We start from the raw sequence: 72089 nt of genomic DNA on the forward strand, positions 1-72089 counted from the left end.
AGACCTCTACCCACCATATGCCAGTAACACCCCTTTCCCAGGCAGACAACCAAAAATCTCTCCAGGAATTGACAAATGTCTCCTTGCACGAATGGTGGGTGGAAGTGGGAAGGAAGCAAGACTACCCACCTTGGGGAACCATTGCTCTGTACTCCATGAGGACCCCGACGCTGAGAATCCTACCAGAACTGCCCGGCCCTCACCAGATTTGGTTCTGAAAGAAGCCTTAGACCCAATAATTCACCAAGTCAATGTGCTCAACCCTGGCTGCATGAGAATCACCCCAGGCATTACAAATGACCACCCGGGCATATTTTTAAAAAGCTCCTCAGAAGATCTCAGTTTATAGTCAGGAACAGGCCATCTCTGAACTAAGTGTAGTTTTAGCAGTCTTAATACTTATAAACAAAAAACACAATTTTATTTCAAGTAGGAAATACCCAAGTAGTTTCAGAGAAGAAGAAAAACTCCATATGTCAGTAGATTGTAGAATGCGGGTCACCGGAGACAGTTCACGTTAGCTTTCTGTTGTTCTGTTATTATCGCAGAGCAATTGGAAAACTGGATCCCCCTGAGAATTCTGGGCTTTTAAGTTTGACTGAAGGTGCATCACTTGATGTAGAGCAATTTCTCTGGTATTTGAAACTGACAGAGACTCTTTTGACCAAAGGGCATCAATTAGAGGAGTTTAAAGGGAAGAGGAAATTTCCTGAATGTAAGATTTGGGATTGGCAGGGAGGGGAGATCAAGACTGAGCAATACCAATGGTGGCCTAGGAAAGGCCTTCTGATGACGCTTTTCAGCAGATGACGAATACGATCAAATCGCTCCCTCTTTCCTTTGAAACCTTCAGAGCAGAGCAAATAAAACCAGACAACACAGGCCTTTTATCTTAGGATCCAGGAGAATTAGGTCCAGGAGGTGTACATATTCTGGCAGCTGCAGGATTCATGGGATGTTTTGATTTTCCACCTGACCCAGACCACTCACTCGGCTTCCCTGAGATTTTGTTTCCATATCTGAAAAGGGGCAGCAGGGCAGTTACCTCAGACCGTCCCTATGAGAATTAAATTAGGTCATGTGTGTGAAAGTGCTTTGTATAATCTAAAGCATAATAGGTATGCTATTTCCAGGGACCTTCCATCCTGAAGATTATATTAGACCCCGAGCCAATGGCTTTCCATTTTGGCTTCTAGGGCATGCATAGCAGAGTGGACGAGTGCAGTCATTGACTTAACTTGTCAAATGTTTGTCCTTACATGGGCAATTAGGAAGATACATTTGAGCTAAAAATAAAGAGTGATGTATTTTTCATGTCTGAGGTTATGATTGTGTTTTAGGTTATTACATACTAAAGACCAGGAAATTAATTGGTGCCCTCTAAAAATGCAAAGAGCTAGAGATTAATCTGATAAATGGTTTCCATTAAAATAATTCCATTTGGTTTCCCAAATTTATCTTGTCTCCTGAGGTTTCTGAATGCCACAATGTCCTTCTCCTATGCTTTCCAGCTGCATTCTACTGCTTCCTACATACCTGGGTTTGGAGACTATTAATACTTACAAATAATAGTGGCACGGCAAAACTAGAACATTAACCCTTTAGTTCCCTAATTCATGGATATGTTAACTAAAACCACTGTTTTGTTTTTCAGTTGAGTTTTGGTTGATATTGATATTCAGAATGTAATCTTTATGGGTTTGAAAATAAGGTTTTTGGTGATGCTGCTTCATACAGATAATGCAATTGAGACCATCCAAATAAGTCCAAGGTCAAAGTTTCAAGTTATTAGTACTCGCTCAGCAATAAAAATTCACGGGAAAGAATGAAATAAACAGGGTGGAAAGAAGGCTGTTTCAGGAGACAATCCATACTTGTCTGAGGGCAGGGGGAACTGGTAGAGAAGAGGTCAGTGTTTTCAAAACTTCACTCAGATGCTTTTCCAATCAGGTGTCCCAATTGGCTAGCACAGAACAATGGGCAGGTCCTCCCAGTCTTATGAAAACATAGGCCACTGGATGCCATCTTTTCCGAAGAGAACATCAGCTCAGCCAGTTGTAAACCAGGGACTGAGCACGCCGCTACATCACCACACTAAGTTCGTGTTTCTCTAGTTTGTCCTCCGGTGCTTCTGCCTCGAAGTCTGGGTTCGGGCTTGGGTGGTGGATTTCAATGAGAAGAATATAGACCAGGCCTCCAATGGCAGCACCAACCATAGGGGCCACAACAGGAATCCACCAGAAGTTATTTCCAACTCTGCAATCAAACAAGGAATTAGTGATACATCACGTGGCCTTCCTCCTTGTATTACTGCTAGTTATTCACTAACCAGTCAGTCTTTCTCATGTTCATGGCTCCCTTATCAATCAGCAAGAGCTAAGTATAAGGGCACTCACCACAGCTTAGCAACCTGGATTCAATACGCCTGACATCAGGTGATCCACCATTGTCCTATTGGTACTTATGAGAAAATATGTCCCATTTTTTATTTTCCTTTCAGAAAACATAGTCCTACAATACGGTCAAAATTGAGGGCATGTAACAAAAGTTCAGGTTGGTTATTCAGGAGCTTTCCTTGTATTGAAACAATGAGTCCTGAGGATTATGAATTGGAAGATGTGGAGATTCCTGGACATCATTGGTGATGTGAGGGCAACCACAAAAATAATCAGGAATGTTTATCAATGAAAACAATTTTAAAAATCAGCAGTGGAATACGAATTACTCACCAACTATAATTTACTTAAGTGCTTATTTTTTGAGGTAACTAAGCTTAAAGTTATTTTCTGATCAGGCTATTGTGCTCTGATTCCTTCTTCCCTTCAGAAATCCTCAATATCAATGTTATGTTAAGGGTATAATTCTGTGAGAAAGCAGCTGTCTTTGTGAATTGTCACCATCTTTTTTGGAGACAGGAAATCCATGTGAGTAACTCTTGAGTGCTCAGAAGCAAACAAAACCCCACAATATATGGTCTTCAGCTATACATTTGAGATAAAACTTTTTAAAAGCAGGGAAATAGAAAAAAAAAAGAATTCAGGACACTGTGGAGGAGAAAGGGAAAACAGGAGGAGCACATGAGTGCACAGGAGGGTTTCATAGCATTCCATTAAGGGAAGGACTCGGGGCTGTGCTTCTTATCCGTGTGCTTAATAACTACACATATTTGCTTTGTATCAGATTTTGATAAGAAATGAGCACAAACAAGAGACCTGTTCTAGGATTCACGAGACCTAGTTCTAATCTCAGGATAGAAGGACTTCGGGCAAGTCCCCCTTGGTCCCTTCCACTTGGATCAGACAAATACTCTTCCATCATAACTCGACTTAGATCATTAATGCAGGCTCTTAAGAACAGCACTGAGACTGAGCACAACAGCCACAAGGTGTCGCTGTTACTGCATGAGAGAGGGCGCGAAACTGCCCTCCTGAAGCGCCCTTTCCCAAGACCCCAAATTCAGATGGAAGTTTCTAAGGGAAGCACAGGGCTTTAAAGGAGTAGGAGGCTCTTTATTTCCTTTCTTGCATTACTATTTTATGGCGAATCTGTCATTCCATAGATTGGGGTCCAAAATATCTGCCAGGAAGCATGTACTCCTCCCCCTGGATGGACCCTCCTCCTTCTATCAGAGACGAGCGCCTTGTGCAGGGGTCACATATCATAAATGGAGGAGCTTGCACGTAGTTCCCTGCCGGGTCAAGTCTTACATGTACACAGGGTCATTTGCATGCTGTGATTTTGGGGGGAAGCCAGAAATGTCTATGTTAATTGCTTAAGGTACAATCATCAGGAATTCATCCCTTTGGGTAAACTTTTTTAAAAAAAATAATACTACCCCGAGATTCTTCATCAAATCATTAGTATCTTAATGTGAATTCATGGAGAGAACTCCGATGGGAAACATCCTAACATTTACTGGGAAAAGGAAGAGTCGGCAAAGGTCTGGTGACTCTGGCTCTTGTCAGACCTCCTGCTGCCCCACTTCCAGTCAGCCTCACTGCTAGCCGTACAGGGGCAAGTGAGGGCCTGAGGAGAAGGCGTTCTTGGCTTTATCTGAGGGTGTGGATCCAAGCTAGGGTATCTACTGAGATGCTGACCTTGGCTACAGAAACTTGAAAGGGTGGGACTCCAGGAACACTCTGGAGACCTGCTGTCTCTTGAAGGTTTTCTTGGGAACTTTTTGGTTGAGGATAACCAGCAAGCCTGGCTTTTTCCTAACTGATTGCTGCTCCTCTAAAGGAGAGGTCCTTTTTAATCCATTTTATATAATGATGTCAGATTAATTTTGCTAAATTGAAGCTCTAAACATGCCAAATGTCTGCCCTAACTCCTCTGCTGCTCCCTATAACCTACAGAATAGGGAGCAGCCAAACCCCTAGATTTCCTTTTTAGGAGTCGGGCCTCTATGGTCTGTCAATAATTTGTCTTTTCCAACCTTCTTCATGCACCCTTCCAGGCAGACTGGATTGCTTGTTAGTGTAACATTCAGTATTTCCTCGTGAACCAAAGTAAGTTCCTTTCCTATACAGAGAAGTGGTAAATGGATGGAATGAGTTACTATGGCTTTATAGGGGGGAGTGGGAAGGAAGTAATGGGCAGGTTTTGTCCTGGGAGTTAGGTACTGACTGTTGACATACTTCCTCAGCACACTATGATGTTCACAGCACAGGGTCTTGCAAAATTTCCTGTGCACAGGCTCTCTTTTATCTCTGTTCTGCTAGGGTTTTTTAAGACCCAACCCAGCTCTTTCTTCAGTGATGCCTTTCCCAACTTCCCCAGTCACTCCTCCGAACTTTGTTTTAGGGGTTGCCAGAGTCCTTATTACATTGCTCAAGGCTAGTGACTAAGCAAATTTTGAAATATCCTTGCCTAGCTCAATGACACAGCCTGAGATAAGAGTTCAGTGAAGAATTGTTGAATGAAATAGTGAATGAAGCATAGCTAGCATGATTCCCTAGAAAGAGCCCTGTAGTATTGAAAGATATAGAATCTAGATCAACTTTGTCACAAAGTAGATCTGTAGACAAGTTATACAATCAAAATTGCACATAAAACCATACACCAATTTTTTTGGACAGGACTATCTCTATGAAACCCCTCTCTCTCTCTCTCTCTCTCTCTCTCTCTCTCTCTCTCTCTCTCTCTCTCTGAGTGTGTGTGTGTGTCTGCCCGCCTGCCTCTCTCTCACACACACCACACACATACACAGCCCCACCATGTCACAAATCACCAGTGAGACATTCCACACTCATGGCCAGGGTATGTACCTGACCTTCACCTTCCCGTGTGTACTCGCCTGGATTCCAACCCAAAGCACAGCCCTCCCTGATAAAGCACTGCATGAATCTTTCTCTCCCCTGCACCCCACCATTGTTGCTTACCTGAAGACATCAAACCCCCATCCTGCCAAAGCAGTGAAAAGCCTGGGACTCAGGTCTCGAGCTGGATTCATGGCACAGCCACAGTTCAATCCCATAGAGGAAGAAAGGACAATAATCAGGAGGCCGATGGCAACGGGCTCTAGGCCTTTGGGGACTCCCCAGTTTTTGGAGTCAAAGAGGGCAAAGACAACCAGGAGGAGGAACATGGTGGACATTACCTGGGGAAATAAAAAATGTCCAGGAAGGTTAGCCTATAATCTGTTTACCATCTTAAAATCCAGCCCCTCTTGTTAAGAACAAACCTAGTAATAACTAATATACACTTGGTGAGCACACTGTGCCACTCTTCTTTTTTTTTCAATTGTGTGTATGAAATGATACGTTGTAGGGTGTTCTGTTTGTTTGTTTTTGTTTTAATTTTAGAGAGAGAGGAAGGGAGAGGGATAGACAGACAGAATCATCGATTGACTGACTCCCTGCACACTCCCTACTGAGGATCAAGCTGGCAACCCAGGCATGTGCCCTGACTTGATAATCTCTTGGTTTGTAGGTCCATGCCACTGAGCAACACAGACAGGGTCAGCACTCTCCTTGCTGTAATTATTTTTTTCTATTTTCTGTGTCCAGCTTGGCTAGAGAGCAGGTCCATTTCCTGAGTAGAGGCAGCTGGGGATTGAGAAATAAAAGAAAGAGACAAGACACAGAGAAAAAAGAAAAGCTAGGGCCGGGTGGACCACTGACCTTTTCTGCTAGAGAGACAGTGACCCAGAGCCAATGCAGCCTGTTTATTTTATACCCCCAAATACCAGGAAATTTCACCAAAAGGTCAAGACAAAAGAGATTATTTGCATTCTTGAGTAGGCCCTGAGCATTCCTAGTGCTAGGCTGGATTTAGATATCAAAAGCCACTTCCCCACACCACGTGATGAAATGAAGGTTAAGCTGACAACACACTTGCCCTTTTGGCAAGGCATGTTCCCAGAGCAGGGCGTTCAGCTGACAATAATTAAAGAATGCCCATGTGCCTTCCCAGGGGCCCTTTCAAATGTGCTGGTAATATTCGCCTTTACAGATTAGTTACCTGCCCAAGGTTGCAAAATTAATGGCAATCAGTGGACTAGAGAGTTAGGCTCCAGAGACTCACTTTAATATACTTTCCTGCTAAACCACTACCCAGCTAAACGAAAGATGATGCAGGCTGGGAAAATGAACAAAGAGGCTCATTCAAATTGGCAAGAAGAATAATGTGAGATATTAGTAAGAAAATGAACAAAGGAAATGAATAGAAAATTCATTAAAGAGCCGAAACTGGTTTGGCTCAGCGGTAGAGCATCGGTCTGCGGACTGAAAGGTCCCAGGTTCGATTCCAGTCAGGGGCATGTACGTTGGTTGCGGGCATATCACAGGTAGAGGGTGTGCAAGAGGCAGCTGATTGACATTTCTAGCTCTTTATCTCTCTCCCTTCCTCTCTGTAAAAAATCAATAAAAATATATTTTTTTAAAAAAGAAAATTCATTAAAAAAAAGGAGAATTAAGAAACAAATGGGAAAAACAGATTTGTAATGAAAAGAAATGCAAACAATACCAAATGTTAGGGAAATGATGTCAATTCTCCCAGGCTTTTCCAATAGAACTGAACATGTACCACACATTTAAAAAGAAACTCAGCAGTAATTTAGCAACATGCATTTAAGCCCCACAAAATTATTTATTCAATTTGACCCATTGGATAGTGGAGAACCATACCATGAAAACAATCTAAAATATGGAAAAATCATAAGGTTTCTCAGGGATCCTACTTTTCCTGCAGTACAAGTCCAATGTATCTTATAATGAAGAAGATGGCATTGGAGTCCAGAGCTGTGGGAGGAGCTTTAGAAGTTCCTCATGTGAATTCAGGCCCTTTCCAGAAAGACAACTTTCTCAATCCTGGGCTTGCACTGAAAAAGCTGATGTCTTAGTTCCTTGAGATTCGGACCCACCGCCCCCTTCCTACACTCTAACTCTGTTCCGAGAATGTGACCAAGTGAAGCCTTCAGCCCCTATGACTTTCCCACAGAGACAGCCTCTCTCCACTGAGCCCTTTAGCAATGCTCTCCTCCTTGTCCCCCCAGGAGAGTGAACTGGCCCCAGGCCATTTCAGGGCCAGCTTCTCTCAAGATTACTAATTGCTTAGCTCTAAATATTGTTCAAGCATATTATATAATCTAATTAGTGGACAGTCATTCTTTTACTAATAACTATTTACTGGCACATACTGAGCCAGGTACAGTTCCATGCTGTTCCTTATTTGAGGAGTACAGGACCTGATTCTCTGACATGTAACAGATTGCTCTTGCAAGTGATGTCAGGGATAGAGAGCAAGACTGGCATACCTCAATGTGAGGTTGGGGGACTGAGAAGAGATAAACCAAAGAACTTATATATGTAGCCCAAGGACACGGGCAATAAGGTAGTGAAGACCTGGGGGTGGGGGGTGGGTAGGGGCTGGGAAGAAGGCAGAATGTCTTTTCTTGTGGTCTCCCCATTTAGATTGTTTGCACAAAAGAGACACAACCATGTAGGAACCCACATTTGCCCCTACAGAGGCTGAAATGTTCAGTTATCCACTATCTTCTGGAATTCAAGTAGTATATGATCAAATGTATACATTAAAGGAGAAGTAGAAAACTCTTTTAATGGTATCAGCTTTGACAAAGGCAAAAATCTGTCATGAAGGCTTGGGTGATACCCAGTGACCTCTGGCTCTGGAAACGCAGCCTCTCCTTATTAACAGGTGCATAACAGTCCCCTGCAGTTCCCTTACTAAATCCTGTCTCTTCACCAAAGTTAGCTCTCCATTGATTGAATGGATACTTACTTGGTCTGCAAATGCATTTGCCAAAGACAGATACGGAGCTGGGTACGTTGCAAAAATGGGTGCTGTTGCATTTTCTCCCACAATGAGCAGTTTTCCACCAGCAAAGGACATAATTCCATCTAAGGAAGATAGAGTTTCAGCCCATTAGCATTCTCTGGGAAGGGGTGAGGGAGGTCTATGCCAGGTGTCAACCAACCACGGTCATTCAGGTTTAATTTGGCAGATCCATACTGTTTGCTTTTCTTCACTTTATATGGCCAGAGAAGCCGTAGGATGGCAGGTTAAGGTCACAGAGCTCTGGCTGCCCTCAATGGTTCATTCAAAATTTGAGCCAAATCCTTAGCCAGTGAGTCCTGGAAACAATCATCTGTAGGGGGAATTGTTGGAATTTTTTATATTGGAACTTGAACCTACTCTAGGCAGAATTCATAATTTTAATAGCAGTCCACAATTTGAGGGTGTCATGGAATAGTGAAGTTGCCCTTGGAGCAAGGGATATAGGTGTCCCCAAAGGGCCAGTCCGACCCCAGCTCTCTCCTACCACAGTTCATTGCCTTAATTTTTCTAGAGAAAACCAAGACCAGTCCAATCAGATTATTTATTTAAGTTATGTAGCTATTTATTTTGCACAAGTTAACATTGTAGTCTTGGTTGGGCCTAAATATAAGCTTTCTTTAAGTTCTGCTCTCTCTTTTAAGTTGTGACCATTCTCACTGAGAGGCTTCATGAATTTTCTCTAACAATAATGTTGGTCCCATTATTTAGAACTTAGAGCTTTTCAAATTGCCTGTCAATTGTAGTGCTTCCTATTATTCTTATTGCACCTCTTCCAAGTAATTCTGACGTCCAAATTATGCCCAGTTCTCCTGAACCTCTGGACTGAGGGGTCTTACTCACCATAGTAAATACCAAAGAGGATTGCAGACCCTACGAAGGCTCCCAGGAACTGGGCTCCCACATAAAAAGGAAATTTGAACCATTTCATCCGTCCAAAGAGACACATTGCAAAAGACACAGCAGGGTTGATGTGGCCACCTACAGGGAAGATGATGTTAGAGAGCAGATCAGGGAGAATTCTTATGAATAAAATAATTCTTATCTAGAGACCTCAGTCTTCTGGGTAGGGATCTGTATTTGAGGACACAAAGTGGTGTGTGTGTGTGTGTGTGTGTGTGTCTGTGTGTGTGTGTGTGTGTGTGTGTGTGTGTGAGAGAGAGAGAGAGAGAGAGAGAGAGAGAGAGAGAGAGAGAGAGAGAAAGCACGCTTAAGTAGAAAGGGAGGATAATAATCTTTATGGCATCATTAGACACTGTTTAGGATGTTTAGTTTTTTTACATAGAAAGAAACTTTTATTCAAGTGGCTCATATCTATCTATCTATCTATCTATCTATCTATCTATCATCTATCTAGTGGATTTTTCTCTATTTATAAAGCAATAACCTCAAAGAGTTTGATATGAATTGTTAACTTCACTATCTTTTTAAAAAGTCAATAGACCTATTGCCAAAAACCAAGCATTCTCTCACTAATAGAAAGATGTGGAAGGCTTGTCAACCTTGAAGCTCTGAAAGGTCAGAGCCAACCACTCCCTATCTAATTGAGACAATGGTAACTGAGGCAATTTCTTCATCAAATAATCATGTAAATCCTTACTGATATGATAATCCACCTATTATCTGCCTAAGGGCTATGGGTATATCCCATAGTCTCAATGAAAGGGATAGCAAGGCAAGAGCCTAGCTGTAGTCCTCCCACCAAAGGTGGGCTCCCACCTGCCCCCCCATTTCCCAAATTAATTTTTTCCTAGTCTCTTCTCATTTGTGTGCAGCCTTCTCCAGAACCAGGACCCTAGACCTTGCGGGATGTGAAAGGGGTTTCCACACCTATACAGTTTAACTCTATATCTAGCAACTCCTCAGTCCATGTCCAGAAGATATAAACAATCTTGGAAGTAAAAAGGAAGCTGAGGCCAAAACCCTGTTTGGCTCAGTGGATAGAGCGTAGGCCTGCGGACTGAAGGGCCCCAGGTTTGATTCAGTCAGGGGAATGTACCTTAGTTGAGGGCACATCCCCAGTAGGGGGTGTGCAAGAAGCAACTGATCGATGTTTCTCTTCCATCGATTTACTGACTCTCTATCCCTCTCTCTTTCTCTCTGTAAAAAAATCATATATATATATATATATATATATATATATATATATATATATATATGCACCTCCTTGGTGTATGTGTATATATATATATATATATATATATATATATATATATATAGAGAGAGAGAGAGAGAGAGAGAGAGAGAGAGAGAGAGAGAGAGAGCTGAAATCTTACTTCTCAGCATGTTGCCAGTTTGGCTCAAATAAATTTTTTTATTATTATTATTTTTTTTTTTTAATTTGAAAAAGAGACATCTCTTTAAGGGGAAGAGACATCTCCCAGGAACTGGGCTTGGTTGTTGATAGGCTGTGCCTCTCACTGAGGTAACGGCCTCCATTAACTTTGAGGTGATCAGTGTCTGAGTGGGTTATCTGCAGTTCTGCATAAACAATATATTCCTTTCACACACATGTAGCAGTGCTCATGTCATGGCTAGAGAAATCAGCCTCCTTGATTCTCTTCACCACAAGGTCAGACAGAGTTTGCTCTGGTAAGTCACTAATATTCCCAGCTGACTGTGCTAGCAACAACTTTCATTGAACACTTGCCAGATGCTATCACACTGATAATCACAGGGATAGGACACACACTTGATCTTCAGAAGAACCTGGTGAGATGGGTGCTGCTCCAGTTCACTGGTGAGGAAACTGAAGCACAGAAACAAAGTAACTTTCCTAAGGCTACATGGTTAAAAGTGGGAGAACTAGAATTCAAGTCCAGGTTTCTCTGAACTGTGTTCTATGTTCTGTCACTTCCAGACCCTGTTTTTAAAATAGATTTTTATTGACTTCAGAGAAGGAGGGGGAGAAAGAGATAGAAACATCAATGATGAGAGAGAATCCTTGATGGGCTGCCTCCTGCATGCTCCCCAACTGGAATTGAGCCCAAAACCTGGGCCTGTGGCCTAACCAGGAATTGAACCGTGACCTCCTGGTTCATAGGTAGATGCTCAACCACTGAGCCACACTGGCCAGGCACTTCCAGACCTTCTGCACCAAGTTTATAAAGGCTTCTGCCTCAGTGGGCAGGGGAAAATAACAATCACATGCGTGTATGGGCTCCCTACAGGTGATATTTTGTGTGGAGGGGGGATTAGAATGCCTGTCAATGTGACCATATGAAAATGTGGATTTTTGGGCTACAGAAATAGTTGTAAACAAGAATGATGAGCTGAAACCAGTTTGGCTCAGTGGATAGAGCGTCGGCCTGCAGACCGAAAGGTCCTGGGTTCGATTCCGGTCAAGGGCATGTACCATGGTTGTGGGTACATCCCCAGTAGGGGGTGTGCAAGAGATAGCTGATTGATGATTCTCTCTCATCAATGTTTCTAACTCTCTATCCCTCTCTCTTCCTCTCTGTAAAAAATCAATGAAATGTATTTTTTTTAAATTAAAAAACAAAAACAAAAAACTAGAGTGATGACAATGCTGGTTATGATGATGCTTCATATATAACCCTCCACAGCACCTATGGGTAAGTTTGTTTTTGGAAGCACTTCCTGTGCAGGTGTAAAGACTCATGCTTTTTCCTGAGTCTTTACATCAATGTGGGTTTGTAGCAGAGAGGGGTTCTAATTTCTGGCTAAACCCCAGGGTCCTTCCTATACCTGCCCCTGACACGCAGGGGCTAACATGAGCAAAATTGCCAATATGCCAAAGCCCAGATGATTTCCTGAAGCCTTGCAAATATGACACCTTCTTATTTTACTTTTAAATAAAAGAGATTTATGATGCTGGAGACCAGCAGGAGTCCATGCACCAGGGACCAGGGTTCACAGCAGGGAGCAGGGAGCACATAGGATAGTGGACAGTTCCTAAGTCCCCCAAATAAAATACCCCGCTTTCTATGGGTTCACCAGTGGAAATGATGTTTGTTTAGCAAGCTCCTGTCCCAAAATAAAACTTCCCACAGTAGGTTTTTGTGTTTTAATCTCTTATAAGCACCCTGAAGCTGGAACTGTTCTTCACCTGGGACTTCATGTGCTGCAAGGCACTTAGTAGGTGTTCAAAATATGAAAGTTGAGCTCTGCCAAGGTTGCTCAGTGGGTTGGAGCATTGCCCCTGGTGGTGGGTTCCATGGACACAGATAATAGGATGGTGAAGGCCTCGGGCGAGGGAGGTGGGCTAGAAGGGATCAATGAGGGGGGCGGTAGAATGGGGACATACATAATACTTTCAACAATGATGACTTAAAAAAAAAAAAAAAAGGTGGTAGGTTTGATTCCTGGTCAGGACATATACCCAGGTTTACTCCTTGGTTGAAGTACATAGGGAAAGGGAACCAATTGATTTGCCTTTCACACCAATATTTCTCTCCCCCTCCTCTCTCTCAAATAAGTAAGTAAATAAATAAATAAAATCATATCCTCAGGTGAGGATATCTAAAAGTTGAAGAAATAAACAGAGGCCTTTATCCAGATAGCTCAGACGCCAAGGATGTACAGAGAGGGAAAGTTGGGGACCAGAGAAGGTGTGTCTGGGAGAGTGCTTTGCAGAGCAACGAGGAAAATGTCTCCTTGCAGAGATGAGTGGTCACTCTTGGTTACCCAAGGGACAGGGCAGAGCAGTGTTCTGGAAAGAACAGCAGTGCCAGAGTCAGGGAGTGCCTCACTCGGGCCCTGTCAAGGTTGTCGTGATGATCAGATTGTTCACACAAAGAGCCCCACTGGCTGTCAGAGGCCTTGAGGCCTGAGATAAAAGTCTTGGTGAGCTGGCTGGGCTCTCTCGGGGCTCTGTTCTAGACAAGTCCCCTCCTCCCCACCACCAACAGACAATTCTAGGATGGAGATAGCCTTCACATGTTATTTGTCATTAAGCAAAGCTATTTTGATTTTTCGGTGAATTTCTATGACTTATAAAATACTACATCAAAACAAGCACTGTAGCCTGGTGCAAGCCAGTGGCGTAACACTGGGTGGAAGACATAGCGAGGATGTCATGCGCTCTGATTGGCTGGTTGGGTTCCCAGACCACTGGCATGTTCACAAGGAAAAGCAGGTGTGGTAACTTCTTTGAGTCAGGTAATGTTTTATATTTCAAAACCAGATGTCAGCTCACCTTACCAGTCTGAAACCACAAAATGAGATCTCATTGACGGTTATGTTTTGTTGTTTTTGGAATCCTCAAGGAGGGCCTCCCAGGTGCCTACAAACCATTACGTTTGCTGCAGCCCCAAGAGAAAGTCACTTCCCACACACAGTCTTCCTCCCCTGTTCCTGCAGCTGCTGGAGCCAATACTGAGTCGGCCAATGTGTTGTCCGAACAGTGCTGAGTTCCCAAACAGAGAGGGGGAGATGAGCCCCTTACCAGCCAGCCTCAAAAAGCTCTACTTGTATTTTGGGATCTCACCGTCTCTCATAAACAATTTGGCCAGCTCTGATTGACCCTCATCCAGGAGCAACTCTATTAAAAACAGTTCCAGGAGTTCTGCCCCTCACCACTCTGAGCACAAGGCCTTAATCCCAGTCCAGGGGCCAGATCCATACCAACAACCTCTACTCCCTCTTCCCCTTCCTGCTGTTCCTCCCTTTCATCCTCTGGGATGGCCCAGATTGCCCAAGTGCATCAGTGAATGCAGTCATGGATGGTGGTGGTGGCAAAAGGTGTTAGTTACACGGGCACGGTGTGGGACAAAGCCATCTTAACTAAATATTTGGCAACATTCAATTCAGGGTGCCATGCAAGCAAAATACTCCAAAACCACGCGTCCACCAGAAAACAAACAATAAAAAACTAGCTGAGAATATGCCCGCAGTCATATCACATGCTTAGTGGAAACCACGGGTGTGAATGGCGTGGGAGCCTGTCAGGTGGCAGCGGAGCATCCTGCGTGCTCGTTTTAATGCAGGAGCATGTCCTGTTGTGGGGCTGAGGCCTGTGCTGGAATTAAGCCTCGGCACTTTCAAGATGGAGCCCCGGTTACCCCTGAGGCTCGGGTCCGCAGTACAGCGCTGGGATCACAGCAGAGGCTCGGCTGGAGTTTGAACGAAAACACTGCTCATGTCAAACAAATGACATGACAGGCATCTGTCACCTGGACTGCCCCCGGATCAACATCGACTGCGAGATGGAAAGGGTGGCAGCGAGCAAATGACAGTTCCAGGTGCCCAGCCCAGGGAGGCTCCCAGGGAGGCAAGGCTATCATTCTTCAGGGCTGCAATGAAGTGCCCTGCCTGTAACGCCCTTCCCTCTTAGGCTGTTGGGAATGTTGTGCAATAACATGAGTTTTCCTGTCATGGTGGCCTGGGTCAACTCTTTGTTCTGTCCCTTTACCAGCTGTGAGACTTCTGGCAATTCATGTAACTTCTCAGAGCCCCAGTGCTCTCTGTGGAAGGGAAACACTAATGCCTGCCTCTGAGTCCTGCTGGAGAGGGGAGAGAGGTAAGCATGCCAGCAGCCAGCACATTGCCCAGCATGCATGATTACCTTTTCCCCTCACCACCAACAATCTCGTCCTAGTGTTCTGAGCACCCAGACCAGCTGCTGAAAGATCCCAAGAGCCTTTGGAACCAGATCGTTCTCACAGTCCATTCCTTCGTTCCCAGGCAGAATTACACCAAGGCCTCTGGGCCAGACCTGCGCTTCCATGAAAGCCCAGCCGGTGGCCCAGACTCTGAGTGCTGCGGACGAAGGGGCAGGTAGTGGGCCTCTGTGCAGTGGCGTCTTCACTGGGCTATTCACCCGGCATCCGGGCAATAGTTTCCAGGGAAGAGCAAGGAAAAGACAGGTGAAAAGTACGATGTAGTGGCCAGATAGGGAACTCAGTTCTAACTCCCATGTCTGTCTCTTGCTAAAAGCTGCCTGCGCACACATCACTTGCCATTTTCTGGAAATTTTCGTTTTATCAACTGTGAAAATAGAACCAAATACACATTTCTTTCAGGATGCTGAGCTCTAAATACATGAAGGTATAGAAAGCACCCAGCACTGTGCTAGCACATGGAAATGGTTGAGATAATGGCAGCTGCTATTATTTCTCTTACTTACCGGAGACACCCCCAGTCACATAAATGGCCATGGTGACCGCCATTGCAAATCCAACATTAACAGTGACGATTCCTCCAAAACGTCCTCGACTGAGGATGGCTTGGGCAACACAGCCACATCCGAGGACCTGGAATGAGAGGAAACTCAACAAGTGAGTGGAGATGGCCACTGTCAAAGACTGTGACAAAGTAACAAGAAGTGCTTTTTAAGCAAATTCATGGATTGGGATGCCACAGGCTTTGTGAAAATCGAATTACAATGCTCCGGCTGAGCACAGATCCTACATTTATGTATCAGGTAACTTCACACAATGATCCAGGTTTCTGGCTTTTAAAATTACTTTTATTATTATTATTTGTTTTTATTTTAAATCAAACTTTTAATTTAAATAATAAGAAGGTAATATGCAAATCGACCTAACAACCAAACAGCAGAACAACCATCTGGATGACCTTCCAGATGACCATCCTATGGCATGCACTGGTGCCAGGCCAGCCAAGGGGAATGCAATGCAATTGGTGGGGGGCTCTGCCACCACCCCATGATTGCCTCACAAAGGGAGGCCCAGGCCACTGGCTAGTGATGCTGTGGTGGGTGTGCGAGGCTGGCCAGCAGTCGCATATCATACCTGTTGCTCGCAGAGGGAGGCAACCAATGGCGGGGAAGAGAGAGGGCACAGGCCAGTCAGCGCCACACTGATGGCAAGCAGTGGCCATGGGGCCAGCTGCCGGCATTTGGGGGAAGGAAAGCCCAGATAGGCCCTAATGGCCAGCCAGGCCTAGGGACCCTACCCGAGGAGTCCTAGATTGTGAGAGGGCACAGGCCAGGCTGAGGGACACCCCCTCCCCCAGGTGCATGAATTTTGTGCACTGGGCCTCTAGTTATTAGGTAATTATAGATTCACATGAGGTTGTAAGAAATAAAACAAAAAGACCCCATATGACTTTTATCCATAGATTCCTTTTAATCAACCAGATCTAGCAACCCATAAGGAAAGAATATCCTGGAGCAAAGTTGGCTGCCCCGTTAAATAGAGCTGTGCTCTTTCAATTGGCTCGCTCCACTTTGCCCACTTAGTTCTCCTTCTTGGCCCCTATAGGCACCTGAGCTTATAATCTCCAGTATAGGCCAGGTCCGTCTCACAATCATCTGCACATCTAACAGGCTGAAATTTCATCTAAGTTATGTACAGGCTATTAGGAAGAGTCTAGTGTGCTGGAAAACCAGGGAATACTGCAGGGCAATTGAAATGGCAATCAGCCTTCCTCATCCCCATGTCTTTTCTTCCTGATTGGGCTATAGTTTGCTGGGAGCAGAGGCTGCCCAACTTACTGCTTCTGCATGGCACCAAGTACATTGCTGTAAGCCAGGGGTGGAGAACGTCTGGCCCATGGGCTATATAAGGCCCACAGAATCATTTGGTCTGGCCCTGCCAAGGCACTAGGGGTGAGTTAAGTATAGCAAGCTAAATTTTTTTAAAAATATATTTTATTGATTTTTTACAGAGAGGAAGGGAGAGAGGTAGAGAGCTAGAAACATCTATGAGAGAGATATATTAGGTATATTATTAAACCTAAAAACAAGATACAAAGCGTTATTAAAGCACGCTGCCGAACTGTATTAAGAATACATTATATATATTTATTTTTATATGCATCGGCTGTCTCCATGAACACACATGCATCAGGAAATGAGATGGCTGAGACAGGTGTTGGGAAAAAACTGTTCATTGCATATCCCTTTCCTTTTTTTACCATGTGTCTCAGTCCATTTGTGGTGCTCTAACAAGATACCACAGACTGGATAGCTAATGAATAATAGAAACTTATCGATATTTCTCAGTTTTGGAGGCTGAAACTCTCAGATTAGGGCCAGTATGACCAGGTGAGGTCCTGATGCAGGTTGCAGACTTCTGTGTTCTCACATGGTGGAAGGGCAATCCAGCTCTCTGGGATGTCTTTTTATAAGGGCACTAATCCCACGCCCGAGGGCTCAGCCTTCAGAGCCTCATTATCTCCCAAAGGCCTTACGTCCTAATACCGTTACCTTGGGCATTAGATTTTCAATAAGTGAAGTTGAGATGGAGAGGGGAAGCACCAGCATTGAGACCATAGCACCATGTGTTTTCTGCTATTTAAAAAATATGTCAAAAATAAATAAAGTGGCTGAACCCCGTTTGGCTCAGTGGATAGAGTGGGGGATGTGCAAGAGGCAGCTGATCGATGTTTCTCTCTCATCGATGTTTCTAACTCTCTATCCCTTTCTCTTCCTCTCTGTAAAAAAATAAATAAATATATCAATAAAATATATTTAAATTTTTTTTAAAATATATTTTATTGATTTTTTACAGAGAGGAAGAGAGAGTCATCGATCAGCTGCCTCTTGCACCCCCCCCCACTGGGGATGTGCCTGCAACCATGGTACATACCCTTGACTGGAATTGAACCTGGGACCTTTCAGTCCCCAGACCGAGGCTCTACCACTGAGCCAAACCAGTTTCGGCTTAAATTTTTTTTAATAAATAAATAAAGTGTCCATATATTTATTGAATAGCTAATTAAAACCATTTAATCATGGCCCATTAAGGAAACATTTAATAAATCAGCCATGAAAAGAATGAAATCTTGCCATTTGGAACAATATTGATGAAACTTGAGAACATTATGGTAAGTGAGACAATATCTATTGTGTCTCTTCACAAAAGAATGAGAAGGGAAATTGGAAGCTGAACTATGAGAGGTTGCACATAAACAATTTCCTGATAGTGATCAATTAATTCTAAATAGCTTTCCCAAGGCTCATTGGTGAGGTCCTTCAGAGAAATGCAATTTGCAAACATAGGATATTTAATACATTTGGGAGGATTTGCTCCTTCTTAAAGGCAGAGAAATCATCTAGATGACTTTAAAACCCCCTGCAGTCCCCAGTCCCAAGATATAATGACTATGCTAGTTCTAATGGCAAGAAAGTAGAGAAAAGTGGGAGGGGTTGATATCTCCAAGGGAGAACTCAGGCTGCCTTTGACTTTCATCCCTGACTTGGCTCCAGACCAAGAGGTAGAGAGCTAGAAACACCTATGAGTGAACGCAAAAGGGATTAGATGCCAAATAAACTTGCAGCAGGAACATGTTCTCTTCTTTCTTTAAAAAAATTAAAAAATCTCTAGGTTCCAGGAGGGAAAACAAACAAACAAACAAACAAACCCGAAAAACTCAGCGGAAAGGAAAGCCATTTGAAAGGCAGAGCTCCTACAAAAGACTGATTGGTGGGCAAGATACCGCCAGTCATTCCCAAACACCCAAGCCAAGCATTCTGGAATCCTTTAGTATTCTGTCCTCTTCTCTTCGCCACCCATAGCCAACCATTCCCCAACCTTCTGAGCCTTCTTCTGTAGCCTCTGACTAGTGTCCTCACTTCTAGTGTCTCCCCAGCCAGTGCCAGATGAGGCATGGTTCATATCTGCCGCCCCCCCATTGCTGAGGAAGGGCCAGCACAAACCCCTCAGCCTGGTGCCCAGAAGCTCTCTCTCCAGTGCCTTGCTTCATGTCCCCACACTTTCTGCCCCATACTCTTCAGCATAAATCTCTGTATCAGCCAGGTTGGCACCCTGGTCACTCGAATGCTTTGAACTCATGACACCCATTCCCATCTCTATATACCTGCTCATACTATGCCTTCAGCAGAAACTTTTTGCCCGACATCCCCCTCAACCAAACTCATTCTATTCTATACAATGATCTAACATACTCTATTTTTGTTGGACTTTTCTGACAATTTAAGGCCTCAAGGGCTCTTCTGCTTCTTCTACCATGTTTTTACAATGTCATTTCAATATATTCCACTTTGCCTTGTGGTATCCCACTAAGATTAAAATGCCTACTAGGGCAGCTTGAGCTTTTTTTAAATTTAATAAATCTTTATTGCCGAAACCAGTTTGGCTCAGTGGATAGAGCGTCGGTCTGCAGACTGAAAGGTCCCAGGTTCGATTCCGATTAAAGGTATGTACATTTGTTTCAGGCACATCCCTGGTAGGGGGTGTGCAGGAGGCAGCTGGCCAATGTTTCTCATCGATGTTTCTAGCTCTCTATCCCTCTCCCTTCCTCTCTGTAAAAGAATCAATAAAATATATTTTTAAAAAATAAAAAAAATCTTTATTGTTCAGATTATTACAGGTGTTCCTTTTTCACCCCCATAGCTCCCCTCCACCTGACTCCCCACCCCACCCCATGCCCTTACCCCCCACCACTGTCTTCATCTATAGGTGTAAGATTTTTGTCCAATCTCTTCCTGCACCCCTCAGACCCCCTTCTCCCTGAGAATTGTCAGTCCACTCGCTTTCTATGTCCATGATTCTACTATACCCACCAGTCCATTCTATTCTTCAGATTTTTTAATCACTTGATTTTCAGATTCACTTGTTGGTAGGTACATACCCTGTTTCCCCGAAAATAAGACAGTGTCTTATATTAATTTTCACTCCCAAAGATGCGCTAGGTCTTATTTTCAGGGTATGTCTTATTTTTCCATGAAGAAGAATACAGTACACATTTATTGTTAAATGAAAATAAAGGAAATTTATTACCTGTATACGGTAGTATGGTAGTTGTCAACACAAACCAGACAAACTGTGAATCCTACAGTATCAAGAATTTACTCATTTATTCAATGACAATCATGTCATCATCTTCTGGAACATCATCATCATAACAATCCAATTCCTGAATTTCCTGGTGAATTTCTTGTGACTCCATTTCTTTCAGAATCAGTGGACCAAATCTATGTTTAGCCTGGGGGAGGGGGGGATTATTTTGGGGGGATGCCTTATATTTCACTCAGAAGGAAACCTGTAAGTATGTCTTATTTTCAGAGGATGTCTTATTTTCGGGGAAACACAGTATTTGATGTCTTTTTGTTGTTCATAATTTTTACCTTTACCTTTTTCTTCTTCCTCTTCTTAAAGAATACCCTTCAGCATTTCATATAATCCTGGTTTGGTGGTGAGGAACTTCAGCTTTTTCTTGTCTGTGAAGCTCTTTATCTGCCCTTCAATTCTGAATGATAGCTTTGCTGGGTAGAGTAATCTTGGTTGTAGGTTCTTGCTGTTCATCACTTTGAATATTTCTTGCCTCTCCCTTCTGGCCTATATAGTTTCTGTTGAAAAATCAGCTGACAGTCGTATGGATACTCCCTTGTAGGTACTGTAACTAACGGTTTTTCTTTTGCTGCTTTCCAGATTCTGTCTTTTGTCCTTGGCATTTTAATTATGATGTGTCTTGGTGTGTTACTCTTCGGATTCCTTTTGTTAGGAGTTCTCTGTGCTTCCTGGACTTGTAAGTCTATTTCTTTCACCAGGTAGGGAAAGTTTTCTGTCATTATTTCTTTCAATTTCTTTCAATAGGCCTATCCTGCTCTCTTTTTCTGGCACCCCAAAAATCTGGATGTTGGTACACTTAAAGCCGTCCCAGAGGCTCTTTACACTATCCTCCAATTTTGGATTCATCTTTCTTTCTGCCTCTCTGGTTGGGTGTTTTTTGTTTCCTCATATCCCAGATCTTCGGTTTGACTCTTAGGGTACATTGATCTACAGTTGAGTTTCTGTGTATTCTTTATTTCAGACAGTGTATGCTTAATTTCTGACTGGTCCCTTTCCACTTTTTTATTTTTTTGGCATTCTCATTAAGGTCCTTGAAGGTCTCTTCAAGTTTCTCAGTGGTTTTTAGAAGATTCTTGAGTAATCTTATAAATGTGATTCTGAACTCCATGTTGTCCAGTAGTCTACTTTCCTCCATCTTTCCCATTTGTGACATGCTTCTGTGTCTCTGCATTTTGGTTGTCTGCCTGTGTTGATGGAGTGGCTTTGTGTGGTGGGTGATATATAGGGGCCAGTAGCTCAGCTTCCCCAACTACCCGAGGTGATCACTCTTGGTACACCCCTTTGCGGGCTGAATGCAAAGTCTTGGTGTAGTTAAGCCTTGATTGCTGTTCGTACACTGGGAGGAATTGACCTCCAGGCCGATTGGCTGTCAGGACCTGCTGTGTCTGTAATGGAAGAACTGCTGCGCTGGAGACATGCTTATGGTGTAGGCCTTGTTTCAGTGAGTGCTCACTGAGTCCACCTCCCGAATGTGTCACTTATGGATGTGAGGAGTTGAAATCTGGTGTCTCACACTAACCAGCAGGTACACTGGCTTCTGGATCTCCAATGGGGTGCAGTTCAGCTACTGTCTGAGGCCATCCTGCAGGCGCTACAGTGAGAACCACAGTCCTCTCCTCCCTGCTTGGAGCTTGGAGGCTTTGGAGCTGTCTGCACCAGGTTGCAAGTTTGCTAAGTTAAACTGCAATAGAGAAGGCCATTCATAAGCAAAAGCTGCTGCTTGGGAGCTTGGATATGTTTGTAGATTGTGCAGGGCGAGGTCTCAGGGTGTCACTAGGCTGGGGCATGGTAAACAGCCATGGATGCCAGTCAATCCTCTTTGCCTCTCTGACTGCATCCCCATGTCTCACGCCCCAGCACAACAAACAATTATTCTTGCACGCAGCTCTGCAAGCAAGTCACCCTCACTTTTCAACCCAATGGCAGAAATCCAGCTTCTCCCCAGAAACTGGATTTCAAAGAGATTGGGAGCTTGTCTCTCTTTGGGTTGAAGAAAGCAAGGCCCTCCGCCAGCCGGGATCTGCCACCAGCCCATATTGCGTGTGCGCCTCTGTACCTCAGTTTTTCAGCACTTGTGCCCTGAATGCTCCTTTCTATTTCAGTCTAGTTGTAGAGCTTCCACTCAGCCAGTTTTCTCATGGTTCTGGGTGATAGGCGTTTTGTCTTTTAGTTGTAGTTTTGAAATTGTAGTGCATGGCAGTTTAGATTTTTACCTATGCTGCCATCTTGGATCTCCTCCAGCTTAGGCTTCTTTATATTCCATGCTTAAACAATATTTTGTAAGAGATATTAAAATATCTAAATACAGGCATGGAAAAAACCCGGCATAAATGCCTTTTCAAAAGAAAAAGTTAGTTTGTGGTAGAATGTGAAAAGTGGGAGGTATGATTTCTAAGAAATGTAAGTTGGGACTGCTGGGAAATTCCCAACTGAGCCATGACCTCTATAACAAGACAATTTCTGGACACATTGTAAAACTTAATGTGATGAAATGATGATCATGATTCAAAATGCTGGGGATGGGGAGAGAGAATGATAAGCCCATGAATTTTCTTTCATCTGACCTTTCTCAAATCTCTTGCACATCTATTAGATACTTCCTTTAAGATATAGACCAAGATGTTCCTAGAACAGTACATAGCACAAAACACACTTAATAAGTATTTTTCCATTGAGTATGTAAAAATATGAGCCCTGCCCAGCCAGTGTGGTTTAGTGGTTGAATGTCAACCCATGAACCAAAAGGCCACAGTTCAATTTCTGGTCAGGGAACACCCAGGCCAGATTTGAACCCCAATAGGGGCATGCAGGAGGCAGCCAGTCAGTGATTCTCTCTCATCCTTGATGTTTCTATCTCTCTACTCCTCTCCATTACTCTCTCTCTAAAAATTGATTAAAAACATATTTAAAAAAAAAAAAGAAATGAATTTGCCTGAGGACAAATAAAGATATTTTTGAATCTAATTTTAACATTTGTGTTCAAAGTTCCATGTTCCTTCAGTTATACTGAACTGCCCTCACCTGTATCTGAGCCAAATAAGTGGTTTGTCCAGATTTAATAGTCTGTCTTTCAAAATACCAAATTATCAGAAAATAAGATCCCCACACACATCTACAAGTAACTCTAATTGGGACTTGGCTATCATTCAACTATTTCTTCCTTTCTCTCCTCCATGTGTACATTTGAAAATTCTAAGTGCCATGAATAGTATTTGGTACTAGCAAGGATGGAAAACTATTTTAAAAACAAGCAAACAAACAAACAAACCACAGCCCTCACTGGTTTTGGATAGAGCTCTATAAATGGGTAGAGTATCAGCCAGTGGACTAAAGGGTCCTAAGTTCAATTTCAGTCAATGGCACATGCCCAGCTTGTGGGCTTGATCCCCAGTTGGGGGCATGCAGGAGGCAGACAATAGATGATTCTCATAATTGATGTTTCTCTCTCTCTCTTCCTCTCCCTTCCTCTCTGAAATCAATAAAAATATATAAAAACCAAACAAAGCGTGCATGCGTGTGCGCACATGCGCACGTACACACACACACACACACACACACACACACACACAGGTGCTCTGAAAACTTGTAGGCTAATAAAAGAGATAAGATGGCTGAAAACTGGTAAGAATCATAAGAAAAGTATAGATGAAGTGTGGTACTGTCATTTCATGTTGTAAGCTTGTTATTAATGAATGGTTTAAGTCTTTATGCCTGGGAAAAGTGTGCATAAAGCTATAGTTTTGTAATTCAGCTTTACTAAGAAGATAGTTATTTCAACATTTAAATCTCCCCAAATTCGTGAATCATTTTATCAATACTTAAAATTAGTGAATCACCTGACATAATACTATTAAATCTGAGCTATACAATATATGCACGTGTGTGTACAACAGCTAGGCCCTACTGAGAAACTTGATTAAGATTACATGAGATCAAGATTCCTGTTGGTAGTGACTGAAATAAAAATGGTTTTCTTACTATTGTCTCAACAAATTTGGGTGGTAGGAGGGGTTGGGATAGCCGAGGAGATCACAGTCTTGCATACAGGAATTAGATTTCCAATAGCCAGGCCTCTTACAAACCAATGGTATTGAACAGAAGCCCTGGGCCCTCACAATCTCCCCATTGCCTTTTCCTAGTGATTATTTTGTTTTTGTAGAATGTGGTTAAGGACACTGTAGAATAATCACAGGCTGGTGGTCCATAGCTGAAAATAGCCTGTAAGTAGGACTGTCTCATAGAAGTGTTTTGTTTGGCCCACCTGGTCATTTTTCTTAATTTTAGTAATTGTTGCCAGTTTTTAAAAACAGAAAAATTATAAATAGAAATCGAGGTCTGGAAATTCCTGAAAAACTGGTCAATCTGATCAAGATTTACACCACTCCTGCTCAGCCACAGTGGACAAGGTCTGGGTGGCAGGTGCCTCCTACGATAAGGCACATATTATCTACTTCCTCCCTGACCCCATCATGTCCACCTCACACATACATGTTACCTCCTTGGTCACAATAAGATTCAGGGCTATTGATTGCATTTTTAAACCCTGGAAAGAGAAAGCCATTTAGGTTTTGGTGCCAGAGACTTCCTGGCCCCTGATATCGCAGAACACACCTGAGCTAAGATGCAGCACTCCTCCTAGTTCCTGGAGGAAGACTCTGGACTGCCTTCCAATGAAGGACGACTACAGGTCCAACTTTAAGAGAGTGGTGCTAGGGAGACCAAAAAACATAGTCCTCTCTCTGGAGAAGGGAGTCAGTTGGGGAGCTATTTCTCTCCTTCTACAAACATTTTAGGGTTTTTTTTTTTTTTTTTTTTTTTTTTGTTTTTTGTAATTTGAGAGAAAGGAGAAAAAAATGCCAATCTACCCGTACAGCATTCTCTGCAAACCTTGGCTTTCCCACCCGTGCTGTAGGCATGCATTGCTAAAAGTCCCACATTCTGCTCCGCCAGATTATATACACATGTTTAGTTTACGTGACTATATCCATTGGAACATGTAATGATAATAATAACAACTGATATTTATTGAGTGCTTTTTATGAGCTAAGCGCTTTTCATACAACAACTTCTATGAATCAGGTCCTCTTACTGTCTCCATTTTCCAAATAAGAAAACAAAGCTTAGAAAGGTTAAGAGGTCAAGAGAATGTCTCACCAAGACCGGTTTGACTCAGGAGATAGAGTGTCGGCCTGCAGACTGAAAGGTCCCGAGTTCGATTCCGGTCAACGGCATGTACCTTGGTTGCGGGCACATCCCCTGTAGGGGTGGTGCAAGAGGCTGCTGATCAATGTTTCTCTCTCATCGATGTTTCTAACTCTCTATTCCTCTCTCTTTCTGTCTGTAAAAAAATCAATAAAGTCAATAAAATATATTTATAAAAAAAAAAAAAAGAGAGAGAATGTCTCACGCTGAAACCGGTTTGGCTCAATGGATAGAGCGTCGGCTTGGGGACTGAAGGGTCCCGGGTTCAATTCTGGTCAAGGGCATGTACCTTGGTTGCAGGCATATCCCCAGTAGGGGGTGTGCAAGAGGCAGCTGATCGATGACTCTCATCGATGTTTCTAACTCTCTAACTCTCCCTTCCTCTCTGTACAAAATCAATAAAATATATTTAAGAGAGAGAGAGAGAGAGAGAGAGAGAGAGAGAGAGAGAGAGAGAGAGAGAGAGAGAGAATGTCTCACGTTCACACAGGCAGCGAGTGGTAAGGCCCGGGTGTGACTGCACAAATTTTTGACCACTGGATGGGCGAATGGGCACTTATTTACAGTATGTATGGTTTGAGCCAGGCATTCTCACACATGTTACTTCCATCATTCTTTACAATACTTAATCCCATTTAAAAAGTGGAAGACGGGCCAAAACCGGTTTGGCTCAATGGATAGAGCTTCTCTCTCATCAATGTTTTTAATTCTCTATCCCTCTCTCTTCCTCTCTGTAAAAATTCAATAAAAATATATTTTAAAAAAATAATAAAAAAAATAAAAATAAAAAGTGGAAGACTTGATGGAATTCATACAGCTAATTAGTGACAGAATCCGAGTCTGCAGGCAGTCCTTTGGTTCTCAACCCTGTGTTTCTCCCATGACAACTGCTGCTGTCTCAGTGGGTCTCCTTGTTCCCTTTGTTAGGACAGAATGCATAGGTGTGCATGGCTTTCCAGTCAGTTAGTTTCCTAATTAAAAAACAAAACTTTCTTAATCATAACAAAAAAATAGTCACAAAGAACCAGGACTGAAACCTGGACTTTGTGGTTACAAATAAAGTATTTGGTGGCATGCAGCATGAGAGAATATCAGGATATCAATCAACCCTTAGGAACCAGCTGTACTTGAAAGAGATGACATTAGGGCAGGCTCATAAAAAGAGAAGAATCTCAAATCTGAGATTTGAGAAGCAGGTGAATAGGCAAATAGCCAACTTCAGTGCTTTCCGGGGAAAAAAAGTACCAAGAACAGACTTGGGCCTCAGAAATGAAAGGTGACTAACCTCTATTATTTCTGCTAGGCTGAAAAAAACAATGCTCTTCTTTTCTGGCCTACACCAGGCATTCATATCCCTCAACTCATCCCAAATAATGCTAGCTTTGACAAGAGCTTGATCATAATCCCAGGGCCAGAGTAAGAATCCAAGAATGTACTTCTTTATCAAGCATGTTCATACTGGGATGACCATGGGTCTAAGTGTGCTGTGTGTGGATGAAGGTTACCAAGGTCAATTCTCTGTTTATCCAGTAGCCCAATGATGTCAAGTATACCGTGGCTCACTTTCAAACTGGAGTCCTGGAGACTCTTGAGAGGAATTCTGGAAGCTGATTTGATTTAGATTTATGCTAGGCCCTTCAATTCCTAAAACATATTTAACAGATCAATAGTTTCATGAGATGCTCCTCAAAAAAAAAGTGTGTTGGGAATATGTAAAAAAGTCAATCTAGGGATGGCTACATATTCTATTCCTCTTAGAGATTTCCAGTGAACATGGCAATTTCCACAGTTGAGAAAAATTGCTTAGCTTGGTTTAAGCCAGTGTTTCCCAGGTATATTTGGGAAAGACAGCATCGTTTTTTTCACTTAATTTTTATCTGCATTTCATGGAGCTAGTGTTCTTCAGATCCTATTTCAAGCAATTCCCTAAAGCACTTGGGAGGGACAAACTCTGCTTGAGTGAACTCTTTTATGGGCAACAGGAGAAGGGGAAAAGAAGACATTTCAGTGGCTAGCTATCTGAATCTGTGCTAGTCACCTGCCTTCTGCCTTCTGCCGCACACTGTTGCTCGCCAATAAACTCCATTCTTATCAAACTCCATTCTTATCTGTGATGCCTGTCCTGCCTTGCAGAACCTGTTTCCAGGAATACACCCATTTTACAGAGGCCATAAACCATGAACCATGTACAATCCCCAGAGGGTCTGGCACTAGTGCTGGCAGGTCTCTGAGGGTGGTCTCACTTCCCCCATCCATTCTCATGGGGAGCTGCAAAGCCCGAGAAGGGTCTAGAAGCCTGATCCATATTTGGGGGACAAAGGAACTAAAGGGTATAAAGGGAAAGCTTCATCCATATTCATCACTTTGGATTTGGAACTGACTTCCCAGAGTCACAGCACTAGTACAATCTGCAATAAAGGCAACTTTTCTGAATATTCTCTGAGTGCCTGGCTGGTTTAATTCTTCTGCACCGCCTGGCAACTTATCTGCAACAAAAGGAGTGAAGAAAATGTACATGGGCATGTAAAAAGTTTTCAGTTACAAAGGGTAGACAATAAAATATAAGAAATTGGTCTCTTTTCCACCCCCAGATTTTATATTTTATTCTCCACAGGTAATTAATATCAGTACTTTATGGTATATTCTGCCAAAAAAATGTGTGTAACCAGCTCAATTTGGGACCCGGGTAAAAGACAGAGACTTGGCTGACAGCAGCTGCCTTTGCACTACAAGACTTATTTGAGTTGTCTTGTAAACATGGTGTGGGGAAGTGGGTTTTTGATATCTAAATCCAGCCTAGTACCAGGAATGCTCAGGGCCTACTCAAGAAGGCAAATAATCCTTTCCCCTAATGTTTACATGGCAAAATAAGATTGTTTTAGAGTAATATCTATATTTGACAGTAAAATAGTAGACAAGTTTTCAGGCTAATTTAAATTGGTTAATTGAAATAAGCAAATATCCTAGAAAAACTAATTGAACTGGACAAAAAGCAGTTCCTAAAGTGTTAACTAACATTTTTATTGGTAGTTCATCTCAGGATAAAACCTCACAACAGGAAATGAACCTAAAGCAGTCATATTATAGTGCAAAAAATTAAAATTTAAAAGCTATCAAGACTACATTATAAAATTTTCAAAAGCCTCCTAATATTTAAATCAAAAAAGGGGGAAAGTAGAAGAATATCATGTAAGGAAAAATATCCTAAAAGTAAATTACATTTAGAAAATTTGTACTTTAGAAAATTAATTGTAATGCTATCAGCAAGACACCCATGAAAAACACACATGGTGTCAAAACAAGCCAGAGGAAAATCATTTGGGCAAAAAATGAAAAAGGATCCCAAGTCAAATTTATAAAAAATATTCTTTTATTAACTTTTGGTCGAGAATATGTTTGTATATTTTTGGAAAACAACTCTGAGACCATGTGGATTCTGGCAACAGAGAGGGATTGACAGGACTACTCCAACCATGAAGACAAAGAGAAACAGTCCAGAGATGGAAGACGCTGACGATGCCTTGCCATAATAGCAGTCAGCAGCTGTGTATCACTGCAGGTTGCCCAGGACCAAACAGAGAGGGTTGGACCTGCATTACCACCATTTGCCCATTGAAATTGGGTCTCAAAAGAACTGGTGGCCCAGAAAGAAACTCTCTACAGACTGATTGATATGCCTTTCAGCATAACGATTATTAGCATAACAAATGCTTGTCTCATTTTTTATTCTTATAAGTATATTTCCAGTAGGACATGATCTCACTCATCTAGGGGAAATGGTGAACAACATAGACTGATGAACAAGAAGACGCAGAGATAAGGAGCCATGTTTCAGACTGTTGCACCTCAAAGAGAGGGTGGGGATAAAAGGGAGAGATCAACCAGAGGACTTATGTGCACACATATGAGCCTAACCAGTGGTCGAGAACAATAGGGGCATGGGGGCACGAGTGTGTGTGTGGGGGATTGGAATGGGGAGTTTAGGACAAATATGTGATACCTTAATCAATAAAGAAATTTTTAAAAAATGTGTGTATACCAACAGGAGTATTTGATAAATACTATTCTCTGCCTACTCTTTCCATCTGATAGCTTAGAGAGCCATTCCATATCAGCATATGAAGACTGACTTCTCTATCTTCAATAGCTATGAGTTCATTTCATGGATGCATCCCTTTGCAATGAACTCTTTTATTTAAATTTTTTCAATTACAGTTTACATTCAATATTATTTTGTATTAGTTTCAGGTGTACAACACAGTGACTAGACAATCAATCATACTTTTACAAACTGTTCCCCTCAACATTTCCAGTACTGATCTGATACCATATAGTTATTACATTACTGACTGTATTCCTTATGCTGTACTTAACATTCCTGACTATTTTGTGACTACCAATTTGTGCTTCTTAATTCCACCACTTTTATCACCCATTCCCCCAAGTCCCCTCCCCTCAGGCAACCATCTGTATGTTCACTGTGTTAATGAGTCTATTTCTATTTTATTTTTTTTCTTTAGATTCCACAGATGAGTGAAATCACATGGTTTTTGTCTTTCTCTTATTGACCTATTTCATAATCCATGCTGTCACAAATGGAAAGATTCCATTCTTTGAATATTCCACATACTAAACCTGACAAGCTCAGGGATGCCTGAATGGCAGCCTTATAAACTCAGAGACCTAAAGTATCCACATAGGATGGTCTGATATTAAACTGTTATAACTATTGATAAAAGCAGTTCAAGGAAAGTAGTCACATCCTAGGCTAGAATCTTCCTGATAAAAGTAAATATTTACCTTAATTGAGCCTATCTATTGCATCTTCTGATAACATATCTTTGGGAAGTTAGTAACTTTGCTTTATTCAGATGCTTCTGGGCACAGACCACAAATCCTGAGCACAGACCACAAATCCTAGACACAGACCACAAATCCTGGGCACAGACCACAAGTTCTCTCGTTATTATTGTGTTAATAACTATCCTGTACCCACCTATGTAAAAGTATGGGTCTATCACTACTTTTTTTAAAAATATATTTTTTTATTAAATTATTATTTTTGTTCATATACCAATGCCTTCCCCCTCCCGTAGATACCCTCCCTCCCCAGAGTTTTTAACACAAAACTCTATCACTACTTTTTATCCAGTCCAGAGCTCCGCACCCCTTTGTTCTCCTGCCTCCCTAATCTGTCATCAATGGATTTCATGTAACCCCTTCAAGCCTCTTTTTTTTTTTTTTATTGTGATGTGAGGTGAGGACTGCGATTTTCCAGAGCATTCTCTTAGCCCTTTAGAATTTTGCTTCCCGGCAATTATTTGACTCAAACTCATAAAAATTCTCCGTAGGTTTGAATGTTTCTTATGTTAACACATTGTATATACCAGTATATAACACAAATTTCATCTATAATAAACCTTCGATGAACATAGGAGAGCTTTTGAATTAGTGATTTGGGTTTCTTCAGAAACATACCCAGAAGTGGAGTCATACCCCAACTTTTTTAACCACTCACTGTGGATAGAGGCATAGATTTGGAGAAGATTTTCTTCTCAGGAAGACTAAACTTTCAGACAGAAAGTAGAGCATATGGGCTGATTCTAGTCTGAGAGGGACTAAGCCCTGACTTCCTTTTGGTATTGACTGGTCATCCCAGGTCTGTGCCTTAGCATGACCAGCCAATCTATCAAGATGGAAAAGGGATCAGGGGCTGGGCAAATTTTACCAGCATCTTTTTGCTTAACTATTTACTTTGCTTTTAGGTAGCCATCCTAGATCAGACATAAATATGGTGCCCACAGGATGATGGGAGTAACCATCACTGCTGGGATGTCTGAGCATTTAGATCAATTTTACTGATTATCTCCCTTTTGAGGTTTATCTTCTTCACCTGTCCTTCACTTTTTGTCATATCTTCATCACAAGGTGGATGAGTAAAAACAAGTCAACTTCTGCTCTCATTCTTATGTTCTCCTTTCTTGTCAAGTAATGAGAATATGTTGCAATGTACTTTGTCACTAAAGAAAAACCAACCAAACCCACTTTTGGGAAGTAGAAAACAAAAGTATTTCCCCTTTCAAAGTCAGAGTCATTTCTAGGTCACCATGAAAAAGCAGAGTTCTGATAGGCAGAGTCAAGTTGGCTTTTCTCCCCAGTTCCTTTGGAACTCACAAAGTTTCCAGGTTAGTCTAGCCCGTCATGTCACTACTAATAAGGGAAAGCCTGTAGGAAAATCTCCCTTCAGCTGATACTGACTCAGCGTCTAAGGATTTGAGAACCAGCCTATTTAGAGAAAGCATGGGATTTATAGTCATTCATGATCATCCATCTCATGTGGGAGGAAGGGACCAGAGAGCCATTCTGCAGGGAAAGTGCTCTTCAGGGAGGCACCCACATTCATCAGTTTCCTTTTTTCTGTTTTAATTTCATGATACAATTTTTTTCCTGATTGGTGAAATCCCTGGGCAACTTAGCAGAAGCAAATGCAAATGTGTACTGGCCATATGGAATTCCCACAGAGAAAGGAAACCTTCCTGAAGTGTTTACAGTACAGATTTACAAAACAATAAGGAAATGATCCTTTTGTCAGTGGATAAAATAAACAAGGAGGTGATAGAATAATTATAAAATACCATAGATATATTAAGCCTAGTGAGTTAAAGAGATAAAAGACATAAACATGTAAGAAAAAAACAAAACAACCAATGGAATTTCTAGAAATGAAAACATTAATGAAACTACAGTTAATGAATATGTTAAATAGATGTTAAATACAACTGTGTAGGGCAGGGGTGTCGAACTCAATCAGAGAAGGGGCCAAAATCTAAAATCCAGCCTAAATCGCGGGCCGAATGGTTTACCGAACAGTCATAAACTGAAAATGTTAACCAGAAATGTGAATTTAAAATGAGTGGAACAATCTTTTCCTTAACAGTGCTGTTAACCAACTCACATGCTATCAAGCAAAACAGTAATATTGGTATCAAGCAAAACAGTAATATTGGAATGTACCTAAAATGCTCATTGTTTTGTTTTCTGGCTAGATGTCTGACACCGTTTTCCCCGGATCAATGAGTCAATGTTCAGTTTTATTTCTTGGGCTGTAGCAACCCGCAAAACAGCATGGAGGTTGTCATCGGTAATGCGTGATCTGTGCTTGTTTTTGTTCAGATTCATTATTGAAAACATCTGTTCACAAAGATAGGTGCTCCCGAACATGGACAGAATACGGGCAGCATGAAGTCGGAGCTCTGGCATTGAGTCAGGGGGCAGTAGAGGGTAGAAGTCCTTAATTTCAACATCCTGAAACCTTGATTTCAGGCCACTGTCAGACTGAAGCTCGATTATCTCCATCTGAAGGTGATGGGGCACATTGTTGACATCAACTGTAAAAGGATTGGCAAAGATGTCAAAGCCTGAGTGCTGTGTTCTAAAGTCAGAGAAGCGCCGCTCAAATTCACTTAGTAAACGGCTAACTTTGGTAGCCAGCCGACTGCAAGGAAAAGTACCAGAAATAGTGGTTGAGATACTCAAACAAACGGGAAAGCTTGTCCTGTTCTAGTTGGGACTTCCATAGTTGAAGTTTTCGCTGAAATGCTGTGATCATGTCAGACATCTTCGTGATGACTTGTTTGCATCCCTGCAGCTTCAGATTCAGTTGGGCAAGATGCTCGTATATGTCACACATCATAGCAAAATCACATAGCCAGGCGGGATCCGACAGTTCAGGCAAGGGCTTTCCTTTACTTTCCATGAAAAGAGCAATTTGTTCTCTGAGCTCAAAAAATCTTTTGAGGACTGCGCTCTTGCTCAGCCATCTCCATGCTCTGCACCCACCTCCTGTAAAAACTGCTGGAACTGGAGATGATTCAGGCCACGTGCCCATATAAAGTTAATAGTTTTAATGACTGTGGTCATTATGCCATTCATGTCCAGAACTTTTCCACACATAGCCTCTTGGTGGATAATGCAATGATAAGTAATCAAGGGTGTGTGGCAGTGACTTTTTTGCATTCTTTCCTTCATTAGTCCAACCAAGCCTTTCTTTTCTCCGCACATTGAAGGTGCGCCATCGGTAGTTAGCCCCACCAACTTTTCCCAGGGTAATTTAAAATTATTTATAGATTTCTCCACAGCCTCAAATATATCTCTACCAGTCGTCGTCCCATGCATGGCAGCTACATCCAAAAGTTCCTCAGTGACAGAGAGGTCGGTCTTCGTAGCACGTATAAAGATGGACAGCTGCGCTGTATCAGTGTTGTCTGTGCTTTCATCGATAGCAAGTGAAAAAGCGAGATAACTGCATGCCTGTTCGGCCAGCTGTGATGATAGATTTCCTGAGAGTTCTTGAACTCTATCTGCAATGGTGTTTCTTGACAAACTGACATTTTGAAAACTCTGTATCTGGTCTGGGCATACTTGCTCACACACTTTTAGCATGCATTGCTTCAAAAAGGCACCCTCTGAAAAACACCTTGAAGTAAGGGCAATTTCTTCAGCCACTATAAAGCTTGCTTTCACTGCAGCATCATTTTTCGCTGTAGCCTTTGTAAACATTTGCTGCTGTGATTGTAGTTTGCCTTTTAGTTCTTTAACAATTTTATGCTTTTCTTCCAAAGTATATTTGCCATACTTAACATTATGTTTGGTGTCAAAATGACGATGTATATTGTACTCTTTCATCACCGACACTGTCTCATAACACAATATACACATTGGTTTGCCCTCTCTAAGCACAAACATGTATTCATTTTCCCATTTGTCATTAAATTGTCTGCCTTCACCGTCAACTTTTCTTTTCCTGGACATTTTGGGATCAATATTGGCAGTAAAAGATGTAGTTTATTGGAAATCTGCGTTAGAAGGAAAAAGTTGAAAACTGCACAGGGATAGCTTGATTTGGCAGATGGAGTGGAGAAAAACAAAGTCAGTCAATAAATGCCTGGCTGGGTATAGATAGCAGATTCTGTTGCGATTTTTATGCCTGCACTGTATGCCAGGAACTGGCAGCTTCTGCTGTGTATTTTTTATGCCCGCACACTCACTCTCTCCTCTGCTCTGCCACCCGCACAACCACATCGGATGCCGGACTATAGGTCATGCCTCCTGAATCTCCTGTGACTTGTTATCTATGCGCATGCGTAATAGATAGCAAGTACGGAGGCCGGAGAAGCAGCCTGCGAGATCACAAGCTTCCTATGTCACCGCGCATCATTGTGATGGAACGCAGCGGAGTGCAGTGATGACAGCACGGTGCGGGCCAAATTGCAAGGCCTGGCGGGGCGGATTTGGCCCGCGGGCCTTGTGTTTGACATGTGTGGTGTAGGGAATTAGTGAATTGGAAGATTGATTCAAGACAACTACATAAAATTCATTATGGAGAGATTAAGAAATAGAAATATTGCTCTGACTGGTTTGGCTCAGTGGATAGAGCACTGTCCTGTGGACTGAAAGGTCTCGGGTTCTATTCCGGTCAAGTGCATGTACCTTGGTTGTGGACACATACCCAGTAGGGGTGTGCAGGAGGCAGCTGATCAATGTTTCTCTCTCATTGATGTTTCTAACCCTCTCCCTTCCTATCTGTAAAAAAAAAAAAAAAAAAATCAATAAAATATATTTTTTAAAAAGAAATAGAAATATGAAAGAGTGAATGAGATAAGAAAAGTGAGAGGGTCAAGCATATATGCAAGCATAATAGGAGTTCTAAACAAAGAAAATAAAGAGTCTGGCTGAGAGGCAATGTAATAAAGCTGAGAATTTCCCAGAACTGGTGACAATTGCAAATCCTTAAATAGAAGATGAACCCCTAGTCATGTCATAGTGAAATTTCAGAATAAAAGACAGAGAAACTCAAATATAACAAGAGAAATGCAGACTACTAAGGACAAAATTAAACCAACAATAACAGACTTGTCACTGGCAGTAATAGACACATTAGGATGACACCTTGGAAATGCCAAGGAAAACCAATCAATCATCAACCTAAAATTTAACATTGAGTCTTGAGAGTGAAATAAAGACATATTCAGTCAAACAAAGTTTATTCCTCACATCCTCTCTGAAAAATTTCCTAAAGAAAGTTTCTACTACACAAAGGAGATTGCACCTAAAACAAAATAATGGATGTCTGCAGTAATGATTAGAAAATGAACTGGGATATGGTAGAAAACTTATAAGTATTCACTATTAAAACACCAATAACAGTAATAGTGAGAATAGAATTTAAATATTAGACAATAATGACATGTAATATGGAATAGTTGATTACAATTAAGATTTAAAAATTTTTAATGTTGTTCAGAAAATCTTAATTCACTTCACATTTTGTTAGCTCAAGAATACATCTTTTTTAAGAATGTAACGTTAATGCCAAAACTGGTTTGGTTCAGTGGATAGAGCATCAGCCTGTGGACTGAAAGGTTCCAGGTTCGATTCAAGTCAAGGGCATGTACCTTGGTTGCAGGCACATCCCTGGTGAGGGGTGTGCGGGAGGCGGCTGGTCGGTGTTTCTCTCTCATGGATGTTTCTAGCTCTCTATCCCTCTCCCTTCCTCTCTATAAGAAATCAATAAAGTATATTTTTAAAAAAAGTAAGGTTAAGTACTTATAGAAAGACAAATAGAGGGAAAAGAGAGAAATAAAGAAAGCTGATCAATTAAAGAAAAGAATTGTAAGAAAACAAACTACTGAGTGGAAGACAAAGAAACCATGTTAAAAATTAAAGAGGACTTCACTATAAGTAGAAATTATAATTATTACTTTCATTTTATTAATCCTGAAAGTATTAAGAATTTTGAAGAATTACATTTGGAAACAAAAACAAAGTACAGTTTCCTGGAAAGAATATAGATTGCCAAAATGGAATTAAGAATAGAAAATCTAAATTAGGTGTAACTGCTAGAGAAATCTCTCAGAAACACCTGACTTGCCGTTGTTGTTTACAATGCACATGCAAAATAATCTTCAAGGAACAGATAATCCTCATTTTATACAATGTGTTCCAGAAAATATAAAGAGATGGAAAGGACTCCAGTTTATTTCATGAGGCTAATATAATCTTGGTAATAAAATTTGACAAGAATAACATAATAAAAAGAATTTATAATCCAAATCCTTAATAAAACATTGCAAACTGCCGAGACCGGTTTGGCTCAGTGGATAGAGCATTGGCCTGTGGACTGAAAGGTCCTGGATTTGATTCCGGTCAAGGGCATGTACCTTGGTTGAGGGCAATTCCCCATTAAGGGGTGTGCAAGAGGCAGCTGATGTTTCTCTCTGGTAGATGTTTCTAACTCTCTATCCCCCTCTCTTCCTCTCTGTAAAAAATCAATAAAATATATTAAAAAAAAAAAAAAAACATTGCAAACTGAATGCTGCATGATTAGGTAGGAATAAAGCTCAAAAATGTAAAGACAATTTAATGCTAAACATATTTATCAATGTAATTTTCTTCATCAACAGATGAAAAGAAACCCAATAGCTTCTCTCAATAGATGTAGAAAGGGTATTTTAAAAAATCAGTGATCATTTCTAATGAACACTTTAGTAAATAAAGAATAAACCAATTTCCTTACTCAGATCAAGGACGTCTAGCAAAAATCTAAAGGAACCATCACACTTAATGGCAAAACATGAGAAGCACATTCTTTAAAGTTGAAATAAAATAAGAATGCCACAATTGCAGCTTCTTACAATATTGCAAGAGGTTTTAACTGCAATAAAAAGACAGAGAAATTTAAATATTTAAGGACTAGAAAAAAAAATTGAAGCTCTCATCTTCTTAGAAAAAAAATAAAAAAATAGGAGAATGGTAACTTCAGCACAGTGAAGAGACCAGAGATTTGACTCTAATCCCAGCTCCACCACTAACTTGCTTGTGGTCTAGTTGCTTAATCTACTGATCCTTGACATCCTCGGCTGTAAAATAAGAACAATCCCCTTATGTCTTGAGATTTTTCAAGGAATGAGTGTCTTGGTATGTTCAGTAAATGTTAACCCATTCACTGTCATTTGATGTTATCACTATTTAAAGGCAGAGGACTATGCTTCTTTAGCTCCCTGCTTCAGGGCCCTTTTATGCCCCAGTGAAGGTACGGAGCAAGAATCCTCCATGGTTAGCTTGTTCACGTGTTCAGATTTTTAGAAGTGTGGACTTTCTTGCTGTGACAGGACACCCAAGTACACAGTACATATCCATGAAAGGCTAAGTATGGGACATAAGTCAAAAGACAATAGTTAAGAAACAGGTAGGATTGACTGTGGATGGTCTCTCTGATATCCTGCTGTGGTAGAAAGGGCACTTGACAGAAACGGAGCATGTGGTCTCTGTTCCCTCATCTGAGGGATACAGGGACTGGACAACAGAGACCACTTCATCCCAAAGCCAGTGTGTGAGAGCCCAGGGATGTGGATCCTTCCAAGCCTCTGGTAGACTAGCTATGCATGGCCAGAATCAGCCAAGGCAATGCTGACAGTGAAGACTTCTGTCCTATTACCTGTTGGCAATCTGATAGCTCTAGTTGTGGGGGACCCCTGTCCTGAATCCCTCAGGCTTGAAGTGGGGGGCATACCTTTGCAAAGCATTAAATAGAGCCAAGTAGAGAGGAGACAGATAGAGATCAGGAGACTGTTGAGGCAGAAAGCAAGAGAGGAGTTACAGGGTCTCTTAAGACTCACTTTCCTATAGGTCCTTTGCTGGCTCACAGAATATAGAGGTTCCAAGGGGAAAAACACATGGTCAGTGTGTTCATTGGAGCCATGGCAGAACCACCTGGTGATAAAGAGACCCAAAACCTCTATACTAATAGACTTTCTATAAAATTTTCCTGCCATGAGCCCTAGCCGGTTTGGCTCAGTGGATAGAGCGTCAGCCTTGGGACTCAAGGGTCCTGGGTTCGATTCCGGTCAAGGGCATGTACCTTGGTTGCGGGCACATCCCCAGTGGGGGGGGTGCAGGAGGCAGCTGATCCATGTTTCTGACTCTCTATCCCTCTCCCTTCCTCTCTGTAAAAAAATCAATTTTATATATATATATATAATAAAAATTTCCTGCCATTATCATATCTGTTTCATATAATCATCTCTTGACACCTCTACTAGCTAATGTATGTTAGGCTATAAAACTAGTGATGTTCTTTTTGGGATTTCACATGAAAAGAGTTCTATCTCATCAAACTACAATATATTAGGAATGACTCAAGCCAAGATAGCAAGCCCAGTTCTTCCATTCATGGGCAGGGTGATCTTGGGTAAACCTCTTAATTATATCTATTTCCCCATCTGGAAGGATGGAATTGATCTCTCTCCCTCTCCCTCTTTCCCTCCCTCCTTCTCTTATCCCTCTCTCCCTCCCAGGAAAGATACAAGATACATGGCTATGCCAGCCTGTGCCTTGGCTTCCCCACCAATATGAAGGGCCAATTCCATCCATCCCACCCCTATCCCAGCTGTACCTGAGAATTCTAAATAATGAAGTAGACCCAAACTGCCCTGAATTATGTCCTGCAAAGCAGACTTATTTTAAGAATTGGCTTATTTGAAGAACTTTCCTATTTCACTCTAAATTTGGAATACACACGCACACACGCGTGTGCGTGCACACACACACACACACACACACACACACACACATATGTATATATATATTCCCAAAGCTCTCTAAAATGGGCCCTGGCCAGGTAGCACTGTTGGTTAAAACATCCTCCCAATATCCCAAGGTTCAGGTTCTATCTCCAATCAGGGCACATACAAGAATCAACCAATGAATGAATAAATATATGGAAATATGGAACATATTGATGTCAATGTCTGTCTGTCTCTTTCAAATCAATCAATAATTTTTTTTTTTTTAAGTTCTCTTGCCCTGCTGGTGTGGCTGTGGTTGAGCATCGACCCATGAACCGAGAGGTCTCCAGTCAGGGCACATGCTCAAGTTTTGGGCTTGGTCCCCAATAGGAGGTGTGCAGGAGGCAGCCAAATGATGTTTCTCACTGCTGTTTCTATCTCTCTATCCCTGTCCCTTACTCTCTCTTTAAAATCAATAAAAACGTATTTAAAAAAAAAACTCTCTAAAATGAAATAGGCCTACTCCAAGATCTGCGCACTCTTTGTAATAATGATTTTAAAGTTCTAGAATTTCTATAGAAAGCCTATCTGAGAACCTTCCTAGAATGAAATGATTAACCCAGTGACTCCAGCTGGGAGAGAATTGGGGCAGGAAGTCATGGAGGAAGTCAGGAGCAGACGTGGGAAACACGGAGAGTCTAAAGTTTCTCATGTACCATTCATCTCATTTCCTCCCTCTCTCCTGCACTGCCCACTCCCCTGTGCCCACCCATAGTCTGTATCCTAGGCCTTTAGCTTTTGTATTTCCCTTCAGGACACCCAACAAGGATATCACTTTTTTAAAAAGGATTCACATTGTTTCGTTCTTGGAAATGTCAAAAAGTAGACCTCTAATGTGCAAGCTTGACACAGGGTGAGAAAAGAATTTAGGGTCTTCCCCAATACACAAATAGGTGCTACCTACTCAGAAGTTCAGCCCTAGAAGGGTGCCCTCCTACCGCAGGCCACATGTCTGCTTGCGGGACTATTCTTCTCAGCATCTTCAAGAGGATGAGCTGTGTCAAAGAATGCTGAAATGTTTAAAGAGAGAAGAGCACACATAGAATAGCAAGGAGTGAACATACGAGAAATAACTAGAGATTCTAGAATATTCAGGAAAAAAAAATTAAATTCAACACATATGTATGGGCTCCCATTTACTAGTATGTATGAGCAGAATTCTGTGGCAGATGCTGGAGAAAGAAGCCTGCAAGATTTTGGCCAGGAGAAGACAAAGCAGTTGTTTTCAACTACTACAAGGATTCTCAGCAGAAGGGGAAAGAGTGAGAAAGGGGGAAAGGAAATGGAATTGAATAAGTGTTTCTGGTGTCAGGAACTTCACATATAGTGTTTTTAAGATTATTGTAGTTTGAAATCACCAGACCATGAACTCACATGCACAGGCCTGGGCTCTACCTTCACTTAATACCTCTCTACCTGCACTGTACAGTCTTTTCAGCTTCCAAGAAAGTAAAGACTTTGGCTTCTGGGCATAACTAACAATCTGGTCTCAAGTGCTTACAGGTTTAAACTTACATGCCTTTGACCAACTCGCATGCCCTCAAGCAAGCTATGGCTCTAATCTGTTAAAGCAGAGGGAGTCTTAGTATCTACCAAGGAGATCGCTAAAATAGTTCCAACAATGGGCTCTAGGTTCTAGAATAAAAAAAGAATTCCAGTTTACTGCTTTTCTGGTTTGGGCCAGTTATTTCATCTCTTTGAGTTTTCATTTCTCCAACTGTTGATGGGTGATAATAAGACCTCCTTCCCGACATTAGCAAAGGCAAGAAGACCTACCTATCTTAATACCTAAAAAGCCAAATTCAAGCTAATTCCTTGGCTTGTGATGTCATTATTGTTTTTAGCTGTAGTTTACCAAGAATTTCTCATGGGCCATCCCTTCCCTTAATGCTACCAGTGGGCCTTATTAGTCATTTACACCATGACATGAGTGAGTTTTAAGTGACATGAATTCCCCAAAGAGCATTTTGTTTGGTTTTGTGTTGGTTTTGGTGGGGGAAATGGCCCCAAACTCCCAGAGTGGGAGAGTTTGGTGGAGAAGGAAGAGGAACCAGCTTCACAAACCTGAAGCACTAAGGAGTCCTGAACATCCTCTGCCATCTGTTTAAGGCTTCCTTTCCCTGCCTTATCAGAATGCAGAGCTTTTTACCAGAGAAAACAAGGCAAAATGAACATTTTTTAATACAGCAGAGACAACTATTCTGGAACTCTTTGAGCAAAACAATATAGATTTATGGATTAAGAAGTAATTGCGTTGGTGTGGCAACTTGTCTGTACATCCCCACAGGCCTCAACAAAATTGGAGCTTGTAATCACTATCATAGATTTCATCAGGGTTTGCTTTAAATAAGCGTGCAGCCCTAGCTGGTTTGGTTCAGTGGATAGAGCATCAGCCTATGGCCTGAAGGGTCCCACGTTCGATTCCAGCCAAGGGCACATGCCTGGGCTGTGGGCTCGATCCCCAGTAACGGGTGTGGAGAAGGCAGCCAATCAATTATTCTCTCTCATCATTGATGTTTCTATCTCTCTCTCCATCTCCCTTCCTCTCTAAAATCAATAAAAATATATTTCAAATAAATAAACAAGTGTATAATATAGATGGAAATCAAGCTTTTCAGGAATGGATTGGTTAATTTTCCAACATAAAATAGTAAGATATTATTTTTTTAGCTCCCCTCTTGAATGCTAGGGAAAGAGACTGCTAGGAGTATGAGTGGTGTTTTTTTAATTTAATTTTTTTAAATCCTTACCCACAGGTATGTGTTTATTGATTTTAGAGAGAGGAAGGAGGAGAAAGAGAGAGAAAGAGAGAAGGAGAGGAAGAAGAAGAAGAAGAAGAAGAAGAAGAAGAAGAAGAAGAAGAAGAAGAAGAAGAAGAAGAAGAAGAAGTAGTAGTAGTAGTAGTATAAGAAGAGGAGAGAATTTTGGCTTTATGGGACAACGCTCCAAGTGAATGAGCCACCCAGTCAGGGCTGTAGGAGTAGTTTTTAAACAGAAAACCACAGGCCCAAAATGGTCACTTGTGCTGGAAGTCATGATACCTAAACTAGATTTCATACCTGGTTTAATTGCAGTTTCAACCTCTCCAGAAACATAATTTTAATCAACCACTCTGAAATTTTCTGGCCTAGCACCAGTAAGGATCTATGCTGTGGGCCCTCTCCATTGTCCCTAACCCATAGAAAGAGGTAATTTGCATGTTAAAACCCTTCCCTTCTTTTCCCTCCAAAGACGTCTGGACCCAAAAATAATCCTTTCTTTTTATATAAAACCCTCCTAATAACACCCTGCCTTACCCTAAAGAAATGGGCCTTGCCTGAATTAATCCACTCTAATTAGAGTTACCTCTTTCTGTCTATAAAGCCTTTCTTTCTGTATAATCCTTGGATCCCTCCCCCTCACCTTCTAGTTGCTAAGATGGGATGCTGCCCAATTTATGAATCACTTCATAAAGCCAATTAGATCTTTATATTGACACAGTTGGATTTGTGTTTGATTTTTAACAGTAGAATAGTGAATGGCTGAAAGCAATTTTCACTTACTTAACCTAGCCTGGATGGGATTATGAAACAGGTTCTTGTTAAGAAATAAGAGTTTTAACTTTTTTGGTTACAAAATGGGTGTTTACTTCCTACTCTTCAGAACACTCAAGAGTTGTAACAGAACTTGCTTCACGTTCTCTGGAAGCAAGGTTACTGTGAGAAGTCAGGGATGACAACCACTCTCCTCTTTGGGACCAAATTGTCAATTATAAGGTGACCCTGACCTGAGGATGTCTATCTCCTTGAGCACAATTTTCCAGAAAGCAATAACTAAAATCAAAAGAATCCTGGGCTTTGACTCTTTTCTTTCACAATCTCCTTTACCCAATCATGTGGGTAAGGACAGCCCAGAAGCAATACAAAAAATCATCCCTAACGCCTTTAACATACTTGGGTGAATTAGATAAAAAAAAAAAAGAAGCTATCAGAGACCAGAAAAAATGACTCACATCCCCAAGTTCACATTCATTTCTCAATTTTGGCTTATTCTCCTAAATTACTATGTATTTACCCAAAGCAAATATTTTTTAGAAATTGAGGTATAATTGACATATAACATTATATTATTGTAGTTTCAGGTGCACAACCTAATATTTTGACATTTGTATATATTGTGAAATGATCGCCACAATAAGTTAACATTTATCACCATAGTTTTATAATTTTTTCTTATAAGTTTTAAGATCTAGTTAACAACTTTCAAATAGACAATACAGTATTATCAACTATATTTTTCCTTACCAAATAAATTTTAATGTACAAAGTTTATGAGCAATTCTCTATTACCTTAAGAAAAATAAAATTTGTATCTGGAGTAAGGAATCCTTGAGCAGATTATTTTTAAAAACAAATTAAAATCAGTAGTTGCTACACACGAGAATAATCAAATTAATTAATCCTGAATTAATCCACTCTAATTAGAGTTACCTCTTTCTGTCTATAAAGCCTTTCTTTCTGTATAATCCTTGGATCCCTCCCCCTCACCTTCTAGTTGCTAAGATGGGATGCTGCCCAAGTTATGAATCACTTCATAAAGCCAATTAGATCTTTATATTGACACAGTTGAATAATCAAAGATTTAATTTTCTGTTCACAAATGGTCTGGCACCATGGGTTTGGCTCAGTTATAGAGTAGTGTCTGCCTGCAGACTGAATGATCCTGGGTTTGATTCCTGTCAAGGGCACATACCTCGGGTGCAGGCTCCGCCCAGGATCTGGGCGAGTGCAGGAGGCAACCTATGGATGTGTTTCTCTCACATCAGTATTTCTGTCTTTCCCTCTCTCCTCCACTCTTTCTACAGTCAATGGAAAACTATTCTCAGGTGAAGATTTAAAAACACACATACAGCCGAAACCGGTTTGGCTCAGTGGTAGAGCGTTGGTCTGCGGACTGAAGGGTCCCGGGTTCGATTCCGGTCAAGAGCATGTACCTGGGTTGCGGGCACATTCCCAGTGGGGGGTGTGCAGGAGGCAGCTGGTTGATGTTTCTCACTCATCAACGTTTCTAGCTCTCTATCTCTCTCCCTTCCTCTCTGTAAAAAATCAATTAAAAATATTTTATAAAAATAAATAAAAGATAAAAAATAAAAAAATAAAATAAAAACACACATACACACAAAACCCCCCAAAACAAATGGTCTGGCTCCAACTGAAAATTCAGGGTCCAGAGAATGGGAAAACAGGCAACAGAATAAAAACCTAGAGCCTATACTACGTTAGTAAACTTTCTAATGTTTTATTAATAGCCATGGGAATCTCTAGATAAAATCCTCAAGAAGTTTAGAATCAGCTCTTCCTATATATATAAATAGAAGGTTCTTGTAATTGTCTAATTAAAGCTCTTTAGTAATTAGCTTGAGTTAGAGGGAGAAATGGTGCAACGCCAAAGCTAGGCTAGTGCCCAGAGTGCACTGTTTCTGTCTTGTGCAACTTTTAATTTAAGAGTCAAATGATCTACCAACACAATAATGAACTGTTTTTTATCACCCATCTTTATTGGCTGTCAATACTTATTTCAAGTGACTGAGTCACCCCAATATTTGTGTGAAACAAACAGGGTATAAATCAATGAGTCAATGAAAAAAAAATTCTCATATCTAACATTAATTACAAGGCCACCTTAAGGTCCCAGTAAATTAAAACAGTACTTCAAGCTCCCTCCTCTTCCACTCCCACCAAGTCTTGTGAATAAATGAAACGAGTAAATGGGAACCTATTATTGAAACCTCTAAGTAGTTACACAGCCTGTAAGTAACTTGCTGCTTCCCGGAAGAGATAAATCTACTGACAAACTTAAAGAAACCAAAACAAAAGTCTCCCCCAGGAACTAGGTTGAGAGGGAGGCATAGATTTGGAAATCTGAAAATCAGGAAATACTCACGATCATTATACACGTGCCCAAGAACTCGGAGAGTGTTTCTTTAGCCAAACTGCTCTTCAACGCCAGTCTCTGCTTGAAGCTTTTCTTCCTCCATTGCTTCTCTGGCTGCATCGTGCGGCTTCTCCAAGGACCACTTTTTCCACCAGAACCTGCTTCTTCTGCTCCCTACTTCACTCGCACATGTAAAAGGAAGTTTTGACAACCTCTCATAAATACCTGGAGATCTCTGATAAGATTATTTGACTCCGCACTGTCCCAATTACAGCTCGTGACTTAATCCTCTCCTGGGGAAATTGTCACTCCCTGTTCACTGCTATTTCTTTAAGTTAGTGAGTTAAAACCTTTGAAATCCCAAAAGGTTCTTTTTATCCTTTTTTTGTGCCTGGTGGATTAATCATTACCTTTATGCTCAAGGTGCTTTCTCTCTGTTGGGTTGTGTGTGTTGCTTTTTTTTTTCTTTTTTTCTTTTTCTTCAAGAGATGAAAAAAGAGATGTGCTGATTATGTTGCCAAACCACAGCGTTGGGCTCCAGGCCAGAGATTTCTGTGTTACACAATGGCACACAGAAATGGTTCGCATTTTTCTACTCCTATTCGGAAGTGGGTGGTTGCGGTGCACTTGGAGCCGTCAACTCAGGTACGAATACTTCTTTTTTGAACGAGATTTTCATGCACGTTGAGGAACACAAAGAAAGTATAGCTATGCCTTTCTGCGAGATGAGTCATCCTTATTTTCCTCTGACATCATTTCCGTGATTTAATGATGTGTCCCTGAGACTGGTAAGAATCATTGCGTCCATTCTAGGGATGGAGAAATTAACATACAGAGACACCATGACAAGTTTCACTCTGCAAGTCTATAGCACCGGATGGGGTCTGAAACTGCACTTCATCTACCGAGGAGAGTTAGGGATCCAAGAATCAGAAAGGTGGAGAAGGCAACTTGCTGAGCTTCTTCTGAAGAAACATTCCAGTTTGAAAACCAAGTTTCTCCTTTTCACTTTCCAGGACCTATTTAGGCGAACTATCTAGAAAATAAACAACAGCAGCTGAAAACTCAGATTGCTTAGACGTCACTGAAGCAGAAAGAGAGCAATCTGAATATATAGGAGCCCAATTAAACAAGAAAGGGGGTAAATACACCTATATTAGGCTCCTAGGTTTTTGGTTTGATGAATTATATCCTTTCAGACAACAGTTTAGAACTAGCTCCTTGTCATATCAAATATTCAAGTCTTGTTCTTTTCAAAACAAGTTTGTCTGAAGAAATAGAATCCAGCAGTTGTTTCTGAATACAAAGGCAGTCCCACGCTTCCTCTCAACCCTCCCACAGAGGAGCTGGCTCAGTTTTGGGACCTCCCCTACCTTTGCAGGAGGCCAGCAGTCATCTCCTGCTGGGGAGACAGGCTGGAAGGGAAGGAGAGGTTTGGAGAAACAGCTCTTGAAAGTTCAAAGGTAAAAGGAGACACCTGATCTGTAGGTAAAACACAGAGTTTAGGGCTAAAAAAAATGCTTATCTTGTCTGAGGGCACACCACTATGGAGCCATGACAAGAATAAAGCATTTTGGCTTAAACTGCTGGTTAAGCTATCGTGGATATCATTACTTAGAAGGGTCCATTATGACCACACTATTCCCAAGACCCAAGGATGGACATGAGAAACAAAACTTTATTACTGCGACTATAGCTAATATCAGACAGAGGTGGTTTTTGATCTCTTCATTCACTCATCTAAGAAATATTTATGGCATATTCATTATGTGTCACGCCCTGCCTGTACTTAGCAACAACACAGAGGGTTCTTGGCTGTCATGAGCAAAAGAGTCTAGTGAGGGAGACAGATGTAAGTGAAATAATCAAACATACAGAAATATGTGAAATCACAACTGAGATGTATGCCATAAAGTTGGGGAATATGAAGGACTGTAACAGGGAGATTTGACCTTGTTGGAGAGATCTCTGATGGCTCCTCCAAAGAAATCATGCCTGGCTGAGATCAAAAGGAGCGTAGGGGTAACCAGTGACAGGTAGTAGGGCAGGAAGAACATGTAGAAAGACCTTGGGAGTTGGGGTGGAAATAGAATGATGCCTATCTAAGAATGAAACAAAGCCATTGCAGCTGGCTCCCAGTGAAGGAGTGGTGCAAAAATGAGCCTGGGGCTGTGGGCAGGGCTCAGACCTTACTGAGACTTGTAAATCATGTTTATAGGGCTAAACCCAATAATAAGTCTTTGAGGTGGTTTAAGCAGAAATATGACACCAACAGATTTACATTTTGGAAAGATCATCCTGGCTAGTGAGGTGGAGAGGGATTGGAGGGAGCCTCCTGGGGGTATAGGTGGGCCCATTGTGGGTGGGGTATTACAAAAATCTAGGACTGGGTAGTGAATGTAACAATGGAGAGAAATAGAATGATTCAAGAGTTCTTTTTAAAAATATATATATTTTATTGAATTTTTAATTTTTTAATTTTATTTATTTATTTATTTATTTATTTATTTATTTTACAGAGAGAAGGGAGAGAGTTAGAAACACTGATGAGAAAGAAACATCAATCAGCTGCCTCCTGCACACCCCCTACCAGGGATGTGCCCACAACCAAGTTACATGCCCTTGACTGGAATCAAACCTGGGACCTTTCAGTCCGCAGGCCAACGCTCTATCCATTGAGCCAAACCAGTTTCGGCAAGAGTTCTTTATATCTTAAACTAGAGGCCTGATGCATGGATTTGTGCACATTGAAAGGAAATTAATTATAAGAAATATTTTAGAGGTTGGGGAGGGACCAAGGAAGATTGGCCAGCAGGGGAGGGCTCCAGGGCGTGTCTAGCTCATCCTGCCTAGTCCCCCATTGGCCAGACCCCAGCAGCAAGCTAATCTACCAGTCAGAGCACCTTCCCCCTTTGGTCAGTGCTGTCATAGTGACTGGTCAAATCGTCAAAAGGATTGTTGGACATTTAGCATCTTAGGCTTTTATTATATAGGATTGGAAGTTTGATGGGTTGGATATAGAAGATGGGGGGGGGGGAAAGGAGTCATCAAGGTTGATTGCTGACTCATCCTGGCTTGTGGGGAGGAGGTGCTGAGCAATGGGAGAACAAACTGGAAGAGGACCAGGATTGCAGTGGGAGATCATGAACTCTGCTTGTGCAAGGTGAACCTCAGGGGCTCTTTGGTGCTTTCTGATAGATGTCAAGTAGGAAATGATACAGATCTGGATTCAGAAGGAAGGTCTGTGTGCACATAGAGGTGATAATTAAACCTGTGAATAAAGATGAGGTTACTTAGGGAAAGAGTTTGAAGAGAGCAGAGGCTGAACATTTCATGCTCAGGTAGAGAACAATGAAATATTTATTGTTACTTTTATTCTATCTTCAAACAACAGTCAGTTGTTGTTTTTTTTTCACTCTCCCTGACGCTAACATTTTCTTCTTCACTATCTGGTTTGGTCTTGAGTACCACCTTCGCCTCCACCTATTGGATCCAACAAACCTGATGTTCATAAGGATGACCATTTCACACTCTGACCTCTTTTACTTGGATCAACTTTATCTCCACTCTAGTAGTTCAGAAGCTCCTTCGATAGCCACTATTGGGACTATGTCACCATCTCCTTTTCAAAATCTTTTACACCAGGACACATCTCACTGACCAAAACACAGTTCTTGCATTTCACCCACTCCCTTTTAGAAATCTGCTTTACATCCTCCTCATAAATTCCACTTCAACTCCTCTCTCTCCACCCTGTTCTTACATTGTGATTACCCAAGTTAATGATGCAGTTACCAGAATCTCAAGTTCCATTGACCCACCCACCGACTTAACTTCTACACTCACATTCCCAAAGCCCAACTCTGAGTACATCCAGCTATTGATTTTTCTCAATAATGCTGGAGAAAATCATACAAATGAATTAATTGACTCTTTCAAACAATTGTGATCTAGCATCAGCATCAGCCCCATATCCTTAGTTAACCTTTTGTTTCAAAGGTTCCAGATTTTTAGTGTGCATTAGGATCACCCGCCTTCAGAGATGATGATTTGGTAGATCTGGGATAAATATCAAGAATATCATGCCTATTTCATTCTATGCAGCAGCAATATACCTCTTCTATACCCCTCCAGCTCCCAGTCCCTGCCCTCCTACTCCAATGATAATCTTTTCCCCCAATTCATTGGGAAAACACATGAGTTCAATAGTTTTAATACCTTTTGTTTCGCTCTTCAAAAGGATTTCCTAACTTCATTTATGTTGACCTTTTGTCCTTTCCTTCTTTCTAAAGTTAGCCCTGACACTTGTGTACTGTTCCAGCCCCTCTGGGACTTTGGCTGGTTAATGTTCCCCTCACCCTCCCAAATCTCTTCCCACATTGGCTTCTTTCCCAGGGCCTAAAACAAGCTCAAGTCTTATCTATCCTGAAAAACATTTCTTCAAAGTTACTTCACCATGAATCTCATTATCTTAGTCAGTTTGGCCTATAGACTGGGTGGTTTAAACAACAAATGTTTTTTGTGTTTTTTTCTCAGAGTTCTGGAGGCTGAAATGTGGTCAGATTTGGGTGAGGTCCCTCTTCCTGACTAACAGACAACCACCTTCTCACTGTATTTTCACATGGCTAGAGACAGCTCTTGTTTCTTTATCCCCTTTTAAGGGCATCAATCATATCATGGGAACTCCACCTCCCATAATGTCATTAAAAATCAATTTCCTCCTAATGATCCCAACTCGAAATACTACCATATTGGGGATTAGTGCTTGAACATATAAATTTTGGGGGACACAAACATTCAGTGTATGAAAACCATCTTAACTGTCTCTCCTCCACTTTCTTTTCTATTTGATGAAGAAATAACCAAGTCCCCTTGAGCATAAAATCATATTAAATTGGACAAAATAAAAATAATTCAGTGTTTATTTTTATTTATTTTTTAAAAATAGTTTGTTTGTTTTTTAAATTGATTTCAGAGGGTAAGAAAGAGGGAGAGAGAGAGACAGAAACATCAATGATGAGAGAGAATTATAGATTGGGTGCCTCCTGCATGCCCCCTACTGGGGTCAATCCTGCAACCTGGGCAGGTGCCTTGACCTGGAATCAAACTGTGATTTCCTGATTCATAGGTTGACACTCAACCATTAAGCCATGCTGGCCATGCAATTCATTTAAATTAAAACAAAAAAAATTTTTTGTCATAATCCTAGCCCAGAGCTAACCACTGTTAACAGATTGAAATACATCCCTCCAGACTTTTTTTTCAGTAGGTCTATACTGTATAAATATTTCCTTTTTCCCCTAAAAGTAGAATTAAAATATATATAATAAACTATATGTTCCACTTAAAATATCTCATTTATAGCCCGCTTACCCCTCCTGCCCCCCCGCCCCACCTGCCTTTCCCCCCCACCCCCTTTCCCCTCCCTGTCCCTCACTTTCTTTCAAGCAGCCACCTTTCCCTCCCCTCTTCCTTCTATGCTGTCTTCAGTCTTCACTCCTCCCTCCCTCAGCATATGCAAATTAACCGCCATCTTTGTTGAGTTCATGATTGGCTGTTGCATAGCAAAGGTATGGTCAATTAGCATTTTTCTCTTTTATTAGTGCAGATTAGTGTAGATAATATTTTACTTATTTTTTTCACTCTTTACAATATAATAATGTAAAAAATAAGGTAAATGTAAATGTTTTACCTTTTATATGTAGCAATTAATTTTCCAGTTAATTATCTTTCTCTTAAAATGATATTTGGCTGCCATATAAAATTTTAGAAAATTTATGTGTTTAAGTCCATAAACTTTTCCTTCAAGGTTTCCAACTTGGCATTTATGTTAAGAAAGATCTGCTCTATCCAACAATTATAAAAATATTAAAATTTGTCCTATATTATTTTCATGATTTTACTTTTTTAAAATAAATCTTTATTGTTCATATTATTACAAAAGTTTCTCATTTTTTTCCCCTCCACCAGGTTCCCACCCCACCCTCTGCCCTTTCCCCACCCCTCATTGTCCTCATCCATAGGTGCACAGTTTTTGTTCAGTCTCTTCCCGCACCCCCCACTCCTTTTTCCCCAGAGAATTGTCAGTCCACTCCCCTTCCATACTTCTAATTCTATTATATTCAACAGTTAATATTGTTCATCAGGGTTTTTAATTCCCTTAGTTTTTAGATTCACTTGTTGATACCCTGTTTCCCCGAAAATAAGACAGTGTCTTATATTAATTTTTGCTCCCAAAGATGCGCTAGGTCTTATTTTCAGGGGATGTCTTATTTTTCCATGAAGAAAAATACAGTACACATTTATTGTTAAATGAAAATAAAGGAAATTTATTACCTGTATACGGTACAGTATATGGTGGTTGTCAACACAAACCAGACAAACTGTGAATCCTACAGTATCAAGAATTTACTCATTTATTCAATGACAATCATGTCATCATCTTCTGGAACATCATCATCATAACAATCCAATTCCTGAATTTCCTGGTGAATTTCTTGTGACTCCATTTCTTTCAGAATCAGTGGACCAAATCTCTCATGTTTAGCCTGGGGGCGGGGGGATTATTTTTGGGGGATGCCTTATATTTCACTCAGAAAGAAACCTGTAAGTAGGTCTTATTTTCGGAGGATGTCTTATTTTCGGGAAAACATGGTATTGATAGTTACATATTTGTTGTTCATAATTTTTATCTTTATTTTCTTCCTCTTCCTAAAGAACCCCTTTCAGCAATTCATATAATTCTGGTTTAGCAGTGATGAACTCTTTTAGCTTCTTTTTATTTGTGAAGCTCTTTATCTGGCCTTGATACTGAGTGATAGCTTTGCTGGGTAGAGTATTTTTGGCTGTAGGTTCTTGTTATTCATCACCTTGAATATTTCTTGCCATTCCCGTCTGGCCTGCATGGTTTCTGTTGAGAAATCAGCTGATGATCATATGGGTGCTCCTTTGTAGGTAACTACCTGCTTTTCTGTTGCTGCTTTTAATATTCTCTCTTTGTCTTTTGCTCTTGGAATTTTAATTATGATGTGTCTTGGTGTGGTCTTCTTTGGATTCCTTTTGTTTAGAGTTCTGTGCGCTTCCTGGACTTGTAAGTTTAATTCTTTCACCAGGTGGGGGATGTTTTCTTTCACTATTTCTTTCAATATGTTTTCAGTATTTTGCTCTCTCTCATCTTCTGGGACCCCCATAATTCTGATGTTGGTTCACTTGAAGTTGTCCCAGAGGTTTCTTATACTATCTTCAACTTTCTGGATTCTCTTGACTTCTTGCTTCTGTGGAGGAGTGTCCTCTGGCTCTTTATGTTCCAAATCTTTGACTTGATTCTTGCGATCTTCCATTCTGTTTTTAGGACTCTGTATAATATTTTTTTATTTCAGACAATGTATTCTTTATTTCTAGTTGATCCCTTTTTATATCCTCATAGGTCTCATTTATTTTATTGACCTTTACTAGGAAATTCTTGAAAAACATTATAACCATGGTTTTGAACTCTATAGCCAGTCTCTTTTTGTCCTCCATTTCTTACGTTTGTGATCTGTTTCCTTGTCTCAGCATTTTCGCTGCTTCCCTGAGTTGGTAGGGTAGCTTTGTGTGTTAAGGTGTCCTATATGGTTCAGTGGGTCAGCCTTTCAGTTATCTGAGGTGGACACTCTTGGTGCACCCCTTTGTGTACTGTGTGTACAGTTTTTTTGTAGTTAAGTCTTCATTGTTGTTGGTATCACTGGGAGGAACTGACCTCCAGTCCAATTGGCTTTTAGGATCAGCTGTGTCTATGCCGGGAGATAGTCTTATTCAAAAGCCTCTGTGCTCAGCTTGAATGGGGAGAAGTTTCAGGGTGGAGCCTACAGCCTTGGCTTTCTGTCAGCCCCGCCCTATGAGGTTCCTGAGTCTCAGTGTTCCTCAGTGTCCTTTGGTACTTGCTGCTTTGATACTCGCTGCAAGCACCTCTGAGAGAAAGGTGCCCTCGAGTTTTGCCCACTACCAGACAGTCTAGTTTTTCCCCCAATGAGCCCGGAACTGGGGTTCAGTGCAGTTGGAAGTGGGACTCAGTGCAGTCAGGAGCTTTTGTCTCCTTTCTGCTAGGGCAATCCAGTGGCACAGTCAATAGTCAGTCCTCTGTGAGTAACGTGAGTGATTCTGGAGCTCTGCCTTTCACCGCTCTCCTGAGTTTCAGCTTTACAGCCCAGATTCCCTCCCATGAGCCTGGGTCCTCAGGGTCTGGTCTAGAACTGGGGTTCAGTGCAGTCGGAACTGGGGCTCAGCACAGTCCAGAGCTTTTGTCTCCTTCTTGCTAGGGCAATCCAGCTGACAGTCAACAGTCCATCCTCTGTGCGCAATGTGCGCGACTCCAGGGCTCTGCTTTTCGCTGCTCCCCTGAGTTTCTGCCTTACATCTTAGAATCCCTCTGAATGAGCTTGGGACCTCAGGGTCTCACCCAGAGCTGGGGTTCAGTGCAGTCAGAATTGGGGTTCAGCACAGTCCAGAGCTTTTATCTCCTTCCTGCTAAGGAATGCTGACCAGGCACTCAGCTGCCCCTCCTCTCTGGCTCCATCCTCTCCCCACGTGCACACCATGTCTCTGTACCTTAGGCTTTTACAGCTTCTCTGATTTGCCTTCTAGTTTTCTCTTTCCTTCTAGTTGTAGAATTTCCAGTCAGTCTACTTTCCTGTAGTTCTGGATAATTCCACTTTATATTTTAGTTGTATTTTTTGAAATTGTGTGAGGCTGCAGTTAAGTATTTACCTATACTGCCATCTTGGTTTCCTCATGATTTTACTTTTTACACTTAAATTTTTAATTTTTCTAAAATATATTATGATGTATAGTGTAATATAGGATTCTAATATTTTTTCCCAAATAGGTTGACAAATTTTCAACACTATTTGGTTTAAAATTTCATGTATCTTCTCTGAAAAAAAAAATCCCCAAAATAAAATTGTGATTTTAAATAGTTTTGGTACACTTTTTGATATCTTTCTGTTAGGTCCTTCTGATATTATTTTAAAATATTTATTATTTAGATGAACTTTAGAATAATTTTTTTAAGTTCCGTGCCCTCCCAACTTTATGGATGGATAAAATTATAATATTGAGCTTTTCCAATTATAATTATAATTCTTATCTCTCCATTTGTTGAAAACTCTTTTCAGTTCTCAAATCAAGTTACATTGTTTTTTCATTGGTCTTGAAAATTCTTAAATGTGTTTCTAGGCATTTGATATTTAGTCATATTTATTTTGGGGGTTAGAATGAGATCTCCTTTTTAATTTTATTTTCTAACCAATTATTACAAGCAAATCTCTATTTCTTTGTATGTCTTGTATCTGTTCATCCTAATGAACATTTTTATAGTTTCAAATAGTTTTGTGGATGATATTATAGTGAACATTGTTGCCTATTTCGCATCTATTAATCCTTTCTAATAGCACCAGATATTCATTTGAATAGGTATCTTTTTGTCTATGCAACTATAGGTGTTGGGTGGAATACAGATTATATTCAGGTTTAAAGGTAAACACTGATTACTCTAAGCTTATCAGAATCATTTTTGTCCCTTGAAGTCATGCCTGACTCAGAAATAATAACATTATTTAATCTGGTCCAATGATGTTTGAGAAGAAGCTTTCCAAAGCTTTCCGGGGCTTTGGAAAGAAATCCCTTACTTCTCTGAAAGTTAGAAGAACCTAATTCTCTTTCATCCTCTGGATATGGCAAGTTTATAGCCCCAACTTTTACAGAAGCCTATCTCGCAATCTTGTGGGGAACTAACCTAATCAAGCTGACACAGAGACTAGTAGGGCTTGAGGACAGGATATATCTGAGCCCTAAATGGCATCACTGAATTATTAGATCAATCAATCCTGAGGTCCTCTCAATCTCTGGGCTTGCAGCTAAGTAAACCTATAATATTTTATCTTTTCAAAGCCAGTTTGAATGTGATTTCTGTTAATATCAATATTGGAGAGTTCTAACTTGTTTGATATTTAGACTTTTGAGGTAGGATAATGTGAACAATATATAATCCTTATTTATTTTCTTCCTTTTTTAATTCTTTTTATTTCTTTTCCTTGACTTACTGTATGGATGTAATCCTTGCAAAAATATTGGACCATAATAATGAAAACAGACATCCTTATATTGTTCCTGAATTTAAAGACAATGCTTTGCCTGGCCAGTTTGTCTGTTAGTTGTGTGAACGCCACATGCTGACCTGACATGCTCGGGGGAGGACTGCATGGCAGTCTTGCAAACTCAGAGACCTAAGGTAACCACAAAGGATGATCTGAAATTAAACTTTAACTAAACACAGTTATGGAGGGTAGTTATGTCCTAGGCCAGTATCTTCACTGACAAGGTCAGTCTTTACCTTAACAGAGCTTGTCTTTTTGCATCTATGATAACCGGCCCTTGAAATGTCTGGGTAACTTGTAACTTCCCTTTTTCTGGAGCCCCTGGGGCGCAACCAAATGTGGTGGGTGCCAGGACAGATACCACAAATTCCTTCATTATCATGTTAATTGTTCCTGCACTCACCTAAGCATGTGTCCATCATTTTACTTTTTATCCAATCCCAGGGGTTACCCACTGCTTTGCTTTATCCCACCTCCTTAATCTATCACCAATGAATTTCATGTAACCCATCTATGTCCCTCCTTTGATTACAATGTATAAATACAAATGTAACCAGCCTTTTTCTGGAACATTATCTCAATTCGTTCAGGTTCTGCTTCCTGGTATATCATGACAGTTTGGCTCAAATATACTCACAGGTTTCAATGTGGTATTTTTTACATTAACAGTTGGAACATTGTCCCATTCACCAAAAGGTGGTGGGTTTGATTCTTGGCCAGGGCACATACCCAGGTTGTGGTTCCATCTCCTGTAGGGCTACAAGTGGGAGGCAACCAATCAATGTTTCCCTCTTCTATATTTCTCTTTCTCTCCCCACCCCTCTCTCTCTTCCTTTCTCCAAAATAAAATTAAAATTAAAAAAATCAATAAAATAAAAATTGAAAAATATGTAAAGAAAACCCCTTTAGTGGCCCATTTATTAAATTTCTTGTTTCCTATTTATCATGTGTTATGCCCAGATTTCGTGATCCCTAAAGACCACCAGGGAGCCAAGTCTAATGCAAAAGCAGAAGAGCCTTTTATTCTGAGCTAGCCCGAGCTCAATCCTATGTACATGGATGCAGCGGCAAAGTGGAGAGAGAGCTAGCTTCAACAGAACAAAGGGTTTTATAGGGATCTGGGGGATGGGTTGTGAGGTCACTGCTTTGGCTGACCCTGATTGGTTGGGTGAGGGCTAGGATCCAGTCACACAGTGACATGGTTATACAAAATGGAGGATACAGTACAAGATGGAGTCAGGAGTTAGCTCTGTCGAATTAACCCTGTCCTGCCCTCTCATTCCCCCCTTGTCTTATCATTGACTCATCCCACTTCCTTTAAGGCCATTCGCACTTCTGTTCCTGCTTTTCCGTCTCCTTGCACATCTAGCCTTACTTAGATCTGGACTTTTTTATTGGCTAGTAAAAATGTTACAGTTACTAAGGCCCCTTGTACTATGGTCCCCATAAGTACTGTCCTCACTGAAGTCCAATCCCCCTTCTGCAGACATCAAGTCTCCTCCTGGCCTGTGTGGAGTTCAGACTAGGGATCTCATAGGTGAGGCTGCTGATTGCCAGGATCCAGGCAGTTTTCTGGTGCAGGAACTGGGAGTGGTGTAGCCAGGTCTGGGTGCTGTCTACTTCAACAGCCGTGAGCGTGCTCAGGATAATAGTGTAGCATCCCTGAGTTGGGGTGAGTCCTTGGACAGTGAACTTCTTTACCTACACCGAGTCCCCAGGATGGAAGTGGTGTACAGGGTCTGTGGTAGGCACTGGCAGTGCATCTGGAACAAGCTTATGGGTAGCTCTCTGGGTATACTGCAGAGCCTGTAAGGACTTGAGCAAAAGAATGGTTATGAATTCCAGCTTTCAGTTTCACCCTAACCCTGGGAAGGATGGAGGGAGGTCTACCATACATGATCTCAAAAGGGGGAAACTTCTCCCGGTAGAGGGTACACCTGGCCCATAAGAAGGTGAAAGGCAGGAGGTTGGTCCAGTTTTGACCAGTTTCTAGGACATATTTAGTTAAACTACTATTTAGAGTCCTGCTCATGCCTGTCCTAAGGCTTGAGCTATATATTTTGAGATACCTTGGCTACAAAGGCAGGGCTTAATCTCTGTGAAATCCACCTCCCAATGCTCTCCTAGGGAATTTCCTTGGTGCCTGAATTCCCAGGGGGACCCTCTTACCTTGTTTAGCATTTACCTGTGCACAGACAGTATTTCTAGTGACGATGCTTTTAATTACCTTATCTAAGCTTGGTAGTATCTGCCTCACAGAAGTTAAGAAGTCTTGGTGATGCCTAAGTGGGTAACCTGGTGTGACTGGGCAACGAATGTCTGACCTAGAGCCTCTGGGACCAACAGTCTGTCATCTGGTAGGGTCCACCAACCATCTGGTCCTTTGATGGCTTGCTTCTGTTCTGCTAATTCCTCCTCTTGTTTGGTGTAGGAGTGGTCTGCCATAGGTCGGGGTCTGGCAGGGTTACTAAGACTTGTAAAGGTCCCACTGATTTGGGGGCATCTTCCTTAGCAGTTTGGTCTGCGGCTCTAATTCCTCCGGCATCAATTGTCTCCTCTTTCTAATGTCCTTTGCAGTGCACTATTGCAAATGCCCTTGCGAGCCAGATGGCCTCTAATAAGGCTAAAATCTCTTCCTTATTTTTAATGTCTTTTCCGGCTGAAGTTGGTAACCCTCTTTCTCAGTGGATGGCACAGTGTCCCCATCAAAGGGCCTGGATTAAGGCCAAAAGTTTAGCTTTTTGTACTGATGTTCCCCTGTTCAGGAACTGTGCCCAAATGGTGTGGTCCAGGGTGACTATTGCTGCCCCTGCATATAAGATCCCATCCTGAATGTAACTGCTCCCATCCGTGAACAGTACGTTGTCAGTTGATGATAGCAGGACATCTGTCAGGTCTGGGCGAGCAGTTTGTATTGCATCTGTTACCTCTATGCAGTCATGAATGGGTTCCTCTGGATCATCTGGGAGCAGGTTGATGGCCAGTGTCTTATGGAATGGGATGCAGGGCTGATACAGGAGAAGAGCTTGGCACTGGGTGATTCTGGTGTTTGACATCCATCTCTCTGGAGCACCTCGAAGGAGAGCTTCCACACCATGGGGTGTTGATAGGGCTAGCTCCTGGCCCAGAGTCTGCTTATCTGCCTCCTTCACCAGCAATGCAGTGGTGGCCACTGCCCAGAGGTACACTGGCCACTCTGCTGCCACAGAGTCTAGTCTCTTAGACAGATAGGCAACAGGTCTCTTCCAGGGACCTAGAGTCTGAGTGAAAACCCCTTTGGCAATGCCCCTTACCTCACTCACATAGAGATGGAAGGGCTTTGAGACATCTGGCAAGGCTAGGGCAGGTACTGAGATCAGAGCCTTCTTTAGCTCCTCAAAGGCCTGTTGTTCCACTTTGGTCCAGTTAAGTGGCTGTGTTCCCCCAGTATATGTTCCTTCTGAGGTCCACAGTCCTTCTTGATGACCAAGGAAAACAGGCAGTTTGTCGGGTGGCTCCCTGGACTGATGCCTTCTTAGAGGTTACAGATCCCATCGGCTTTGTCAAGACTGAATAGGCTGTCCACCAGGAAACTAATAGGTTTGCCTCGCACTTGTAAGGTTACCCTGGGGTCTTAATGGAAAGGAGTCCTGTCCTGTCAGTCCTCTTCCTCTAAGTTAAAGACCCTTGGAGTCTGAGTCTCCCTTTTTGCTTCTCCAGCTAATCTTCCAGGACATTCTCACTTTCAGTGCCTCTGCTTCCTACAATAGGCATACTAATTCATTCCTATTTGCTGCTGGCTTTTTCTTTAAAAATGCATAACCATGCCTCTAATCTTCTATTTTAAAATATTTAGAAAAAGGCAGAGTGAGGATGGAGCAGGTCCAATACCCTGTTTCCAGGCCTCCAGCCACTTGAAATTTAAAATGCTACATTTTTTCCCCTATAGATACGGATCTCAAATTCTGATAAGCCTGAAAAGGGGAGCGAGAGACTTTCTAGCTGCACCTTTGAGCCCCTTAACAAAACATGGTGAAAAGTGTCCAAGAAGCTGCCAGGGGTTCTTGGGTTTTCATTGGGGTGCAGGGGGTCACAAGGGAATTCCCTTCCTTGTTCCTGCCGCTGCCACTCAAAACAACCCCTGGAGTGGATTGAGGCCGGGTGTGTGGAGGTTGACTCCTGGTCACCTGCATTGTCCCACCAAGTCTAGACAGATAATCAATTAATTGGGGCATAATTGGGACAGGTATAGTGTTAAGTCGAGGCAGTGGGGAAAGCCCAGAGCCGATGTATGCGTCTGCAAGGTAGATGGTGACAAAGATAGCTGGCAGGAATTCCACACCTCTTATACCCTCCACCCTCCCCTCACTAAACAGCTGTATAAAAGAAGTACCTATGCCGCTTTTTTGGCACGAACTTCCATGGCCCACCCTCGGACCAGCGAGTTTTGCCCAGGAGCGCAAGATTAAAACCTCCCCCCCCCCCCCCCCCCCACCTGGACTCTGTCTTGCTTCTGAGTCGCAAACCTCTCAGCTGGTGCCGAAACCGGGGAGAGGTGGAGCATGTATCCCATTGGACTGCTCAAGGTCAGGGATACTCCCCTTTTTGTCCCCCCACCCCAGCCCTCAGGCTTCTCTCCAGCTTGGCAGTATCAGCTGAGTCCCAGTCACAATTGACTCCTAGTGATCATTCTTCCTGTGTCTTTGTCCATAAACCCTTCCGACCTCCCAGGGAGGTTCTGAGTCTGGGGAGATAGTAAAGACATTCCTTTCTCCCTTGGCTCTCTGGCCTTTTGGCCTCACTCCGGACCCCAGGAGGTGGGAGAGACATTCCCTGCCATCCCTCAGGTCCCCAGTCCATAGCCTTGGCTCAACAATTGGGACACTAGTCCTAGGGCCTCTGCTACTGGCTGTAGGTGTCAAAATGGGCAACCAAAAAAACAAATTTGATCCAAAGACGCGGCTGGGGTATCTTCTCATTAATCTAGCTAAGCTAGGCCTATTCCAGGATCTGAGTCCTAAACGCCTCATTTACTTCTTTAATGTGGCATGGCCTCAGTATGAATTGGACGAACATCAACAATTTCTGCCAACAATTTCTGCATATGGCTGGAGGTTCCATATGTCCAGGCCTTTTTCTATCTGCACTCCCATCCCTCCCTCTGCTCCTCCTGTTTCACTACCCAGGTTCTCCTAGTTTGGGAGAAACTCCCCCTGCCTACTGACATCCCTCCACTTTCCACCTTCTTACCTCCCCAAGAATTTTACCCCCCAGGTTGTATTTCAGCTCCAGGCCCAGAAAAGCAGCAAAACTAGACAAGTGACACTCTGCCAGCCTCAGGACCAGCTTTTACCTCCCAAGTGACTCAACAGGATTGCTCTCAAGACTTCACCAACCAGTCTCTTGGAGAAATCATGCTGCTTCACCCCTCATCCAGCATGGAAAACACTACCTGTTTTTGGCTCATGTACTCCATGGCATCTCCCACTATTAGGCCCACTGGTATTTATATTCTTAATTTTGCTCGTTGGCACCTGTCTCATGCGCTGTTTTACTACTCTCTTGCAGAACAGAATGCAGGCGTTCACCAACCAGAAGGTGGGAGAGATCTATTTGGCACTGAATTCAGAACCTAACACCAAAATCCTTGAGACTCCACCCCCTCTCAGCTGGAAGCAGTTATGGAAGATAGACCTCCAGCCTCTGACTCTCTGCCAGGACTCTCAATTTTTTAAATATATTATAATATATCAAAGAGTCTGAAATGTGAGATCCTCCCTCCCCACAATTGGTGGGCAGAGTTATGACATTACTGGCATCTGCCACATAGACATTCCCAAGACATTGAACTACCAATCAGTATGTGCCGAAGTGCCCTGGAGCCCACCGCTTCCCTGGGTCCAAACCTTTCCTGTTCCTCCCCTCAAAGGGTTCCCCCAGCCCTCCATGTGCTGCTCTCTCCATCTCCGTCTGTGGAGGCAGCCCTGCTGGGTCCTTTCTCCTCTCCCCACTCCTTCAATTCTGAATTCTCTACCTCCGTAATGGGTCCCGCTGACTACTGGGGAATAAACCTTACTTGAATATGTCTTGGTGGTCAGTTTCCTGCTCCTCAAACCTTACATACAGATGTAGATATAGATGTATACATATACCTATACATACATATGTGATTCTACTTCTCTGATTGAGCCCTAATACAGTCAAACCTTGGTTCATGAATGTCTCCCATCTTTAACAATTCAGTTCTCAAGGAAGTTGTACACAGAAAAAATATCTCAGTTGTGGACCACAACTTCACTTTTTGATCTGACAAGACTTTCATGCTGATACCTACGTCAGCATAACAAAAAATGTCTCTCAGGCAACAAGCAGAGACAACAAGAATGCTTTTGTTGCTGGCAAAATCAATGATTAGCACAATCATAAAGAGGCCATCAAGAGTGCTAATGTTGCTAAGGTGTGTAAGTGCTCACAAAACAACAATCACAGGCAATTGAATAGGTAGAAAAATTGTTGCTGATCAGATAAAGGAAAAGCAGTTGGCTGGTGATAGCATTTCCCAGGCAATGATATATGAAAAATTTGTTTATGGGGGGAGGGGGGTGGCTTGATAAATGTAAGGGAAGAAATGCTTATTTATAAATTAAACAGTACATTAGACCAGTGTTTTTCAACCTTTTTTGGGCAAAGGCACACTTGTTTCATGAAAAAAATCACGAGGCACACCACCATTAGAAAATGTTAAAAAATTTAACTCTGTGCCTATATTGACTATATATAAAGTAATTCTCTTGAATAGGAATCAAATAAACACAAAGAAAGTATTTTATAATTACTTTATTATGAAATATTAAGTAAACAAAATAGTGAAAAATTATAAAATTCTTGTCTTGTCTGCACCTATGGCACACCAGGAACAGCGGTTGAAAAACGCTGCATTAGACATATACTGTGTATAAGATTAAAAAGAAAGAAAGACTAAAACAGGGAATCATTTAGGGGTCTAGAATGAATTAGTTCAATGTACATTGCTTCTAATGGGAAAAAATGATTTGGTTTTCAAACAAATCACTTCTGGAACAGCCTTCAGGAACAAAGTAAGTTCAAGAAAGGAGGTTCCACTGTAATTGTTTTTGCATACATTTTCATGACTATTACAACTTCCTTTTTAAATTCTTTATTGTTTAAAATATTACATATGTCTCCATTTTTTCCCCATTGACCTCTCCCCAGGCCCCTACCCCCACCCTCCAGCACGTGACCTCACCGCCTCAGTGTCTGTGTCCATTGGTTATGCTTGAATACATGCATACAAATCCTTTGGTTGATCTCTTACAACCCCCGCTCCCCAACCTTCCCTCAAGTTTGAAGGTATGTTCAATGCTTCTCAGTCTCTGGATTTTTTGTTCATCAGTTTATATTGTGTTTTTTTTTGTTGTTTGTTTGTTTGTTTTTAAATATATTTTATTGATTTTTTACAGAGAAGAAGGGAGAGAGATAAAGAGCTAGAAACGTCGATGAGGGAGAAACATCGACCAGCTGCCTCTCGCACACCCCCTACTGGGGATGTGCCCCCAACCAAGGTACATGCCCTTGACCAGAATCGAACCTGGGACCTTTCAGTCCGCAGACCGACGCTCTACCACTGAGCCAAACCGGTTTCGGCTCATCAGTTTATATTGTTACACAACTTCTTTATGAGCTACCTCTTTTATCAAAACAAATAGTTCTCTTTAAACCATCAGATGCTTTTCTGGTTTCATGTTATAGTATTGCCACCTCTGTTTTTATATTTGTTCGCTGTATCTTTGCCCACCCCTCAATTTTCAATCTGCTGAATAAAAATTAGATCTACATTATATTTTACAGTTGATCTTTTAGAGTCATTACTTTATTTTCCTGTTAAAATGGCTTATTACAAGGAGAAAAGCCTTTAGCTATATTTTTTACTTTAAGTGAATCCTTCTCCCCTACCCCCAATTTTTTTAAATTCTCACCTAAAGATATATTTTTATTGTTTTTATTTTTTATTTAGAGAAAGAGAGAAATATTGATAGGCTGCCCCTGTATGTGCCCCTACCAGAGATCCAACATGCATCTGGGTATGTGCCCTGACCAGGAATCAAATCTGAAAACTTTTGGTGTACAGGATGACCAACTGAGCCAGCCACCAGGTTAGGGCTTATGTGAACCGTCACAACTATATGAATGAGGTCATGCATGGTAAGTGATTAATTAGCATGTAATTAGTAAATAAGAATTTTTTATTGCAATTATAATTTATAGTTTTACTATACAAATACAAAGTTCAACAACAAACACTTAATAAATACTTTTTCTTTAACAACGACTAATATTCTCAATGTTTCAAATCAATAATCCTTGGGACTTGAAAAGAAGTTTCTAAATATTGCAGGATATTTTTTGTCCTTTCCAGTAAACAATGAACATCTAGCTACCTTCTGAAGACAAGATTTAAAAGAAGGATGGACATAATTTTAAGTCTTTAAAAACAGTATGCGGCTATCTGCTAGTCTTCCCTTTTACCTTTATAAACTAAGGTGATGTGTTACTCAAGTACTTTGCTATTCTTAAAATTACTTATGGGAAAGTTACAACTATTGAAGTTGGTGGTGTCTGGCTTCAATTTTAATCAAAGCTGTATTCAACATATTTTGAACTTGTAATAGTTTATTTCTAGAAATCTTTCTCCTATCTTTTGTGTGAACAATTGAAATTTGCTTCTCCTTGAGTCTTCTTTGCAACATAACCTTTAGTCTTTTATTATATAGAATACATACTGAGTGGCCAGATTATTATGTGCTCAGAGATCATAATAATCTGTCCACTCACTGTATTTCTAATAGCAAAATAAATAGAAATAACCCAGATGCTAATCATAGCTAAGTGGATTAATTAATACCAGTTATACAGAACCACACAAGTGGATCTCAGAAATATAATGATGAACAAAATAAAACAAAATAAAACAAAAAACCACTTGCAAAACAATGCATAAAAATGATTCTTTTATATTATGAAAAAGAGAAACCTGCAAAATTGTTCAAGATGTTTTTAGGATCAAAGCTTAGGTGGTAAATATATGAAGAAATACAAATGAATAATAAATAAAAATCCCTTACTGGGAGTTATCTCTGAGAGGGGTGGGAGGGATTTAAGAGATGGTCCTGTTACCCAGCACAAATTGGGAGGTGAGTTCAAAGGTGTTCATTTTATCATAAAATGCCGTAGATTTCTTTTCTTAAATATATTTTTATTGATTTTTTGCAGAGAAGAAGGGAAAGGGATAGAGAGTTAGAAACATCGATGAGTGAGAAACATAGATCAGCTGCCTTCTGCACACCTCCCACTGGGGATGTACCTGCAACCAAGGTGCATGCCCTTGACCAGAATCGATCCTGGGACCTTTCAGTCTGCAGGCTGATGCTCTATCCGCTGAGCCAAACCAGTTAGGGCTAGATTTATTTCCTTTTTCTTTTCTTTTTTATAAAATAAATCTTTATTGTTCAGATTATTACAGTTGCTCCTCTTTTTCTCCCATGTACCTACCCTCCACCTGGTTCCCACCCCAACCTCTGCCCTTACCATACCATAGCTGTATGATTTTTGTCCAGTCTCTTCCCACAACCTCAACCACTTTCTCCCTGAGAATTGTCAGTACACTCCCCCTTTCTATGCCCTTGATTCTATTCTATTATATTACATTATATTCACCAGTTTATTCTGTTAATCAGTTTTTTTATTCACTTAATTTTTAGAATCACTTATTGATAGATATGTATTTGTTGTTGATAATTTTTATCTTTACCTTTTTCTTCTTCTTCCTATTCCTAGAGAATACCCTTCAGCATTTCATATAATACTGGTTTGGTGGTGATGAACACCGTTAGCTTTTTCTTACCTGTGAAACTTTTTATCTGACCTTCAATTCTAAATGATAGTTTTGCTGGGTAGAGTAATCTTGGTTGTTTGTTCTTGCTGTTCATCACTTTGAATATTTCTTGCCACTCACTTATGGCATGCATAATTTCTGTTGAGAAATCAGCTGATAATCGTTTAGTATTTCCTTGTAGGTAACTAACTGTTTTTCTCTTGCTGAAATTTTACAAGCCAGAAAGGAGTGGCAAAAAAACATTCAAAATGATGAATAACCTACAACCAAGATTACTCTACCCAGCAAGGCTATCATTTAGAATTAAAGGTTAAATATTAGAGCTTCACAAATAAAAAAAAAGCTGAAGAACTTTATTGTCACCAAACTAGTATTACATGAAATCTTGAAGGGTATTCTTTAAGAACAGGAAGGGGGGAAAAAGATAAAAAATATGAATAATAAAATGGCAATAAATACATATCTATCAATTGAATCTACCAGTGGATGAGAGTGCCAAATGCCTCCAGACTGCTGTGTAATAGTCCAGTGTGCTTTTCTCCTCATAGTCCTGATAATCTGGGATTCCTTCTTGTTCTAGCAAGTAACTTTTTTTTTTTTTAATTTTCACCTAAGAATATATTTTTCATTGATTTTTTCCCTAGAGAGAGAAAGAGAAAGAGAGAGAGAGAGAGAGAGAGAGAGAGAGAGAGAGAGAGAGAGAGAGAGAGAGAGAAACTTTGATGTGAAAGAGAAACATTAATTGGTTGCCTTGTGTAGGTGCCCCAACCAGAGGTCAAACCTGTAACCTTTTGGTGTACAAGATGAATACTCCAACAAACTGAACTTCCCAGCCAGGGCAATAACTATTATTCTTTTAGTTGTTTATATTGTCAGTCATGCCTACAATAATGGTAGATCAGAAGGCTTTCCTTCCAGAAGCTACTCCATAAATCACAATCTTTTTGCTTTGTCTTTGGCTTACATAATAGAAATGTATTTCTCATGTTTTCAAAAGCTGAGAAATCCAAAATCAGGGCACCAGCCAAAGGGCCTTTGTCCTGGCTTGCAGACTGCTGTCCTCCCATGGTGTTCTCATATGGCAACAAAGGAGAGATCCCACAAATCACCACTGTAACTTCTCCGTTAGGCACAGAGCATGCAAGATTTTGTTGTTAGCCCTCTTCTCCTAACTGCATATTTGTTGCAGCACATGGGGAGAGACAGTAATGATCACTAATTCATTTCTCAGTATAGGGCAAAATAAAAGGTGACCTTTACCTTATTTTTAGAGAAAACTTGGCATTCTACCCTGAAAACCATCCTGGGGCTCTCCATAGACTCCTGTGGGAGACCTAGGCCCACGTGCAAAGTAAATTTCCCTCATGTGTGAATCTGCCAAAGGTTTTACTATTACATTTTTTAAAAATTAACTTACTAGTTGGTGGAAAATATATTATAATCACCTATAGGAATTTTAAGACAAAAACATATAGTTTCAAATACATCATTATCCAGAAACCCAAGGCAGAATATGCCTCTGGCAGCAAAACCTTTATCCTTGGCAGTGAGTTAAAAGGTGTGTTTTGAAATGATATACATATCAATGGAAGTACACTGTCAAAACTCCATTTGGAAACTAAGATAGTAGCTACTCATACAGACCTTTTGCAGATTAACCTCTGAATAATTGAACAAATTTCTACAGAGCTGAGTTGCTTTGGCAGCTGAATTGATCAAAATGACCAATCAATTAATGATCACATAAACAGAAAAGAGAAAAAAATTTAGAATCTACTCTATTATTAAAATCCCAAGTTGACATTGAACAAAGTCATGTTTTAAAAAAATATGTAATAATAAATGTTCCCACCTCTCTTTGAGATTTTGTGTATAATTCCAACAAGATTTAAGCACAGTTTGTCAATTTAGATGTGGGTTTTGATCAATATTGTAAAGGTTAGAAGCTTGGATAGGCAGTATATACCAAACCATTCTAAAAAGTATAGCAAAGCTAATGGTGGTTATTACTTTCTATTGAGCAACAAATTAAAATGAGTTGTTTACCTCTGTTATATCTCTTATCCCTTATGGTAACTTGATGAGGTAGTGTTATTATCCTTCAGAGGAAGAAAATGAGATTCAGAGAGGTTTAATATTGCCAAGGAAATGAAAACCATGCTCATGGTCCTCTTATTTCTGTAAGGAAAGGGGAAGGAAATAATTAATTTCCAGATACCATGCCTGGACCTTTTGTGTAATTGTCTTGTTTAATCAGAAGTAGGAGTTATGAAGTAGATTGTAATATGAACTTCATGCTTAGCACTTTGTATTATTACAAAGTCTGAGTGGCATTTTAAACCAGTAAAATTTGCAGTGTATTATAATGACTTTTCCCTCTTTCAGCATTGCATTTAATAGGCGATGCTTAAGTCCTCAACTCTTTAAAAGAGTTAAAGGAATTGTTATTTCACATCAAGATTTTCCCCCTGTTATTTAATGACCGCTGAGGCGTTTCTCCTTCACAGACCAGCTTATAAAGTCGTTGGCCTCCACTTGAAAATAGAATTGCTAAGTATCAGGTTCTTGACCTGTATACACATGCTGCAATCATAGTGTTAGCCTTCCTTATTTTAGCATGCAGGCACAGGCAAGGGCAGGGCATGTTGAACTTGTTTAACGGTAGTTTCTCTGGAGAGCTTTACTTCCATTTGTTGGTTAAGGTTGGTAAGTGAGTTTTATTTCTTTTTGAAGACAAGTACACTGCTGTGACTATCTTGAGGTGAGTGCCTCTAAAGTCTTTAGAGAAGAATCCTTCCTGGCTTCTTCCTAATTTGTGGTGTTTGAAGCAATCCTTGGCTTGCAGATACATCACTCCAATCTCTGCCTTTGTCATTACATAGCCTTCTTCCACAACAGACAAAACATTTAAGCTCTATTCCAGGTGACTGAATGATCTGAATCATACATTGTCATGGCTAATATGTCTTCCTGCAAGGATTTTTTACTCCATGACTTTCTTGTTCTCTATGTGAGTTCATTGCTTCATTGATCTTCTGGGTACAAAGATGAAGAACGTCTGTTTACCCAAATATTTGCTCAGAGAGAATTTGTTTAAGGGAAAGCGTATTGACTAAATGAAGCAAGGTCACTTTTGTTTTTGTTTGCTCTATGGCATCAAAGGATTTTGACTGTTGAAATTTGGTATGCTACTTAAGGACATGAAGAAAAACAATCACTTTTAAACAAAATGGAAGTCAATTTCATTGATCAAATGAGCACTTAATATAATTTTGTTGTTGCTGTTAATCCTCACCCAAGGATATTTTTTTCATTGATTTTTAGAGAGAGTGGAAGGGTAAGGAAGAGAGGAAAAGAGAGAGAGAAAGAGAGAGAGAGAAAGAGAGGAACATTGATATGAGAAAGATACATTGATTGGTTGCCCTGGCACATGCATTGAGCAGGACCAGGTACATGCCCTTGACCGGGACTGGAACCTGAGACCCTTTGTATACCATTGAGCACACAGGCCAGGGCTTAATCTATACTTTAAAATGTCTATTATATTTGGTACATGGAAAGAAGTAAAGTGATCTAATCTTAAAAGTGGTCTAATACACTATGTGAGAGCATATTGTGCATATTGCCTGTATTGTCTATAGTATGATATATTGTTCTTAACCACATTGACTCACTGTAGTTCAGCAAACATTTTTTTGAATATGTAAGTACTTGGCTCTGTTATAGGTCCTGGGAACATGAAGCTCAGTAAAAAAAAGACTTTGGGAGAGAGAACCAAGATTGAGACATAGGTAAACACCTATATTTGCTGCCTCTCACAAACACATCAAAATTACAACTAGCAGGCAGAACAACTACCACCTAGAACCACAGGAAATCTGACTGAGTGGAAGTTCCACAACTAGAGAGGTGAGGAAAACTCATTGAGATTGGTAAGAGGTGCAGAGGCATGGAAAGTGCTGTCACCTGGATGTGCTGCTCTTCAAATCAGGAGGGAGATACAAGCTCCCACTTGCTCTGAACTCCAGTTCCGGGTGAGGCTCTGGGGGCCTGAGGCACATATGGGGAGAAACTGGACTGTCTGGCATTAGGACAGGAACAGGAGGGCGGCTTTCTCTCAGAAGTGCTTGCAGTGATCATTGTTCCTGCATGGGGGTGCAGGATGCAGAGACCCGAGGACCTTTCTGGTGCAGGGCTGACTGGCAGCCATTGCTGTTTGCTCTGCTCTGGTGATTCCCAGAGATCCCCGCCCCACCCAATTTATAATTCCACCCAAGGACATGAAGAAAAACAATCAATTTTAAACAAAATGGCAGTCACTTTCATTGATCAAATAAGCACTTAATCTATAAATTTTTGTTGTTGTTGTTAATCCTCACCCAAAAATATTGGGTGCTGTGTGCATCAGCTTTTGCACATGAATAGACTGTCCTTTCTCTGCCTAAAACCTGCCAAACTGCAGCTGGGTCAGAGAGCTCTGGAGCTTTTAAAAGAAGGCCCAAGACCTAGCAGCAGCCTGCCTTACTTCACAGTGGGGCCTTATCTGGGCACTTCCAAACCCCATACAAAGAGGAGGAATCTGCAGATGTCTCTGTAATTCCTACTGAGTGGCCCCAGACAGTGGCTGAACTTGCACCTCTTTGGAGATCCAAGAGCCAGGGTACCTAGTGGTCAGATAACATCTATAAGAGACACACTCAAGAGACAGACTCAGTGAGCACCAAAGCAACACTAAAGCAAGTCCTGCCCCATAAGGGTGTCTCTTGCGCAACAGATCTTCCAGTGTAGACACAGCTTGGTCATCACAGTCATGTGGCCTGGAGGTCAATTTCTCCCAGTGATACCAACAGCAATCAAAGATTAACTACAAGACTGTGCAAACAGCCCATAAAGGAGTACATTAAGAGCATCCACCTCAGGTGACTGGGGAGGCTGAGCCACTGGGCCTTATAGGACACCTATCACACAAGGCCACTCTATCAACTCAAGGAGACTTAGAAGCTACCCAGTACATAGAAACAAACACAGGGAAGCAGCCAAAATGGGGAGACAAAGAAACAAATCACAAATGAAAGAAATGGAGGAAAGCAAACTACTGGATATAGAGTTCAAAGTCACGGTTATAAGGTTACTAAAGAATTTTCTAGAAACCTCTGAGAAATTTAGTGAGATTTTCAAGGAAATGGAAAAGAACCAATCAGAAATTAAGCATACACTGACTGAAATAAAGAATAATATACAGGGATTCAATAGAAGACTAGAGGATTGCAAGAATCAAGTCAAAGATTTGAAATACAAAGAAGCAAAAAACACCCAACTGGAAAAGCAAAAAGAAAAAAGTATCCAAGACTCTGAAGACAGTGTAAGGAGCCTCTGGGACAACTTCAAGTGTACCAACATCCAAATTATGGGGGTGCCAGAAAAAGAGAGAGAGTAAATATTGAAAACCTATCTGAAGAAATAATGACAAAAAAACTTCCCCTACCTGGTGAAAGAAACAGACTTACAAGTTCAGGAAGCACAGAGAACACCCCCCCCCCCCCCCCCCCCCCAAAAAAAAAAAAAAAAAAAAAAAGGAATCCAAAGAGGACTATTCCAAAACACATCATAATTGAAATGCCAAGAACAAAAGACAAAGAGAGAATCTTGAAAGCAGCAAGAGAAAAAGTTAGTTACTTACAAAGGAGTACCCATATGACTGTCAGCTGATTTCTCAACAGGAACTATGCATGCCATAAGTAAGTGGCAAGAAATATTCAAAGTGATGAGTAGCAAGAGCCAACAACTAAGATTATTCTACCCAGCAAAACTTTCATTTAGAATTGAAGGTCAGATAAAGAGCTTCACAGATAAGAAAAAGATAAAGGAGCTTGTCACCCACCAAACCAGAATTATATGAAATGCTAAAGGGTATTCTTGAAAAGGAAGAAGAAGAAGAAGAAGAAGAAGAAGAAGAAGAAGAAGAAGAAGAAGAAGAAGAAGAAGAAGAAGAAGAATATAAAGATAAAAAATTATGATCAACAAAGTGACAAGTGAACCTAAAAATCAAATGAATAAAAAACCTGATGAACAGAACAGACTGGTGAATGTAATAGAATCAGGGGCATGGTAAAGGAGCAGACTGGCAATTCTCAGGGGAAGGAGTTGTGGGGTGTGGGAAGAGATTGGACAAAGAGCTTACACTTATGGACGAGGTCAGTAGGGGGAGTGGGGAGAGGAGGCCTGGAGTGGGGTGGGAACTGAGTGGAAGGAAGCTATGGGGATGGGGGGAAGAGAAACATCTGTAATAATCTGAACAATAAAAATAAAAGAAAAAAGAATATTAAAAAACAAAAAAACAAAAAACAAAACCAACCAGCTTGAGCCTTCAAAATGAACTCAATTCTATTGAGAATTGTTGGTGAATATGGTAAATGCATGAGTGATTGAGCTGAGTAAATTCTTAGTACATAGAATTCCTGGAACTTCTTGCTCCCAAAAGATGTTAAACAGGCTTAGTAATTCTCCTATAAAAGGAGGATGTCCTTTGACTGGAATCAGCTGAGACCCAGGATGTTGTCTTCAGCTTCACAGCTGTAAAACTTAATTGGATTATGTTCAAATGTGACTAAGCCCTAGAGAACCAAGTCATTACCAAATTCCCTAGATGCTGACTAACAAATGAGGTGCCTGTTTATTAATTTACAATGTGAAAAACAATAATGCTACTCCTCTTGGCTGGTTAACACATACCTCTTCAGTCCTAAAGTCCTCATAGAAGCCATATTACTCTTGTGAGCTTGGCACACAGGAAATAGAACAGAGGAAATTGGCTGCCTCAACAACTGCTCCTTCCGCCCACAGGCTGGTTCGCTTCAAGAAATTATTTCCTTCACATTCCACACGCAGGGATTCTCTCTCCTGGCTCCAGATCCTCCTGAGTCTGATTATTGCATCTTGTTGGCTCTTCTCATACTCCATTTTCTTCAAACTGGTTGCACTTTGCAGTTTATCTGCTTTGGAATTGATGTTTCCCTAGATGGTACCTGGTTCTTGATCTGACTTTCACCCCCAGCTTCTGTCCTTCAGATAACTCTTGGCATTGACTTTGCTCCTTTACACAGCTATGCCAGTGTCCAGAATCCTTCTGCAGCCAATAGTCTAACATCCTCACCCCATTGCTTTGTCCTGGATGGGATTCAGAGAGTTACTTAATTGATGTACCTATTTCTACTGTGGAGATCTATCCATGGGAGAAACCAGAACATTGTGTTCATTGGTTGTGACTCCACCTGGAGACTATTCCTTC

The 72089-nt window shown here is 41.2% G+C and overlaps 1 protein-coding gene across 1 annotated transcript; it reads right to left on the minus strand.

Moving 5' to 3' along the window:
- Positions 1 to 402: 402 nt before the first annotated feature.
- AQP9 (aquaporin 9) lies at positions 403 to 45140 on the minus strand. The gene is made up of 6 exons (XM_036440675.2): positions 44786 to 45140; positions 15383 to 15509; positions 9139 to 9276; positions 8242 to 8360; positions 5382 to 5599; positions 403 to 2256 (listed from the first exon to the last, which is right to left on the minus strand). The coding sequence occupies exons 1-6, from the start codon at positions 44894 to 44896 to the stop codon at positions 2082 to 2084; spliced, it is 888 nt and encodes a 295-aa protein (XP_036296568.1). The 5' UTR covers positions 44897 to 45140; the 3' UTR covers positions 403 to 2081.
- Positions 45141 to 72089: the final 26949 nt, after the last annotated feature.

The sequence above is a fragment of the Pipistrellus kuhlii genome, unplaced genomic scaffold, assembly GCF_014108245.1.
Source record: "Pipistrellus kuhlii isolate mPipKuh1 unplaced genomic scaffold, mPipKuh1.p scaffold_m20_p_1, whole genome shotgun sequence".
NCBI classification, from domain to species: domain Eukaryota; kingdom Metazoa; phylum Chordata; class Mammalia; order Chiroptera; family Vespertilionidae; genus Pipistrellus; species Pipistrellus kuhlii.

What these genes read in the sequence shown, in the direction of transcription:
- AQP9 (XM_036440675.2), bottom strand. Translation starts at nt 44,896, where the DNA reads ATGCAGCCAGAGAAGCAATGGAGGAAGAAAAGCTTCAAGCAGAGACTG. An exon ending in CCTCTTTGGTATTTACTATG is followed by an intron (nt 8,361 to 9,138) that starts GTGAGTAAGACC and finishes TATCTTCCTTAG; the next exon opens with ATGGAATTATGTCCTTTGCT. An exon ending in TGGGGGTTTGATGTCTTCAG is followed by an intron (nt 2,257 to 5,381) that starts GTAAGCAACAAT and finishes GTTTGATTGCAG; the next exon opens with AGTTGGAAATAACTTCTGGT.